This window comes from Muntiacus reevesi, chromosome 18, assembly GCF_963930625.1.
Source record: "Muntiacus reevesi chromosome 18, mMunRee1.1, whole genome shotgun sequence".
Taxonomy (NCBI): Eukaryota; Metazoa; Chordata; class Mammalia; order Artiodactyla; family Cervidae; genus Muntiacus; species Muntiacus reevesi.
Genome location: NC_089266.1, coordinates 11836096 through 11903849, shown reverse-complemented (window position 1 = coordinate 11903849; position 67754 = coordinate 11836096). Strand labels below are relative to the sequence as shown.

Here is a 67754-nt window from a genome sequence, read left to right as displayed (position 1 = left end):
ACTCCTGTCCTGCGGAACTCTCCCCGAGGACGCCGCTCCGCAGACCTTCTCACTCAGAGCTCACTGGGCAGACCCCCGCCTGGGGAACCCCGGCCGGCCGATTGCAGCTCCCAGCCGGGAAAGGAGAGGTGGACGGACAGGTGGGATGCGTGGTAGACGCGCGACCAGAGATGGGGGCTGTGGCCCCCTGCCCTTTCCTCTCACTTTCTCCGCGTTCTGGGCCCTCGCCACTTTTTTCCCGGGTGCTAATTGCGGGAAGGACTGACGCTCCACTTACCCTGCAACGTGGCTTCTAGGTGACCTTTACAGCGCCCAGAGCAAGCTGGATTGGAGTGGGGGCCAAGGCCCTTCATGGGCGGAACCCACGCCAGGCAGGGAAGGGTGGCCCCTGGGATGCCTCTTTAAGCCTGGGTGTCCCAAGTCTTCTCCCTTAAGTCCCCTCCAGAGCCGTTCATCCAACAGCCCCCCACCCCACCCTCTACACCAAACCGGCTGCCCAGAGTACCTGGCCACTGCTTCTCCTGCTTCGAGAGGAGAACGCTATGCTCCTTCCCACACCTCCTCCTTCCCACATCTCTTCCTTCCTAATGCCAGATCCCAGATTCACCCTCCTGACTATGTCCTCTTCTCCCCGCCCTCCCTCGGGTCTAAAGCCAGCCAGCATCTCAGCTGCTGCTTTAGGACCCTTTTCACTTTCTCACCTGCACCCCTACACACACCCCAGTGGTCAGTCCCCAGTGAACTCAGGGGCACCAAACCACATGGACACTTTGGAGCCTCATCTTTCCTGGCATTCCAGGATCTGGGGACCCTGATGGTCATGCCCTCCTGTGGAACGTTCTCCTATGGCTATGGTTTCCAGGCTGGCATTCCCATCTCCTCTCTGCACTCTCCTCCACTTTCCTTTGGACAGTTCCCCATGTGCCACCGGGTCTCCTGGTGTTCACACTGCTAGATGCCCAGGACCACACCAGGACCCCCCTCCACTGGCCTGCTGCCATTTCCTGGATGCACTTCCTCAGCCCACCCATCAACTGGACACCCTGCAGGGATCCTGAGATTTCCAGTCATCACCAAATCCTAATTATCCCTCTCATGTTTCCCTGGAATCCACTGTCAACCACTGTCCTGGGTGCCTTCCCTGACCCACTGGGTCAGCTCTTTTTTTGATCTTTGGGGCCCTTCTCTAAATTCTACTTCTGTCTGGAGGCGGGAGGACTTTGGAACACATGGTTCTCCTCTACCCATGGCTCCCCCACCCTCCAGCCCCCAGAGCAGAGCTGCAGCTGGTCCCAGCACCGTGACATGCGCACGGGTAGTCGGTGCTTGGTAACCTGATCTCTATACACCTGCTCTGCCACTGTCTGAAGGCTCAGGATGGGGGAGTATTACTGAGGGTGCCCTCCAGACCCCCCATTCTTACCAGCCCACCTGGAAGCCTGCCCTCAGAGCAGCCTGTTTTGGTTCAGGCAGTGGCCAGAAGGCAAAGGTCAGAGGCAAAGTCTAGCTCTGCTTGTATAGGGCTGACTGTGAGTGCTGGGTGCAGGTGCTGGGGGAGGGGAGCTTTCTGAGATGGGTCCCCAAAGACCGCCATCCTCCACACTCTTCTCCCCTCCCCTGGCGCCTCTCTTCCAGTTCTCCTCCCACCTCTCTGGCAGTGGGGCACGCATACAGACCACACTGATCTGAGTAGGTGGAATCTTGCTTGTGACCTTGGTGGGCTCCTGCCTCACTGTGAGCCGGGTAACTGGCACCACTCTGGGTGTCTGTGAGGCTCAGGGCAGAAACTAGAGGTTCTTCCTAGAGGTGGGATTAACCTGAGGACCTGGGAAGGTCATTCCTGCTGTGTGATCTTCAGAGAGGCCCTCTGGACCTTATTTTCCTGAAGATGTTTCGGTTGGGTGGAGGCCCGGCAGTGTGGGGGTAGGTTCTGGGTGGCCCCAGTTGGATTCTAGCAGGAAGAGATGAGAAAGAATAAATGTAGAGTGTATGATATGGGGGTGGGGGCATACCTGAAATGTGTGGACACAGTGGGGAGCAGAAGGCAGAGGGAGGGGGAACAGATGGGGGTGAGGGCCCCCCCCCCCGGGCTGGGCCACCTTTATTTACATAACTGAATTCATAAGACATAAATAGACCAGAAACTGGGAACGAAGGGGGCTGGGCCTTCCCACGGAGTGTTGGAGGTCTGGAGACTGAGGAAGGGGCCTGTCTACCCCTGAGTCCCTGAGGGTCCTGTTGGCGCCTTGGAGATGTGCTGGTTCCCATGTGCCAGGGCAGGCGGGGGGCTGGGGGCTGCCTTCTGCAGCCTCAGAAGTGCTGTTCCGTCTGCCTGTGCTGTGGGCTCTGGAGGGCACATCAACAGAGCTCAGTTTAGGCATTTGGCTGAGTGGTATGAGCTGGTACTGCTGACAAAGCCGGCAGGGAGAATCTGACACCCCAGCCTCAAGTTCTGGGGGGGAAGATGATGATAAGTGCTCAAGAAAGAGGTGGCCTTACAAGGTGGTTTGTGGCCAGATGAGGTGGTTTGTGGCCAAATGGGATGGTTCATGGCCAGACTGGGTGGTTCTCGGTAGAAACCCAGGACAGAGGGACCCTGGATTTGGGAGCTGCAGAAAATGGGGCAGAGGGAAAAGAGATGGTGCCCCCAGAGAGACAGCTGTTAACGTCACAGGGTGGTTCCTTTCAGATCTCTTTACTGTGCCTTAATACATTGCTTTTGATAGTTTTATGTCTAGGTATTCCAGCACAGTTGGTAACACAAGCATTTCCCCATCTTCATAAGAAGTCCTCTCAACACCATGGTACATGGGCACTTAGTATTCCATTGTGTGGGTCTGTCAGACTTTACTCAACCATTCACAGGATATAGGAATCAAAAAAGGGAACAGTCCAAAGCTGTTTCAGGTATGCCCCACCCCGCCCCAGGGAATGAGCCCCAAACTGCATCCTGGTGCCTCACTCAGACATGCTTGAGAGACCGAGAACCAACAGAAGAGAGGACACTGGAGGAAACAAGAGCTAATGCAGGGACCAGAAGAAAACTTCAGACGATCTTCCTCAGATAGGGAAAGACAAGGCACCCATGCGACTAGGAGAGGGCACGTCAGAAAACAGGAGGAAAACAAAAAAGAGTCCTTGTAAGGTACAAAATAATATCTGAAAACTTAAAAATGTGGTAGAAGGATTGAAAGAAGGAGTTGAAGAAATCTCACAGAAGAAAGAACAAAAATCAGCGAGACAGAAACTGAGGGATGGTGGAGGATCCATATGGGAGGTCAGAGGGACAGAGTTTCCAAAGACCAGTGGAGGAGGAAGACCACTTTTCACTTTGTGAAAAGTAATACAAAGTTCTTCCTAGAACTTCCCTAGTGGGAAAGTCTGCCAAGTACCCAGCACAATAAAAACAGCAAACCAGCTAATGGATTAAAAAATTCAACCATGTTGCATCCTCATGAAGTTTCAAACTCATCAGAATAAAGAGAAGATATGGAAAGTTTCTAGAGTGTGAACAGAGGTCTCCTGGAGATGGGCACTGAGGGAGCCACGTTCCCAGTGACAGGATTTCTCACCTTATATCCTCTTACCAGGGCCACCATCTTCCAGGTTATGCCACAGGTTGCGAGGGCAGAATAAGGACATTTCCAGACACCAGAGGACTCTTAACTTCCCATGCAGTTCTTCTTAAGAAGCTCCAAGCTTGAGCCACCCAGCATGAAGTGGGGTGCCATCCAGTTAAGAAGACACTGGATTTTGAAAGCTTAGTATAAAAATAGAACATAAAGTGTCATGAATCGTGTGTGCTGGTACATGTTGAAGGAATCCTCTTCCCGACAAATTGGGTCAAATAAAAGGTTTTGTTGTTCAGTCACTAAATCGTGTCCAACTCTTCTGTGACCCCATGGACTGTAGCCCGCCAAGCTCCTCTGTCTATGGGTTTTCCCAGGCAAGAGTACTGGAGTGAGTTACCATTTCCTACTCCAAAGGATCTTCCCAACCCAGAGATTGAACCCATGTCTCCTGCATTGGCAGGGAGTTTCTTTACCACTGGGCCACCAGGGAAGCCTTCATTTCACCAGTTCCTTTTCCTTTTTAAATGTGGTTACAGAATGTTTGAAATGACACGTTGGTTCACCGTTGTGATGCAAAATATTTCTGTTGACCGGCACTGTCTAGAAACACCAAGAAATTCTATCAAGAAGGAAATGTAATCATAGCCCCAGGTCACCCACCGACCATTCCACCAGCAAAATTTCCACAATTAGGGTACGAATGCAGAAGGTCATGATGCCTCTGGATTGAGGGGGACAAAGGGGTCATGAGGTCCCTGGTGGGGGTCCTGGGAAGTTGGAAGGCAGCTATGCTCACCACTATACCACCAACGCATCCTGGGAAGTTGGGATAATGCTGTACAAAGCAAATCAAGACTGATCCAAACTATCGATTGAGCACCTACTATGTCCTGGATGCTGGGAGACCGAGGGAAACTGACATCTTAGGAGAGGGAGGCGGACAATACACAACCCAGCAGATCTGCATGTTCCTGCTGTGACGTCAGGTTCTGATAAAATACGGCAGATGAGGAGATAGAGTGAAGAATGTGGTTACTGTAGATATTTTCTTCTTAAAGTCCTGGATGTTCCCAGACCTTGCCTACTCCTCCCCCTAAAATTTCCACTGCTCCAAACTGGGTGTTTCTCCCTTAGTTTTCCATACTGCTGTTGCACAAATATGGAAATGATGCATGATATCTGTGGCAGGTTGTTTTTTTTCTTGTTGTTGTTGTCGAAGTATTGTTGATTTACAGCTCCATGGCTTCTTCTTAAAACACCAGCTCTGATATATCTGTTTTCCTGCTCAGAAGTATGCTTTTGGGCTGCATTTGTGCTGACCCGGGTTGGGGAGTGAGTATTTAGTTATTATTTGAGGGGATCACAATGGAGCTCTTTACTTGAACCCCCTGGACATGTAAACACCTAGGGAAAAAAACTCAACTCTCCCATTTTTGGTCTGAAATATTAAAAATAAGGACTTCCCTGATGGTCCAGTGGCTAAGACTCCATCCTCCAATGCAGGGAGTCCATGTTTGATCCCTGATCAGGGAGTTAGATCCCACATGCTGCAACTAAGCATTTGTATGCCACAACTAAAGATCTCACGTGCTGCAATGAAGATCAAAGATCCCAAGTGCTGCAGTTAAGACCCAACGTGGCCAAAAATAAATAAACAAATTTTAAAAACATTGTGGGGGGGCTACAAAAGTGTACTATAAAAATACGTATAGGACTTTTTTGTTGCCCCCAAATTCCTTCATGACACCCTGTAGTCCATCCTCCCCCTCCAGGCCCCTAGCCATCACTGACCTGATTTCTGGGCCTACGGATCTGCCTTTCCAAGAATACATATAAATAGAATATGTAGTCTTTTGTATCTGGCTTCTCATATATGGCCAAGTTTTTGAGATCCACCAGTGATACAGCCTGTAATAGTGGTTCCTTCTGTTTGTTGCTGAGTCCTGTTCCACCGGATGGGTGACCTGAGATTTTGGTTATCCATCCAGTTGGTGAACATGGATATTTGGGTTGTTCCCAGTTTGTGTGTGTGTGTGTGTGTGTGTGTGTGTTGGTTGAACTACATGGCATGAAGGGTCTCAGCTTCCTGGGACCGAACCCCCACCCCTTGGACTGGAAGCGCAGAGCCTTAATCATTGAATCATCATGGAATCTCAAGTTGTTCTCAGATTTTGGCGTTGTGAATTCGTCTCCTCTAAACGGTTGTGTGCAGATATTTATGTGGACACATGTTTTCATTGCTCCAGAGGAAGTACCTCGGGGTGGGATTGTGGTTCCCACGCCCATGTCTGACTTTATAAGAAACCTCCAAGCTCTTGTCCTGAGTGGCTTCACTATCCTGCATCTCCAATGGCCTTGAGGGAGAGCTGTCATCGCCCCGCATCCTTCTAGGCCCTCAAGTTCTTCAGGGTTTTTGAATTGTTGACTGATTTTTTTAGCCATTCCACTTCCAATGTGTTCCAATGCAAGTCCTTCACCAGATGCATGTTTTGTAAATATTCTCTCCTATTCAATGACTTGCTCTCCTACTTTCTTATTTGTTCCTCAGAGAGCAGACATTTTTTAATTTTGATGAAATCCAAGTGTCATATTTTTGTTTCAGGACTTGTGCTTTTTGTGCCCCATCTGAGACATCTTTGCTTGATCCAAGGTGGCTAAGACTTTCTCCCGTGTTGTTGTTAGGAAGAGTATTTCATGATTTTTGATGCTATAGTGAAGGATAGTTTTGTAAAATTTCTGTTTCCAGTTGCTCATTGCTACTGTATAGAAATGCAACTGATGTTGCATAGAAAAACTGATGTGTTTTCTTCTGTTAATTTTGTATCCTATGACCTTGCCAAACTCATTTATTAGTTCTACTTGTGTGTGTGGATTCCTTTCTTCCATGTTTTCTCTTTAAGATTTGTCATTTCAGCTCTTACACATTGATCTATGATTTATGGTAAGCTATCCTGGCATGTGGTGCAATGTGTTGTTTGTTTGGCAAATGCACCCAGTTGCTCCAGCTCCATTTACTGAAAAGACTGTCTTTCTTCACTGAGTTACCTCAGCACCTTTGTAAAAAACTCTCTTGACCATTACTGTGGGTCTGTTTCTGAACTCTCTTCTATTTCATTGTTCTGTATGTCCATGTGTATGTCAATACTACACTCTCTTGGTTACAGTAGCTTTGTAGCATGTCTTGAAATTGGGTACTGTGACTTCTTCAACTCTTTTAAAGATGTTTTTGTACTATATGTTCATTGCATTTTCATTTGAATATTAAAATCAGGTTGTCAACTGCTACCAAAAAAGTCTGCTAAGATTTTGATTGAGATTCAGTTGGGGAGAAAAGACATCTTAACGTTGAATCTTCCTAGCCACAAATAAGATGTATCTCTTCTTTTATTTGGGTCTTCTTTAATTTCTCTCAGCAATGTTTGATCATTTCCAGTACAGAGGTCATACAGATATTTTTTTGTTGTTGTTAGGAAGAGTATTTCATGATTTTTGATGCTATAGTGAAGGATAATTTTGTAAAATTTCTGTCTCCAGTAGCCTATTGCTACTGTATAGAAATGCAACTGATGTGTTTTCATTGGTTAATTTTGTATCCTATGACCTTGCTAAATTCATTTATTAGTTCTACTTGTGTTGTGTGTGTGGATTCCTTGGGTTTTTCTATGGAGGTGACCGTGCACTCTGTAAGAAAGGATGTTTTCTTCCTTTACAGTCTGTGTGCCTGGTTGTTTATTTTTTGGTAACTTATTGTACAGACTGTGACCTGTAGTACAATGTTGAGCAAAAGTGATCAGAGCTCATATCCCTGCTTTATCCCCAATCGCTGGGAGAAAAGCATTCAATTTTCCACCAGTAAGTATGATGTTATTTATAGGTTTTACAGAGTTGCCCTTTATCAATTTGAGAATGTTTCCATTCATTCCTAGTTTGCTGAGAGATTTTTTTCTTTTTAAATCATGAATGGATGTTGACTTTTATCAGATGTCTTTGGTTTTTTGTGAGATTTGTCTTTCTCTATTTCTGTACAGAATAATACTGATTTTCAAATATTTACCAACCTTGCATTCCTGGGATACATTTCATTTGGTCATGAAATATTCTCCTTTTTATGTACTTCTGGGTTAGATCTGCTGACATTTTATGAAGAGCTTTTGCATCTGTGTTCATTAAGGATTTTAGTGTGTAATTTTATTTTCTTATAATAAGAAAATTGTCTGGCTTTGGTATCGAGATGATGTTGGCCTCATAAAATGAGCTGGTAGGTACGCCTCCCTCTTCTGTTTTCTGGAAGTCTATATAGAATTGGTATTATTACTTCCTTAGACATTGATAGAATTCATTTCTGAAGCATCTGGGTCTAGACTGTCTTTTTTGTAGAAAGGTTTTTAACTACACATTCACTTTTTAAAATAGACATAGTGCTATTTCCCTAGATATTGCCCCATTGCTATTTGAAATTATTGTGCCGATTTTTTAGTATCTCTAGCAGGATTTAGGGTTTCCCTGGTGGATTTAAGACTTTCTTTTGTTGGAATTCCCCAGCAGTCCAGCGCTCAGGACTCTTCATTTTCAGGATGTCAGTTCCCTGACCATGGATTGAACCGCAGCCACAGCAGTGAAAGTCTAGAATCTTAACTATGAGGCCACCAGGGAACTCCTGATATTTTCTTACAATAAAGGAAAAAGGTGTTGGGTCATTGTTGGTGGAAACATGTCTGGAATGGAGTGGAGCCTTCCTCCTGGGACGGGTCTGAGTTGAGGCCCCTCCTCCCTGAGCCTCCTCCCAGGTATTCATCCTCCTTCCTTTCTGACCTGCCAGCTCCTCCTCCCCTAACCTTGACTTCAATTACAAGAGAAACTCCTACAAGTGGACTTTGCCAGCCCTGCCACTCTCTGGCCTCAGCAGTCTTCCTAGGTCCCACTGCTATGGTAGCAGGTGGTCGCTGGCCTGAGCCCCCCTCCAAGCCTGTCCATTCATACAACCATGAATCCGGTGGAGGCTGCCTCTTCTTGCCCTCCACGCAGGCCTCCTCTGCCTGTTGGACACCATGGCTGCCCTCCTGCTGCCAGGGACCACCCCACTCCAAACTCACCTCCAGTCTCCATCTGTGACCTCCAGATAAACTGAGGCTGGGGTGGCCACTGTGCACATGGGCCATGCCCAGACCCCACCTCCAGAGGGCAGGGGGTGTGCTCAAAGATGTGGGGGAGCCTGGAACAGGGAGAAACCAGGCTCACCATAACCAGCCACAGTCACCCCCAGGTCTAGATAGCCTCTAGGGCACCCAGGACATGTCCCCACTCACCGCCCATCTTCTAGGAGGGTCAGCTTACCCCTAGTGTTCACCCAGGTCCTCTGCAGGTTGGGCCCTGGGCAAATCCCCACCCACACACCCTCTTTAAAAAAAAAATTTTTTTTTAGGGTATTCTTTTATTGCTATTATTTTTTTTTATAATCTTTTTTTTTTTCTTTTTTTACCCCATGGACTGCAGCCTACCAGGCTCCTCCTTGCATGGGATTTTCCAGGCAAGAGTACTGGAGTGGGTTGTCATTGCCTTCTCAAAAAAAAAATTTTTTTTTAATTGGAATATTGTTGATTTACAATGTGGTGCTAGTTTCTGCTGTACAGAAAAATGAATCAGTTATACCTACATATATGTGCACTTTTTTAAAAGATTCTATTCCCATATAGATCTTTACAGGGCTTCTCAGGTGGTGCTAGTGGTCAAGAATCTGCCTGCCAATGCAGAAGATGCAGGAGATGCAAGTTGGGAAGATCTCCTGGAGAAGGAAATGGCAACCTGCTCCAGTATCTTGCCTGAAAAATTCCATGGACAGAGGAGCCTGGTGGGCTATAACACATGGGGTCACAAAGAAGTTGACACAACTGAGTGACTGCACACACACAGGTCTTTACAGAGTACTGAATAGAGTTCTCGGTGCAAGTTGTAGGTTCTATGTGTTCTATATATAGTAGTGTGTATATGGTCAATCCAAGTAAGTAAGTAAGTGTTAGTTGCTCAGTCATGTCCAGCTCTGTGACCCCATGGACTGTAGCCTGCCAGGCTCCTCTGTCCCTGGAATTCTCCAGGCAAGAATGCTGGGGTGGGTTGTCGTTCCCTTCTCCACGGGATCTTCCTGAGCTAGGGATTGGATCCGGGTCCCTGCACTGCAGGCAGATTCTGAGCCACCTGGGAAGCCCATCTCCCAGTTTATCCTTCCCTCCTTCCTTTCCCCCTGGTAAGGACAAGTTTGTTTTCTCCATCTCCCCCACGGCCTCTCTGAATTCTCCCTGGAGGGAGGTGGTGGGGATCTGGCCTCTTTAAGAAAAGCTAACTGAAGAAGTTGAGCCTGCCTGAGGCCGCTCAGCCAAGGTGGGGGCAGTGGAAGCCCAGAAGCCTCTGTCTTGACCAAATGGGACACTGGACCTAGAGAACAATCTCTTCAGAGGGCTGGGGTCCCTGCTCCCATTTTACAGATGAGGAGCTTGAGGCCCTGGAAGCCAAGTGGCCAGTCCAGAGTGTTCAACCTGGGCTGACTGAGGGGTGCAGTGTCCTCCCTCCCTGGCCGTCGTTCTCTCCCCAAGTGACCCCTACTCTCTAGGTCCTGGCCTATATCTTGCTGGCTGACCCTTGCCCTGAGCCACCATCAAGGTCGTCAGGCTGAGCAAAGTCACATCAGGTGCCATCCGGCGTGGCTCAATCAAATCAAACCACTTAGAGCGATGGGAGCAACAGGAAGGGGCCCCAGGGCTGCGGCCCCTGACCCAGGTGCCCAGGGTGAGGGGGGCAGACAAGCCCAGGCTCCCATCTGGGCCCTCAGGGCGGGATGCAGAGCACAGGTGAGGTGGGAATGGAGGAGGCAGGACCCAGGGGCTCCTGCAGAATGAGCCCAGGCCAAGTGGAATGGAGAAGGGGGTGACAAGGAGGCTGGAAAAGTTGAGGAGGGGTCCTGCAGGGCTGGGGGCCAGAGTGTAGGGAATGAAGCCTGAAATTTTGCTTGAGTCAGACTTGCCCCAAAGCATAAGCACTTTCAGATTGTCCTCACTTCTTCCCACCACACCATATTCTTATAACCTCGGATGGTTCCCCTTTGCCTCCAGGGCTGTGTCTCCTCCCAGTGGTGCAGGATGGTCCACCGGCTGGCCCAGCTGGTCTTCCTTAGCTAGCTTCCCCAGTCTTCTGTCACCCATTCTCCCAGCTGGCCCCAGAGCTCACCTGCAGTGACTCCTCTATGCCACGGACTTCCTACAGAAAAAATCTGATGGCTTCTCTGAGTGATGGCCTCAACCTCTGAGAGTTGGGAATTGATGGAACCCTGGAGCAAAAATGCTGGGGTTTATCCACCATTCCCATTCCTCGAGGCAGCTGGTGATGGGGTCGTGACAGCTGCTCACCTAGAGTGGACTGGCCTGAGCCACGGGTGGGCAGGGACACACTGGTTGAGCCTTGTCTCCAGCATCGGAGAGATGAGGGGGAGGAAAGAGAAGTCTTAAGGGTTGGACATCGACTGGCCTGAAGCCTCGAAGAAATCTCTGGTCAGCCAGATCCAGAGCCCTCTGTTTCCAGATGAGTTGTATCCCCCCAAATTGTGTATAATGGCAAAAAGCGAAGAGGAACTAAAGAGTCTCTTGATGAGGGTGAAGGAGGAGAGTGAAAGGGCTGACTTAAAACTAAATACTAAAAAAACTAAGATCATGTCATCCAGCCCCATTACTGCATGACAAATAGAAGCTGAAAAGGTGAAAATAGTGACAGGTTTCCTCTTCTTGGGCTTCAGAATCACTGCGGATGGTGAGTGCAGCCATGAAATCAGAAGATGATTGGTTCTTGGCAGGAAAGCAATGACAAACCTAGACAGTGTGTTGAAAAGCAGAGACATTACTCTGCTGACAAATGTCCATATAATCAAGGCTATGGTCTTCCCAGTGGTCACGTACAGTTGTGAGAGCTGGATTGGAAAGAAGGCAGAACACCAAAGAATTAATGCCTTTGAACTGTAATGCTGGAGAAGACTCCTAAAAGTCCTTTGGACAGCAAGGAGATCAAACTAGTCAATTTTAAGGGAAATCAACCCTGATTATTCACTGGAAGGACAGAACTGGACAGACTGTTGCTGAAGCTCCAGTAGTCTGGTCATCTGATGAGAACAGATGACCCATTGGAAAAGTCCCTGATGCTGGGAAAGATTGAGGGCAGAAGAAGATGGCGTCAGAGGATGAGATGGTTGGACGGCATCACTGATACAATGAACATGGAACTTGGGCAAACTCTGGGAGATAGTGAAGGACAGAGAAGCCTGGCATGCTGCAGTCCATGGGGTCAAAGAGAGTCCGACACAACAACAACAAAATATATATATTTGGCTGCACTGGGTCTTAATTGCAGCATGTGTGATCTTCAGTGTGGTGCTCAAACTCTTAGTTGTGACATGGGGGACCAGGGATTGAACCTGGGCCCTCTGCACTGGGAGTTCGGAGTCTTAGCCACTGGACCACAAGAAAGGTCTTGCAGACTGTAAGTTGATAAAACTGTTGTTTAAGCCACCCAGTTTGTCCAACCATTGTGGCAGCCCCAAGACACTCATAGAGCCATCATGCAGTACGTAGAGTCACAGCCCCTAAAGCCAGAGGGCAGGTTTGCAGGTAGTCGGGCCAAAGACTTGATTCTGGGGAGGTGTGGGGCCGCAAAGGAAAGGACATTTGTGCTTCACCATCTCCTGGGCCTATGCCAGGACCCATAGCAGAGTGTGGACCCTGCAACCCAGATCGGGTGTCAGGGTGGAAACCCTCAGCCCCGGAACTCAGACCTCCCGAAACTGCTGGCAGCAGAAGTGGCCACAAGCCTGGCTGGAGGAGACCAGCCTCCCGCTGCCCAGGCCACACAGGCGTCACCAGGTAGGTGTCTTTCCCCAGGTCCGCCTGCCTCCCCTCCAAACCCCTGACCGTCACGAGGGGCAAGTCTCGTGTGGCCTGATGATGGGCAGAGATGGATCATTTTCCAGGGAGCTGTGGCCAGGCAGGCATGTGTCAGCAGGATCCGGGAGGAGGGGAAGTGGATATTGAGGATCTAGAGGAGGTGGTGGAACTGGGCTGGGGAAGGGGAAGGTATTGATAAGGGCATTTTCCAAATCTTGGCAAGGACACCTGGACTTGGTCCTAAGATGCCGTCGGAATGGCTCCTGGGAGACTGAGGGTGACAGAGTCTGGGGAAACGAGGCGAGCTGGGGGATGTATTTGCAAGAGGATCTGCGGCTGATGGAGAACAATGAGGAAAGCCCTGGAAGGGAGCTCCCAGGCCCCCATGGCATGGCTGTCACGCCCTTAGGTCTTTGCTGGGTGCTGGCTGGACACAGTTGGCTCCTTCCTTGGGGCCAGAGCAAGATGGCAGCCAGTCTTTAATGTCCAGTCTCACAAGGGACATCCTGTCACTTTGTTACCTTCTATTAGAGGCAAGTCAAGTCTGCACTTAGTAGAGAGGACTTCATGAGGGCGTGGATGACAGGGTAGGGTCCTGGGGCAGTTAGAGGAGCCCCCTCAGGGAGTGGGGGTGGGAAGCCCATGAGGGCATCGCTTCACTTTTATCCCTTAGAAAGGTCAAGGGTGGGTGACCCTTCCCTGACACTCCAGACCCGAGCCTCGACCCAGGACAGAGGAGACCACCCAGATGTCTCCAGAGCTGCAGATGAGGGTGTTGACCCTGAGACCAAGACACGAAGGAACCATGAGGCCTCCCTGTTGGGTGGGGGCGTCCAGAGTCTTAAAGACCTAAGACACAGAGTCCTTAAAAAGTTAGACATGGAATCACCATGTGATCCAGCAAGTCCACTCCTGGGTGTATTCTCAAAAGAACTGAATATGGGGCTTGAACAGATATGTGTACATTCATGTTCATAGCATCACTATTTTTTTAAAAAAATATTTATTATTTATTTTAGCTTTTGGCTCTGCTGGGTCTTGGTTGCTGCAAGTGGGCTTTCTCTTTGTATTTTATTGTATTTTACCAGAATGAAAAAATTTTTAAGTCTTAAGATTCAGGGAGGCTCGTACACATCATACCACCCTTTTTTTTTTTTTTTTGACTCTTTTTAAAAAATTTTATTTTTTATTTATTTTTTTATTGAAGGATAATTGGTTTACAGAATATTGTTATTTTCTGTCAAACTTCAACATGAATCAGCCATAGGTATACATATATCTCCTCCCTTTTGAACCTCCCTCCCATCTCCCTTCTCATCCTGCTGCTCTAGGTTGATACAGAGCCCCTGTTTGAGTTTCCTGAGCCATACAGCAAATTCATACCCTTGTTTAATTCCGGGGCATGACTGCCGCCAGCACCAGCTGAATCACGGACAACCGTGAATTCCACCAAGCAACAAATGGGGGGGCGGGCCTAAGCACAGCAGCCCAGCAGATCAGCTCCTCCCTCAGCCTCCACTGCGTCCTGCAGGCACCCACCCAGGGAGCGTGCTTCCTGCGTCCTCATCAGAGGGGAAGTGGCGGCATGTTCCCCTGCCCTGGGGCCGTGTCTCCGCGGCTGCTGTCGCCAACTCTAATATTGGGAAACAGGAAAGATGTTTCTGGTTGTGAGTTGTTGGAAACTCAACTAGCTGGCTGGAAGGATAAATGGATGGAAAAACAAAATTCTTTAGGGTCCGGCCTGACCCTGACCCTCACCAGGGCCTGGTGGACCCTCTGGAGGGGCTGGCCTAGAGAGCCCACAGTGACCAGATCTCAAGGGATGATGGGGTCCAGGGCTGAGCCTGGACACTGGGAGCTGTTGTGGGAGGTGGGTCCCTTCCCCACCAGGGTGCAGAGATAGCTAACCACTGCTGCCACAGAGATAGCTAACCACAGAGATAGCTATCCACTGCTGCCAGGTGTGGCCCCTGCAGTGGCCCTGCGTGGCAGTGTAGGCAAGGGTGGTTAGTCCTCCAGTTCCCCCTCACTGGGGGCTCTGTGTTGGCTGCTGGGAGAGAGGGAGCCTCACCAGGGTCCTGGGCTTCCTGGTCACCCTCCTAGGGTCTGGAAAATAAAACTGTGCCCAGTTGGCTTATGTGAGGAAGGAGCTGGTCGCCACAGGGCAGAAGAGGGAGGTTGAAGGGTGAAGGGAGGATGCAAAGACCCCGGAGACCACACTGGGAACTTGACCAGGCTCCTCTCAGCACCCCTTCACTATACCCCGTGTTCAGTGCCCCCAGGGCCTACGGTAATGGCTTTCCTCTGAAGCCCTCTCTCCTCCCAACCCTCCCTTGTTCCACTGGAACCCCACCATCACAACCCCAAAATTATTCACCAAAGGCAGCCAGAGCCTTCTTTCCACACTCTGCCCCCAAGCCAGCTCGGATCAAGCCCTGCTGCAGAACCCCCACTGTCCCCAGCAACATTCAGAACAGACAGACACTCTCCACGCGACAGACTGGCCACAGTCTGGGGTCTGGTCTTGCCCCCTTCCCTCATCTTTCCCAGCCAACTCTCAGACCACACGAAATGGCTCTGTACTCTCCACCCAGTCACCTGCTGGCCCTTCCAGGCTTGATCATGGCACCATGTAAGCCGTTGTGGGTTGCCCCCCTCCCCCAATCCTGCCTGCCCCCTCCTCCATGAGTAAGGCTCTGATGTCTGAATCCTCTCTCCCATCAGCCCAATAGCCCACACTGGGCACTGGCGATGCTGGTGGATGGTCCGGCCATGGACCTGGGTCATATCCCCTCTCCCTAAGGTTGGCTGAGCTCCAGGAAGGCTGAGGGTCTGGAGGAGACCCTGTCCTGAAACCTCAGTTCTCCTCCCACCTGGGCCAGGCCGCTGCCCTCTCTCTAAAGGCGCTGGGTTTTACCCTGGGTGGATGGCTTTGATGGGATCTAGACCCTGGCATTTTGGAGTTTTGCATTAACACTTTTCTAGACCACTGCTGTTCCTGGCAAACGTTCCAGCCAGCTTCTCCTTTGGTCACCCTCCTTTCACCTTGGAAGGCAGCCTGGCAAAGGGAAGCCCCCTTAGCCCCTCCTAGGCAGCAGTCCCCCCATCATTGGGCCTCCCTACACCTCCAGCTCCGAGCCCTCTGGCCATAGTGTCACCAGGCTGCCACCCAGCGGCCACTCGGGGAGTGGACAGCTTTCCATTTGGCAACTGGCCTGCTGGGTGGACCCACCCAGGCCCAGCTGCTTCTCCCATCTATTTTCTCCCTACCTCACTCACTCATCTGTTCACTCATTCATTCACTTAGCAAACCACAGGGAGCCCAGCTGAGCCAGGTCCCGATGGACCTCATGGCTGGAAGGACACAGCCAAAGAAAATGCTCAGCCCTCCTCTCGTGGAGTTGACTTTCTAGCTGGGACACAGACGGGGTCAAACAACTGGGACTGGTGGGATGAATTGGGAGATTGGGATCGATATACATATACTGAAAGTGAAAAAGTGTGTTAGTTGCTTAGTCATCTCCAATCTTTACGACCCCATTGACTGTAGCCCGCCAGGCTCCTCTGTCCATGGAATTCTCCGGGCAAGAATACTGGAGTGGGTAGCCTTTCTCTTCTCCAGGGGATCTTCCCGACCCAGGGTTCGAAGCTGGGTCTGCTGCATTGCAGGCGATTCTTTACCATCTGAGCTACCAGGGAAGCCACAAATATACACCACCATGTGTAAAACAGTAGTGGGAACCTTCTGTATAGCCCAGGGAACTCAGCTCGGTACTCTGTGATGACCTAGAGATGTGGGATGGGGGGCGGTGGAAGGGAGGTCCAAGATGGAGGGGATATGTGTTTACATATAGCTGATTCAATCCATTGTAGAGCAGAAACTAACAACATGTAAAGCAATTATACTCCAATTAAAAAAAAAAGAGGCACTCTTTTTTGGTTTTCACGGCTCAAGGAACCATGAGCAGCAGTCTCCTGAGACACTCTCTATAAGGCAGTGCAGGAAGTCCTGTCTGGGAATAGCACAAGCACCAGAAGTGTTTGGAGACGGTGGAGCTTCAGGGCAGCATGAAGAACTATGCCCCTCAGAAGGACAAACGCTTCCCAGGCACTGTCAGGCTTAATGTCCCACTTGTGGTGTCCACTCCCCGCCCCAAATACGTGTCCTGGGGGACCAGCAGCACTGTGATAAGGCCAAGGCTTGGAAATCCCCCACGGATAGCAAGGCGCTGAAGAAACTCAAGAAGAGTAAGAAGAAACAAGAGTAAGAAACTGGTCAAGAAGCTGGCCAAGAAGTATGATCCTTTTCTGGCTTCAGGGTCTCTCTCTGATTAAGCAGATCCCACGAATCCTGACCCCAAACCTGAACAAGGCTGGTAAGTTCCCATCCTTGCTGACCCACAGTGGGAACATGGTGGCCAAAGTTGATGAAGTGAAGTCCACGATCAAGTTCCAGATGAAGAAGCTACTGTGTCTGGCAGTGGCTGTTGGCCATATGAAGATGACAGATGAGGAGCTGTGTACAACATCCACTTGGCTGTCAACTTCCTGGTGTCATTGCTCAAGAAAAGTTGGCAGCACATCAGGGCCTTGTCCATTAAAAGCACCGTGGGCAAGCCCCAGCAACCTGTAATAAGGCACAGCTTAATAAACCATACTCCACACACACAAAAAAGAGGCAAGATTGAAACTTCCATTGAATTTATGTCAGAAAATACTTGACATTGGTTGAATTACCTCACAATAAAAATCAAACCCATCACACTGAAAAAGCAAAAACAACTGGGTAGACGGCAGGTGGAATGGGGAAGGGGAAGCTCCTTCTGTCCCAGCCTCACAGATTCTACCTGTCATTCTGCCCGGGGCCACATTGTGGGCGAGAAGATGCTACTTCTGTGAGAGCAGTGGACTCCCCCCCACCCCCCTGAATGTGGCCCGAGTCAGCAGTGGACCGCATCTGTTTCCCGGGGGTCCCCCACTCCACCCAGCTTCTGCATTCCTAACTCACCTGCAAGCGCTGTCTTTTTTTTTTTTTTTTAATAAATCATTCTTTAATTTGGCTGCACTGGGTCTTCGTTGCTGCTCGTAGGCTCTCTCTAGTTGTGGCAAGTGGGGGCTACTCTTCATTGTGGTGTGTGGGTTTTAGGGCTCATGGATTTAGTTGCTCCGTGGCCTGTGGGATCTTCCTGGACCAAGATTGGAACCCATGTGCCCTGCATTGGAAGGCAGAGGACCTTAACCACTGGACCATCAGGGAAGTCCCTGTTTTGTTTTAACTGCTTTGTTGAGACGTAACTCACATACCTTGACGTATTTCTTTTCCTATTTGGAACCAGTCTGTTGTTGCATGTCCAGTTCTAACTGTTGCTTCCTGACCTGCAACGCATATAGGTTTCTCAAGAGGCAGGTCAGGTGATCTGGTATTCCCATCTCTTTCAGGATTTTCCACAGTTTATTGTGATCCACACAGTCAAAGGCTTTGGCAAAGTCAATAAAGCAGAAATAGATGTTTTTCTGGAACTCTCTTGCTTTTTTGATGATCCAGCGAATGTTGGCAATTTGATTTCTGGTTCCTCTGCCTTTTCTAAAACCAGCTTGAACATCTGGAAGTTCACGGTTCACGTATTGCTGAAGCTTCGCTTGGAGAATTTTGAGCATTACTTTACTAGCGTGTGAGATGAGTGCAATTGTGTGGCAGTTTGAGCATTCTTTGGGATTGCCTTTCTTTGGGATTGGAATGAAAACTGATTTTTTCCAGTCCTGTGGCCACTGGAAGAAACCTATATGCAGGTCAGGAAGCAACAGTTAGAACTGGACATGGAACAACAGACTGGTTCCAAATAGGAAAAGGAGTACGTCCAGGCTGTATATTGTCACTCTGCTTATTTAACTTATATGCAGAGTACATCATGAGAAATGCTGGGCTGGAAGAAGCACAAGCTGGAATCAAGTTTACTGGGAGAACTATCAATAAACTCAGATATGCAGATGACACCACCCTTATGGCAGAAAGTGAAGAGGAACTAAAAGGCCTCTTGATGAAAGTGAAAGAGGAGAGTGAAAAAGTTGGCTTAAAGCTCCACATTCAAAAAACTAAGATCACGGCATCTGGTCCCATCACTTCACGGGAAATAGATGGGGAAACAGTGGAGACAGTGTCAGACTTTATTTTATTGGGCTCCAGAATCACTGCAGATGGTGACTGCAGCCATGAAATTAAAAGACGCTTACTCCTTGGAAGGAAAGTTATGACCAACCTAGATAGCATATTAAAAAGCAGAGACATTACTTTGTCAACAAAGGTCAGTCTAGTCAAGGCTATGGTTTTTCCAGTGGTCATGTATGGATGTGAGAGTTGGAAAGAGTGAAGAAAGCTGAGTGCTGAAGAATTGATGCTTTTGAACTGTGGTGTTGGAGAAGACTCTTGAGAGTCCCTTGGACTGCAAGGAGATCCAACCAGTCCATCCTAAAGGAGATCAGTCCTGGGTGTTCATTGGAAGGACTGATGCTGAAGCTGAAACTCCAATACTTTGGCCACCTCATGTGAAGAGTTGACTCATTGGAAACGACCCTGATGCTGGGAGGGGTTGGAGGCAGGAGGAGAAGGGGATGACAGAGGATGAGATGGTTGGATGGCATCACCGACTTGATGGACATGAGTCTGAGTAAACTCTGGGAGTTGGTGATGGACAGGGAGGCGTGATGTGCTGGGATTCATTGGGTCGCAAAGAGTCGGACACGACTGAGCGACTAAACTGAACTGAACTGAATTCACATACCATATAATTCACTCATCTGAAGCGTACAGTTCAGTGGTTTTTAGTGTGTTCACAGCCATGCAGCTGTCACCACAGTTAATTTTTAGAACTTTTCATCACTTCAAAAGGAAACCTCCTGCCTTCTAGCCCCAATCCCTCAGCCCTCCTTCCCTCCCAGCCCTAGGCAAGTGCTAATAAACTCTCTGTCTCTATGAGTTTGTCTGACTCTTTTCACTGAGCTTAATGTCTTCAGGGTGTAGCTGTGTTTTAGCAGGTGTGAGGGTTTCATTCCCTTTAAAAGCTGGGTAGGTCCACCCATTGAATGGATGGACCACGATTTGTTTATCCCTTCATACACAGACGAACTTTTGGCAACTGTGATAAGGCGGCTGTGATCATCCGTTTAACAGCCTTTCACGTGGACACGTGTTTTCATTTCTCTTGGGAATAAACCCAGAGGAGGAATTGCTAGGTAACATGATAACTCTTAGGGCTTCCTTGGTGGCTCAGCTGGTAAAGAATCTGCCTGCAATGTGGGAGAATTGGGTTCAATCCCTGGGTCAGGAAGATGGGAATGGCTACCCACTCCAGTACTTTTGCCTGGAGAAATCCCTGGACAGAGGAGCCTGGCGGGCTACAGTCCTTGGGGTCTCAGAGAGTTGGACACGACTGAGTGACTTGCCACTTTCATAGCAACTCTTAGTGACTAAACAATGACAACAATGGTAACTCTATATTTAATTGATGAACTGCCAGCCCCGAGAGTCCTTTAATATCCACGCCTGACCCAGTCACAGCCCTGAGCAAGGCCCTCTAACAGTGTCTGACCTCATAGCCCAGGCCCTGTTGGCCCATCTTCTGCCCTCCACCCTCCACCCACTGGCTTCCATCCTGGGACTCAGCTCCCAGGCTCCCGCCCACTGCAGGGGTTTGGCAAGCGCTAGGTTCTCCACATGGAGCTCTCCTGCCTCCCTCCTGCTTTTCTTCAGGCCTCTCAGAATTCCTCCCAGAAACCCAGGCAGGCTCCCAGAAGTCCCTTCCTATTTTGCTTCCATGGCGTTTATGCAATTAGTTAATTAGAATCCACGTCTGGAGGCACCAGAAGGGCAAGTACTCTGTATTTTAAAGTACATAATAGATTGTGGTACTGATGACAAAACCTAATACAATTTTTTTTGTGTGGAAAAAAAAAAAGGCACACAATAGATGTTTCAAATCATTCGGTAGAATAAGAAATTCTTTTGAGCACAAGGCCATCCAGACCTATTTTAATTTCTAAATAGGATTGGGATGGACTGAGCTCCCTTTTGCCCGCATAACATACTGCAGTCCTTGGCTCTTTTCTGGTAAGAGTATTTTGGTTTCCCTTTGGGGTCTCTCTCCCCACTCTTAGTCTAGGGGAGGTTAGAAACCCAGATTTGGCCAGCCAGCCTGTCCTTGGCAGCTGAAGTTGATTCACGGAGGCAAATGGCTCAGGTGGGGGCAATGAGAAGTCACCCAGGCCTGCTCTCACTTGTCCGTGGAGACGCTGAGCTGGCACAGTGTAGCCAGGATTTGAGGAGAAACTGCCTAGGAATGAAGCCATGTGGAGGAAAGTCAGACTGAAACAGGAAGAGAGATGGATGACACACCTGGATTAAGTCATGCCTTATGTCCAGGTGAGTCAATACATTCCCCCGTGCATAAATCAGTTTGAACTGGGTTTCTGTACTACGTAATCAAAATATTCCTGATTAACGCAGGGTCTGCATGTGTGTGTGCTCAGTCACTTCAGTCGTGTCCAACTCTTTGTGACCTTATGGAGCCCACCATAAGGCAAGTACTGAAGTGGGCTGCTGTGCCTTCCTCCAGGGGCTCTTCCCAACCCAGGGATCGAACCCGAGTCTCCTGCATCGTAAGCAATTCTTTACCGCTGAGCCACCAGGGAAGCCCAGTGCAGAGTCTATAGCTCAGAAAAGTTTTGCAATCTTAGCCCATTTTCCTATCAGGTGGGTTTTTTTCTCAGTGATTTGTAAGAGCAATTAGTATATTAGGAACTTTTTTCCATATACTTTGCAAATGTTTTCTCCGGTCTATGGTGTGCATGTTTGTATTTCTTTATAGAATGTTTTGCCATGCATAATTCCAAAAATTGTTGTATGACCAAATGTCTGTCTTTCCTCCCATAATTTATGGGTTTTAATTTTACTGTATCTTTTTAAGGCAATACCCTTTATCAGATCAACAAGTTGTTCTTCTACTCCTAGGTTGCTAGACAATTTTTTAAAAATCACAAATGAGTGTTCACTTGTCTCAAGTCCTCCTTCTGCAGCTGTTTAGATGATTGTGGATTTTGTTTTCCTTTAACCTGTGATGAGAAGTACATTCATCAGTCTCCTGACATTGAAATCCCACTGTAAGCTCAATATGGTCAGAGGTCTAACATTTTTTTGTTATATAGCTGACTTCAATTTATTAACAGTTTCTTTGGGTTTTCTGCATTCACCATCAGGAATTAGATTGGTCTTTTAACTTTCATTTTGGAGTTGAGATCATGCTAGCCTTCCATGATTTTTTTTTAAACTTTTTTTTTTTTTTTGGCTGTGCCACATAGTATGAGGGGTCCTCCTTGATCTGAGGTCAAACCCATTCCCCTTTGTCATTCCCCCTGATCTGAGGTCAAACCCATTCCCCCTCAAAGTTGAGAGTCTTAACCATTGGACCGCCAGGAAGTCTTTGAAATTTTTAAGACAGGGAGTTTTCTGTTCCATGATCACAGTAAAAATTCACCTGTGAAACCAGCCAGCTCTGGTGTGCTTGTGTGTGAGTTTGGGCCAAACACTGTGGCAGTAACCAAAGACCATGTAAATGAGAACAAGCGGGGCTACGTGCTCACCTTGCTCTGATAGGGAGGTAGCCCCCTCACTTGCATGCTGGAGAGATTCAAGGCAGACAAAGGAGGGGGCAGGTGCACCCCGAGAGGGGGCTATGGGCTTGGGGAAGCGGTGGGCAGCTGACTGGAGGTGCTGCAACCCATCTGGTTGGTTACGGCAGCATACTTGACTTTCTCTGGTTGGTCCTGAGCCGGAAGTGGAGGCAGAAATTAGGGAAGCTGGCAGGTATTGGCCAAGTCTTGGCCGTTTGGGGCTAGCTGAGTTCTGTTGGCATATCTAGTAGCTGTGTGTGTGTGTGTGTGTGTGTGTGTGTGTGTGTGTGTGTGTGTGTGCGCGCACGTGTGCATTCTCAGTTGTGTCAGACTCCTTGTGACCCCCTAGACTGTGGCCTTCCAGGCTCTTCTGTCCATGGAATTCCCCAGGCAAGAATATCAGAGTGGGTTGCCATTTTTTCCTCCATGGGATCTTCCCCACCCAGGGATCGAACCTGCATCTCTTGCATCTTTTTCATTGGCAGGCAGATTCTTTACCACTGCACCACCTGGGAAGCCTGCTAGTAGTCATGGTCCCAGTTTATTCAGTCTCTCTGTGTTTTTCTAGAATGTTACGCATTTCTTTTTTCCTTTCAAATGTACTGGTATCAAGTTGTTTGTAGGATTCACTAATAATTTCAATATATAATATTTCTTTTATATGTTTTTCTCTTTCATTACAGATTCATGTCTTTTCTCATTGTCCTGTTGGACATGTTAGTGGTGTGATGACATGACACGTCTTTTTAAAGTACCAGTTTTTAAAGTTAATTAGTTTATTCATTTACTTTTGGCCATGTTGCATGACCTGTGGGATCTTTGTTCCCCAACCAAGGATTGAACGTGCACCCCCTGAATTGGGAGCACAAAGTCTTAACCACTGGGCCACCAAGGAAGTCCCCTAAGGTACCAGTTCTGAGTTTTTGTTAGTAAATTTCCATTTCTTTCCTTTCTGTTCTTACTTTTGGTACTTCCTTCTGCTGTCTGGGATTTACTCTGCTCTTTTTGTAATTGCTTAAATTGAATACTTAGATTATTTTTTTTAACCTTTTCAGTTTTGTGATAAATGCTATAATGCTTTAAGGCTATAAGCTTCCCTTCAGTGTTGCAACTTTCAACGTGTCATATTTTCATTGTTGGGCAATTCAAAAATTTTCAGTTTCCATTGTGATTATCTCTTTAGCAGCTGTTATTTAGGAGAGTACACATTTTAGTTTCTAGGAATATGGCATTCTTTAAAAAATCCCAACTATCTTTTTACATAAAAAGAAAATTTAGTTCTAGGAGGTTTTTTTTTTGTTTGTTTTTTGGTAGTGTTCTTGGGATTTTGTACATTGAGAGTCATATCATCTGAAATAGGGGCAGTTTTATTTCTTCCTTTTCATATATGAATGCCTTATATTTTTTTGCCTTCGTTCACTGGCTAGAAACTGCATCCAATCCTACACTGCATAAGGATGGTGAGAGTGGACAGACAGCCTTGCCTCATTCTAATTTACAGGGAAAGTATTCAGTCTTTCACTATTAAGTATATAATGTTAGCTATAGGCTTTTGCATCTATATCATAAAAGAAGTTTGTCTTCCGTTTTCTTATTTTTTGTTGTCTTTATTTGGTTATGGATACTGGACTATACTAACTTCACAAAATAAATTGAGAAGTATCTCCTCCTCTTGTTTTCTGGATGAGATTGCATAAAATTTTTCTTTAAATGTTTGGTAGAATTCTCCATGAAACCACCTGGGCTGGTTGTGTCTTCCTTTGGGAGACCCAAACCTTTGGGAGATTATGGATTCACTGTCCATAACAGTTATGGGGCTATTCCCATGATCCATTCTAAACTGGATAAGTTGTGGTGGTTTGTAATTTTTCTAGAACTTGTTCCAGTTCATCTAAATCGTCACATTATGTTTTACAGTTGTTTGTAATATTCCCTTACCTCCCTTTTGGTGTCTGCAAGGTCTGTAGTGATGTCCCCATTTATCAATCTTGCTATGAATTTGTCATTTTGATTAATCTTTTCAAAGAAATGCATTCTGTTTCATTGACTTTCTCTATTTTTTGTCTATTTACAACTTAGTTGGTTTCTGCCTTTAGAATTTCCTTCTGTTTACTTTTGATTTATTTTTGCTCTTTTTTTTCTAGTTCATAAGGTAGAAGCTTACATTTTTTTTATTTGAAAGATGCATCCTTATATAGTCTTTTCTCATATAAGCATTTAATGCTATGAGTTCCCCTCTAAACCCCGTGTTTGTTGCTGCCCAGACATTTTTCACATTTTTATATGTTGTATTTTCATTTTTATTCAGTTCAACTTATTTCGTAGTTTCCCTTGAGATGTCCTCTTTTGACCTGCTGATGATTTTGACATATGTTGTTTCCAAGTGTTTGGATTTTCTTTTTATCTTTCTGTTGAAGGCTTCTAGTTTGATTTCACTGTGGTCAGAGACACAACTTCTATGATTTTAATACTTTAAATCTCTTGGTGCTTGTTTTCTGGCTACCATGGAATATGTTCCCTGGGCATTTAAGCAGAAGGTACATTCGGGTGATTCCTGGTGGCTTGCTGTGACCATGATCATATGGCAATTAGAACTGTGTTGTGAAAAGAAGTTGTGTCTTGCTGTTGTGGGTGGAATGTCCGATAAATGCCAGTTAGATTCTGTTGGTTGATAATATTGAAGTCTTTAACATCCCAACTGATTTTCTAGATTTCTAGAAAATCAGAAATCTAGATTTCTATCAGCTACTGAGAGAGGGGTGGTGATGTCTCCAGCTAAAATTATGGATTTGTCTTATTTTAAAAATAAGAGTCTTCAGATGACTAACTTTTGAGTAAAAGAGCAGATGAAAAATTTTATATAATAAATATGAGAGAACACCATTGGTGAAAAGCTTGTGGAATAGAGCCCAATTCAATCTCAAAGGAAAAACTTTATAGCTTTAAATGCATAACTTAGAAAACATGAATGATTAGTAATCAATCTAGTGATTAAAAGAATATTAAGGAAATATAATGAAAAATGCTATGCCAATACCTTTGACAAATGCCTTGAGAAACAAATTGCCAAACTCATCAAATAAGAAGATAACCTGAATAGCCCTATATCTCTTTTAAAAATGGAACTGTTAGTTTAAAATCTTCCCTTGGCAATTCCTTATCAGTCCAGTGGTTAGGATTCTGTGCTTTCACTTCTGAGGTGAGAGGGTATGATCCCTGGTCAGAGAACTAATATTCTCCATTCCAAGAGGCTAAAAAAAAAGGGGAGGGGGCAGTGGAAACTTAAATAAAATAAAATAAAAATCTTCCCACAAAGAAAACTGAATTGCTTGGTGAGGTTATGTTTTTAAAAACTCAATAATAAGAAAGCAATTTAGTTGTAAAAAAAAAAATGGTCAAAGTGGTTGAAAAGACACCTTACGAAAGAAGATACATAGATGACAAATAAGTAAGCCCATGAAAGATGCTCCACATATTTAGTCATTAGGAAAATGCAAGCTAGAACTACAATGAGATTCCCCTGCACAATATGAAAATGGCTTAAAAAAAAAAAAAATCTGACTCTACCAAGCGCTGGAGGGAGTTGAAATTCCTTTACTACCGGTGGGTAACAATGGTAAAACCACTATGGAAAACAGTTTGTCACTTTCTTAGTGATTTTTACCGAGAGGAATGAAAGTACATATATGTCCATACAAACACTGCAAAAATGTTCATAGCTACTTTATTTGTAATATCCCCAAACTGGAGACAGCCCTACTGTCCATCATTGGGTGATGGACAAGCACACTGAGGTCTCTTCATCCATGCAGTGGCATGGTCCCTGGTGTGAAATGTCCTGAACAACTTATATGAATCTCGGAGTACTTATGCTGAGCGAGGAAATCTGACAAAAAGAAAGCATGTTACGTGTTTTCATTATATGAGTATAGAGTATTGAAGTCCATAAGAAATCCATGAAATGAATCTCCACACATCTACAACCTGTCAGTGATTGTTTGAGGATGGGGAGGGCAAAGAGGGGCCGGAGGAAAATTTGGGGGCAATGTTTGCAATCTGGCCTGGGGTGACAGTTTCAGGGTGTGTTGTCTGCACAAGTTTCTAAAATTGTGTGCTGCGATTGTGCACAGTTCATCACGTTAGGATGAATCACACGACAGTGAAACAGTTAAGACCTCTCACGTGGCCTTCTGGAACATTGGCTCTTGGGAAGGTCCTTCTGGAACCCAGTAGCTGTGCTGTGAGAGGCCCAAACCACAGTGAGGCCACCGGGAGGCCCCGTGGTCCGTGACTGACCTCCCTTGGCTCCTTCATAGGAGCCATGTCTCGGCCGTGTCACTGCGGGCCCAGGGCTAGCAGCTGGAACACCTTGCCTCACGGAAGGCAGGAAGGCCTTTGCTCAGCAGTCGGTGTCTGGTCACAGGCCCTGAGTCTCCATGGCCACAGCCCTGCCTCACGAGGCTGCCCAGGAGCTCCCCACCCTGGGCGCCAGCCTGGGGCTGGGCAGCCAGGTAGCTCTGCCCTTGGCTCCACGGTCTTGGGGCAGGTCCCCTGGGAGGCCCTGGGCCAGGATGGAGGGAGGTCAGCCACCCAGGAGCCCAGGGACTAAACTGTATCAGAGCAGGGGGGCCAGAAATAAGGCAGGGTCCAGACAAGGGGCAGATTGACTTTCAAACAGGGTGCCAGAAACAGAAGAAAGAAAGGTGGGGGTGGGGGCGGTGCAGAAAAAGAAAGGAAAGAAAGTCTGCAGCCTGTGTGGGACACACCAAACACCCAATCTGGGGAGAGTTAACCCAGTAGGGCAAAAGGCATCAGAGAGAATTGGAGGAATCACTCCAATTAACCATCTGCTTTCAGAGAGGAGGGGACACACCCATGGGAGAGGTGGGGTGGCTGAGAGAACAAAGGGCTGGAGGGCATGGGGTGTGACAGCAAGTCACAGACTAGAAGCACCAGGACAGAGACTCAGGAAGGTGGAGGGCAGAGAAGAGGTCAGAGGTGACCCTATAGCTGAGGCAGAATGTTCTTAAAGGCACAGCAGAAGCCAAGCAGGGATGTGGAGGAACTGATATATACAGACCAAGGGCATGCCTGGCTCCGGGAACTTTACCAAGCTGACCCTGAGACAGATAGATCTTGGTTGTTACTGATGTTCAGGGCCAAAGAACTATTTAGGCTTCGACTCAGAACGAGGCTGTCACCCAGAGAGGGTGGGGAATCAGGTCAGCGTTTACAGGGAAGGTGGCATCTGGAAGCTTACGGGAGTTAAGCTGCAGTTCAGGCCCCAGAGTGATGAGCAGACCCTAGACCTCTAACCCCACCCAGCCTTTCTGGGAAAGACCACCCACCAAAGAAACCCTAGCAGTCCAGGCAAGCAAGAAGATGGCTAGTGAGGCCAGGAAGGTGGCAGGGCTTTCAGCAGCCTCCTCTAGGAGGCCAGGACAGCCCCTCTTGGTCCTGCACACTGGATGGCCCTTCAGGCCCCCCGGGGAGGGTGAGGGGACCCGGGTGTCCTTGAGCAGAATCAAGACCAGAGCTCAGCTTTTACAAACAGAATGGAGGCAAGACCTCTGTACGAAAACGATATACAAGACACAGCCTTGCGTGTTTAGACTTCGATGATGTAAAACTATCGTGTTGCTACCAAGTCGAAGCTCGTACTACCAGCCTCCTGACAGGCCAGTAATCAAGAGGCAAATTGTTGGGGCAAGGAATATGACTTTATTTGGAAAGCCAGCAAATCGCCAAGATGGTAGGCTCATTCACCCCTCCCCACAAAGACCCATCTTGCCTGAGTTAGAATTCAGGTTTCTTTTATATTAAACGCGAAGGTAGTTAAAGTCATTTCCTGGTTCCCATCAGACTCTGGAGGGGGTGTGTTCATTTCTTTCTCCCTGCAGTCATTTGCAGGTGGGCCTGGTCAGGATGTTTCTTGTGAGCCAAACAAAGGTATTTTAGCTTAATGCTCATTACTTGGGAGGTAGGGTTCCCAGAGATGGGCCATTGCATATAATTTGAGCTTATAGGCAACATTCCGTTAGCGATTAACTTGTAATAGAATACAAGGTTCTTCTTCCCAGTTACAGTGTGGCTGTGAGGATGGGACACAACAGGAGAGGTGGCCTCGAGGATCACAGGTGTGGGTAAAGAGAGGGAAGGTCCCCTTCCCATCAGCTGAGAAGGGTTCCTGCTGGCCACAGAGCATGGGTCTGAGCTCTCAGGACAGACTCCAGCTTGTAGCACCAGTAGGACAGCAAAGTGGCCACGAGGACAAGCTGTACGCACACCGCCCCCCTCCACCTCCCGGGTTGGGTGGTCCGGGTAGGCTGCTGCCCGGCCCCTGGAGATGGGAGGGCAGCTGTGGGAGCCAAGCTCAGAGTGGCCTCCCAGAGGTGGTGCTGGGCCCCTGGGTGCTGTGTTGGGTGCCTTTCACTGCCTTCTGGTCCTTCCAGCTTGTCAGCAATTAGGAGATGGGGGAGCGGGTGGTGTCAGAAGGAGAGGAGTAGGAGGGGAACAAAACTGCGTGACTCGACTTTCCGGGTGTTTCCATCCTCTTTGGGGAACTAGTATCTCTGGTGGAAAATAAATACTTTCTGAAGATTGGCATTTCCTCCACCTCACTTCTGTTTTTCTTTTTTTCCTGTTAAATTCAAGCAAAATGGGGAAAATACCCAAGACCTAGTGGCCGTGGTTGTTCTTCTGGGAAGGGGTCAGGGCCCGGGGTTGGCGGGAAGGAAGTAATCCATCCCCTGAAAACCCTGCTGGGTGTGCAAATTTATATTGTGGTGCATGGGTTACTTGAAACAACTATTTATAAACACGCAGACTGACCAGTTTCAGTAACAAGGGAGTGAAGTAGGGTAGACGTGGACAGCTCGGCCTTGTCCCCGGGTCAGCTGGTGGGGGTCAGCTACCTTCCCAGGCCACCACTCCTCCCTTCCCTGTCCGGCCCTCTGCGCTCCTTTGGGCTGATTGCAAGATTTGAACCTCATCTCCAGCTGCCCCAAATGCCAGCAGCCTCATTCCAGGATCCAGAATTCCACCAAGGGCTGGATCAACAGGGCTGGAGCAGGACAGGTACTTAGGAGTGTGTACATCACAAAGATGCCCTCCTGTCCCCAGAGTCCCCAGCCTCCATCACATCAGTGTGGCTCTCTGACTGCTGCTGCCTCTGTAGGCACCACACGGCATTCCTCACTTAATGTGTCCTTGCGTGCGTGCATGCTAAGTCACTTCAGTTGTGTCTGACTTTTTGCGACCCCATGGACTGTAGCCCACCAGGCTCTTCTGTTCATGGGATTCTTCAGGCAAGAATACTGGAAGACTGGCATTTCCATGTATGCCCTCCTCCAGGGAATCTTCCTGACCCAGGGATGGAGCCTGCTGGACGGAGCACCAGACAGCCTCACTGAGACACAGTCCAATGTGTCAACAGACAGACCACAGAGATCAACACAGCCAGACGCTGAAGTGCAAAGGACAGGTTCTAATCAGCACTATACTCCCAGTGGGGACAATTCCAGCGTGAACTGAACTCCATTTCAACTTGTGCGGAGGTAACTGGTGTTTTAAAGTGAAAATATGGGAATCGGGAGGGCTGAGAGCTCAGGCAATGGAGTCAGGCAGCTATAAAGCAGGCAGGAGGCTGGGAGACCCCATCTGGCTCCTTAACACACTTGTCCGAAGTGAGCCTCTGTGTTCTCACAGAGGCCCGAGATGTCCAGCCTCAGGTGGGTGCTTTAAGCGGGGCTGGGGTTGCCCCAAGTATGCAGTTTGAGCTGTCGGAAACTGAGTCTTTCCAGGCCTGATGCAGAAGCAGGCTTTGAGACAAGCCTGGCTAGAGTTTGGTCAAGGAGAGAAAATTTTAGTCACCACATACCATACAATCCCTCCATTAAAAGTGTACAATTCAGGGGACTTCCTTGGTGGTCCAGTGGCTAAGACTCCGTGCTCCCAATGCAGGGGTGGGCAGGTTCGATCTCTGTTCAGGGAACTAGATCCCACGTGCCAAAATTAAGACCCAGTGTGGCTAAATAAATATTTTAAAAAACAAAGTGTACAAGTCAATGATTTTTAGTATTATTCATAAAATTGTGCAACCATCCTATGCTACTACATTTGAAACATTTCCATAACTCCAAAAAGAAATCTGTCTCCGTCTGTAGTCACTCCCAATTTCCCCACCCCACTATACCCCACCCCACCCCACCCCATCCTAACTTCTGGCAACCACTCATCTATTGGGTTGGCCAGAAAGTTCATCCTGGTTTTCCCATAAGATCATGCAGGAAAACCTGAATGAACTTTTTTGCCAACCCAATACTTCCTGTCTCTGGATTGGCCTGTTCTAAACCCTTCATACAAATGAAAAAGTGAAAGTGATAGTTGCTCAGTCACATCTGACTCTGTGACCCCATGGACTGTAGCCGGAACCACATAATACATTGTCTTTAGTGACTGACTGCTTCCACTCAGCATGTTTTCAGGTTTCATCTATGTTGTAGCATGGCAGTGTTTCACTCCCTTGTATGGCCAAATAGTATTGCATTATACAAATATACCACATTTGACTTATCTGCTCATCAGGTGATGGCCATTTGGGTCGTTTCCACCTTTTTGTTCTAAGAGTAAAATGCTGCTCTGAAGGTTCCTGTGCAAGTTTCTTCGTGGCCAAGTGTTTCTAAGCCCCTGTAGCAATAGGCCCAAACTTGGCCAATAATTGCCAGCTTCCCTAATTTCTGCCTCCGCTTCCAACTCAGGACCAACCAGAGAAAGCCAAGTATGCTCCCCTAACGAACCACAGGGGTTGCAGCACCTCCAGTTGGTCCCCCACAGCTTCCTCAAGCCCACAGCTCCCACTTGGGGTGCACCTGAGCCCCCCTCTCATGATGAAGCCACCCCCTCCTCTGCCTTCTTTAAGGCTCTGCCAACATGCAAGTGAGGGGGCTGCCTTCCTGCTAGAGCAAGCCAAGCACACAGCCTGGCTTGTTCTCATTTGCATAGTCTTCACTCATTTCTACACATTTTACAGTTTCAACTCTGTGGTCCATTTTGAGGGACGTATGCCTGTGTGTGGGAGGGCCCACGCTCACTCTGCGTGTGGCTGTCCAGTTGTTGAAAAGGCGTCCCTACTCCTTGTCCTGGCACCCTTGCTCAAACTTCTTGACAGTGGACTCCTGCTGTGTAACTTTTTGTGAACTATTGTCTTTAAGGAAGAAAAGTGGAGATTGAATCATGAAATGCTGAGCTTGCTTCCCTGCCAGCGTGAAATCCATCACTTCCTTACCTGAATCAGGTGACCTGCAGGTGAGGCTGCTCCTCTATTTTGCTCGCCTTCTCAGGCTGGTTCTGAGCCAACACAGGTGGAGAACTCCCTGGGGAAGGGCCTCATTCCCTAACTTGCCCCAATTTTCCTGCTTTCCCCGGCCTGCCTCGTTTTCCCCCTGTGCCCCCATCCAGGAAGCTGGGCCCCTGCAGGGCTGGTGCCTGAAAGCCCTCCCCCAGGGCCCACCAGTAAACACTGCATCCCTTCACTACCCTTTGCACCCCGCTCTGCAGTACCCTCCCCAAACCACATGGGGCCCTTCATCCCCTGACACTGGTCCAGGAAGCGCCACGTAAGCTGGCTGGGCTGGGAGGAGGCTGGTGAAATGCCATCTTCCCAGGCTGCTTGGGCACTCTTGCAGGCAAGTAAAGAGGATCCCAATGCTTCAAATCAAAGCAGCTTTAAGGGCAGAGAATGTGGCCCTGTGTGGCCAACGTTTCTGAGATTTGCTGTTTTCAACTTGCCAGGGGTCTGAGAGAAGCGTCAGCCTGCCCCACGACCAGTCATGTGCTCCCGCCCTTCCCGCTTTCCTTCCTGGGCTCTGGGTTCCAACCACCCAGTGAGACTCCAGCCTGGGTGCTGGGGCACCAGACTGGACATTCTGTGAGGCTCTGGGTGCTCCATGCCCGCCTGCCTGCCTGCCCAGGGCTCAGGAAGCCTGGCCCCCAGTCATGTGTGCTTCCAGACCCATGGCTGCTTCATGCCCAAACACTGCAGTGGAAACCGCACTCCACACCCAGCACCATCACCCAAAAATGTGACTCTAATCCAGGTCTCTCTGCCACTTTTAGGAAATTCACAGAGGACGGGGCCAAATCGGACGGGACAAGCAACTGGATCCAAGACCCGGCTTATCTCGCAGAGAGAGGATGAGGAGGGGACATGCGCCACAGAGACGTGAGTAGATCTCAGCTGGACTTGATTCAAACAAAACCAACTACTTAATGACATGCACATGGTAACCCAGGAAATTTGATGATGGTGACACGTGCCATTTTACGTACAGTGAATTATTACTGCAGTTATGTTAGAATTTTTTAAAGACCGTTTTCGGAGACTTGTTAAGTATTTATCTACACATGACAGGACATCTGGAATTTGCTTCCAAATAATCCAGTGGTGGGAAAGGATCTGTAGGGCTTGGAGAACACAGGTCCAGTGAAAACTCACTGCTGAGGCTTGGGTGGGCATGTGGGTGGTATGTTGTTTAAGTAACAACTTTGTTGAAATACAGTGATTTTCAGGTTACAGAGCTAAGCAACCATAACCACGACTTAAAAATTCTTTTTATCTGCTTGAAATGCTCCACCAGTCTCCTTGCTTCATGGCAAGGGTGTCAGAGGCCCTGATGTCTGAACTGCCTGGGGCGTATCTGTTCTTTCCCGACTAGGGCAGCAGGAGCCCCAGGGTAGCTTTCACCTGTCCCGGGACAGCAAAAGGTCAGGTGGTGGTCACACCAGCTCCTGCCCCAGCCTGAGGGTCTGTAGCCCATAGAACCTAGGTTGGCCAGTCCCATCTGGGTTTGCTAGATAGGCCAGCATCTAAAAGGCCAGGGCTCTGACTCAAGGGGCACCTCCAGGGAGATCAGGCAGCAGCACCGCCCCCTGCCCCCACCACAGGAATTGTCTCAGGGGGGCTTGTAGCAGCAGGTGCCTGCTGGGAAGGGGCAGTCCTGGGTGGGGGATCCACGGTGACCCGGATCCAGGACTGCAGCACTGACTAGTCCCTCAACCAGCCTCATGCCCTGCTCTTCCCCCAGCCCTCTGCCCACCCCAGTGTATCCAGTCAGAGCTGTGACTTCTCCCCTGCTTTGGGCCCTGCCCGTCCATAAACCCTACAGCCCTCTTTGGAAGGTGCAAAGGAGGCTCTCATAGGCCCTGGCCACGAGGCAGACTAGTTAGGGGCCTGGATGCAGAACCAGACTCAGCACTTCACCGTCCTTTATTAACATCCCTGCAGGGCAATGTGGGACTGCTGGTCACTTGCTGGGGGCAGGGGGTAGTGGCACAGTGCCCACCTGACTGGGGGAGGCTGACAGATGCAGCCCCCAGCCTCAATTGCAGGCTGCTTTGGGCATTTTGGCTGACCAGCTACTGGAGACCTTGCAGGTGACCACTGTGCAGTTAGCCCCCGTGGACGTGCCACTCCTGCTCAGGGAGCCAGGAGAGGTCACTGCATACTCCCCGAAGGTAGCAGTCACCTTCTGGCGCTGAAAGCTTTTGGTGAAACTAATTGTTAAAGCTGGGCTTCCCTGGTGGCTCAGCTGGTAAAGAATCCGCCTGCAATGTGGGAGACCTGGGTTCGATCCCTGGGTTGGGAAGATCCCCTGGCGAAGGGAACGGGTTACCCACTCCAGTATTCTGGCCTGGAGAATTCCATGGACTGGAGAGTCCACGGGGTCCCAAATAGTCAGACATGACTGAGCAACTTTCACTTTCAATTGTTGGCTTTAACAGTGGGAGGTGGGCTGGACCAGGAAGGGTGGGTAGGGTGCCTAGGGATCACACGCAGGCCCTTCCTCCTGGGTACTCATTCTGCCCTGACCTGGCAGCTGTGGGGCGCAGCTACCTTAAAAAACATCACGAAAGCTATGGTCCCTCTCCTGGGATGAAAGTGCAGGTGCACACGTCATTCGATGAGTGGTGCTAGGGGTTCACACCCCTACTCCGCTGCCCGGCTCCTCAGTGGGAGCTGCTGGGATCCTGGGCTTCGTGAAAGGAAGAGACTTCAGGGGCTGGACACCCAACCCCTCCCAGCTCCAAGATTAACTGCCTACCTGGGGAGAGAATACCCAACCTGGGGCCTAGACCCTCCAAGGGAGTCACTATTGTGCACAGGGCGCCGCTGGACACCAGGCAGGGAGAGTCAGCGGCGGCAGCGGGAGGTGGAGGTGAAGCCAGCAGCTCGGGAGGGGACGATGGTCACTGGGCTGGCCAGGCAGGCCGGGGTGGGGGTCCTGGGCCAGAGCGGGGGGGCCGGAGCATGGTGGGCAGGTGCTGGACTCAGGGCAGTGCTCAGCTGCCAACCCTCCGGGACTCTGGAATAAACTGGTGCAGGGGGCTGGGTGTGACCCAGCTGCTCCCACCGCCACATCAGGATGGCACTTTGATGCCAAAGTGCTTGCGAAGCTGTTCCAGAAATACAAACGTGAGCACAGTGTGGGGCATGAGGCGGATACCAGCAGGCACGAGGCCCTGCGGGAGAAAGGAGGGGAGCATGAAGACAGCCCTAGAGGGACACACCCCCCCGCCCTACATCCCCCCTGCCCTGCCCACCCCGACCCCAAACCTTGTAAAAGGCCAGTGGCCCCAGCTTCGCTGTCTCCATGGCGCAGTGCAGAACACCCTGCAAACAAATGCCAAATAATGAAATAAAATAGCTGCTTCTCGAAAAGCAGGAATCCCCACAACCTCACGCCCCCTCCCCCGCCACCAGTGCCAGTAGCTGGTCACACTGATGTGGGTGTAAGTGTGCAGAGCAGCAGGCCTGAAAGCTCAAAGGTAAACACGGGGGGTAGGGCTGGTGGGCACAAAGGTCAAGGACTGCCCTGGCCTGTTAGCCAGGCAGAACTAGAATTTAAAAGCACACCAGGGCCAAGCTGACCTGCCAGGCACCCGTGGTTTTTGGGCGGCTGCCACAGACACAGAAGATACCTCGCGTAATGGAGGGAGCCCCGGACAGGTGCTTGGCCCCAGGCGCTGGACCTGCCACCCTGCTGCGACCAGGCTACCTCTGTTACCATGTCAAAGAACCTGACTTAAAAATACACTTGGGGCCCAGGCGGCTGCAGGCCTGATGGCAAGCGGGAGGGACCTGGCCCAGGGACACAGGCTCACCTGGCAACAGCAGGGCGGGGACCCCACTCACCTGATACTCGCCCTTGGCATTCATCAGCCGGGTCTTCAGCACATCCAGGGGCTGGCACAGGAATGTGGCACATCCACCCTGGAGGGCAAGCTGTCACCAATGGGTCTGCCAGGAGGGCACCCCTTACCTCCCCTCCGTAGGCCCGTCTGGACCCCCAGGAGGTGTCCCCAGGGCCATGGGGACAACATGAACACTCCCAACCTGGGCTCTGGGGATCCGTGGGCTCCTCCCACTAATGCAGAGCCCGAGAAGAGCAACCACCATCCTCGCCAAAGCCTCCCACCATTCTGAGCCCTTGCTCCGCCCAGGTGCCCCCAGCTGCCAAGGCTGGTCAGGGACCCCACACTACTCACCGCAATGAAGCTGGCGATAAAGTGAGTGAAGATGCTGTCGGACAAGTAGCCCGTGCTGAGGACCAGCTGCTTGGCTTGGTCATAGCAGGACAGCTGTTAGGAAATGGAGATGGTCAGGACACGAGGGACAGCTCAGGGGAAAGCAGATGGGGTACGCAACGACACCAGCTGGACTGACCAAGTACCTGCCCTGTGGGTCATATACGGGCGCCGCACCGGGGCGGACAGACGAGGCCCAGACCTGCCTGAGACCAGCTCTGCAGCCACACCTGTTAGTGCCCGCTGCCTTCCAGGCCCCCAACCCCCAGGTGCTGCCTGAGAGCGCCACCCCAAGCCAAAGTCCTACCTGGCCCACGGTGACCAACATCCCTCGACTGGACGCCATGGTTGCGCCTGAGAACAGCTTCTTCAGACCCTCTGTCAGGGGAAGAGGAGAGGTTGGGTACCCAGTCCGAAGCAACCCCCACCTCAGCAGCCTCCCCGCCACGGCCCACTACCGGGTCCTACCTGGAGGCTGCCCCAGGCCCCCACCTCCTGTCTTACCTTCTCGGGCCACACGGTACAGGCCGTCCAGGGCGTGGGCATAGCTGCCGGGGGACAGAGAGTGATGCTCTCCCTGACCACAGGCTCCCACGGGAAGGTCCTCCCCACAAACAGCCATACCCCCATCACAGGCCAGGAGGAACCCAAAGCATCACAGGGCCAGAGGACATCAGCCTTTTCTGAGAGCTCAGAGAGGTCTCACTGCTCAGGGGACCTCAGGGCCTAAAGATCCCCCAGGTTCCAAAGGAAAACCCCCTCGCTGGGGGGCTGCCAGCTCCGAGGCTGGTCAAGCCTGCAGGCTGTTACCACAGGCAGGAGGATGGGACACCCTGCAGGGTCCCCTTCCCAACCTATTCAGGCTGCCCTCCCCATGGCCTATGTTCTGGCCAGAGTGGACAATGGGATCACCTGAGGCCACACTCCTCCCTGAACTGGCTGATGTTGACGCCCAGGGTTTAACTACAGCGTCTGTCCATAAACAGGGTCTCAGAACCCACGGTGTCTCAGATCTCACACAATATGATGTTTTTATCACATAAAGAACCACCCAGCTCCCAAACCCTTTTGAAGACCACTTAAGCTTCTAACTTACCCTCCATGAAGCATGTATAGGTGCAAGAGGGAGCAGAGTGACCAGCTCCTGCCCACCGCCCAGTCCGGCCCCCAACCCTGGGTCCTCCCACAGGGGTAGGACCCAGAGATGCTGGAAGCCCCCTTGGGATTCCAGAACAGACGCTCACAATGTATGTTTCCAACATCCATCAGCCACCCCATTGCTCCACGTGACCCCACAGATGTGGTGGCCCGTGGGAGTCCCCACTGGGTCCTGCAGAGCTGCTCAGGGGTCTTCTCAGCCCTGGCCCCCAAACCTCTGGGCACACCATGCGACTCACTTTCGGCGCTGATTCTGGGGCAGCTTCATGTCATTCTGCATCCTGAAAACAATCAGAGAGTTCAGGGGAGCAGGGCCAGACACTCCACAGACCCCAGCGGGAGTGAGCAGCTGGCTCCGCCCGGGGCTGCCCCACCACAGGCTCAGCACCACCCTCCAGCGCCCCAGACCCCAAGATCTGAGCAACATGTTCCAGGCTGAACACACCGAGACCCTAGTGAGCCAACCTGGCTCTCCTGGGGGACAGCAAGACCCTGGCCTCAGGGCCGCACTGACCTGACGTTGACCATGTCCGCAGGGGTCCCCACAAAGCCGCCGATGCAACCTGGCACAACAGCCAACACGTGACCGCTGGCAATGCCTCCTGCCTCACCTGCACCACCCCCTCCCTCCCGGCTGCTCACCGCTGATGGAGCCCAGCAAGACCTTCTTGTAGAAGGGCAAGGGGCCCTCACTGCCCTTGGTCACCTGGTCCCGCACGGTCTCGTAGATGGCAAACCGAGTCAGGGAGTAGGTCATCTGGGGAGAAGGGGCCCAACTCAGAATGTGCAGGAGGAACGATGGCGCTGGGCACCCCCCATATCCTTGGCCCTCCAGTGCACAAACATCACCATGTGGGCCACAGGGACACCCAGGAACCTTCCAGAGGCCACACAGCCAGCAAGCAGCTGAGCTAATTAAAAAACCTGGGGCTGGCTGAGTCCAGGCCCCACCCCTCCTCATCCCCTACCACGTCCTGCAAGCCTCAGTTTCCCCATCTGTAGGTGGAGGTCTCGGGCCAGCTGTGCCAGCTGGGCTGACTCTGTGCAAGGCAGAAGCCATGCCCTGCGCCCTCCCTGGGGGCTGCTGGTCTCCTAGGCCTTGTAGTTCTGTCCTTGTAAGGAGTCTTGAGAATGCAAGACTAACTTCCAGGCCCAAAGGGCACCTACCGTGGACAGGAGGGAAGCGAGCAACCCCTCTGCCTCCGTGGGCTGAGAGTGGGCTCTGGGATCAAGACCTAAGGAGGGATCGCTGGCCATGAGCCCCCACCCACCTATTACCCTGGGAGATGGGGCCCCCCCAGAGGTACCTGTCTGCAGAGGGAGGCGCTCAGTCCGTTGTAGAGCGCCAGGATGCCGTCAGAGCGCACCACCTGCAGCGCCATGCCCGTCATGCGCAGCTTCACCTCCTGCTGCGTCTGCAGGTGCACCTGTGGGGGAGGGGTCCTACCGGCTCAGAGCCGCACCCCACCTGGACCCCGCCCCCGGCCAGCTCTGCTCTGAAGCCCTTTGCTACAAGTGCTACCAGCACCCGTATTGAGACAGGAAACTGAGGTCTCCTAAGGCACCAGCTGGGGCATTTGGCACCAAGCTCTGTTCCACGCCATCACCTCACAGAAGACAACGCCAGCCAATATGGGAGTGCAATTCCAGCTGCCCTGGGGCGGAGTCATCAGCCCCGTCCTTTAGATGAGGACACTGGGAGACTCCAGAGCCCCACTTGGTAGCCTCCCGAGAGGGACAGAATTAGGGGACTGAGAGATGTCCTCAGGAAACAGGGAGACTCAGGAAAGGTGGGTGGGGCTCCGTGGGGCACCCAGGGGGAGGGGCACTTCGGAGTGCATTCTTGCAACACACTCTCAGGTCCTACGTGTCCTGACTGGACACAATGGGGCAAGTTACTGACTCTGCTGAATTAGTCTCTCTCGGCGGTGAGCCGGGAGCCTGGGGCCTGAGGCCTGGGGACAGGGTGGCCAACCAGTAGCACCCTGTGCAAGCAAGAAGCCACTGTGAGGGTGCAGCCAAGATGTGGGGCAAAGGCAGAGGTCAGGAGCTTTAAGATACTTTTTTTCCCAAAGACAATGCCGAGAGATTAAAAACTCTGGCCAGGGCCTCCTCTGCTGGAGGCCTCTATGGCTGCCCACACTGCCTGCTGCAGCCCAGCCCAAGGCCATGTGCTCCTTGAGCCAGAGGGCGGCCACATTCCTGTGGCCAACCACCTCCCAGACTCCCACCCCCACGCTAAGTGTGCTGCAGCAAAATAACACCTGGGCTAGGGCAAGGGGCAGTGAAGCCCAAAGGAGCTTTGGACAAGGGGAAAGGCTGGCCTGGGGCCAGGGAAGGCTCCAAGAGTCCTTGAAAGCTGTTTCTACCTCCAGGCAGACATTCAGTCTGACCCTCCAGGGCCTGTGATGGGGGAGGGGGGAGGAGGGCACAGGGACCTGCGTGGGCACCCAGAAAGTACAACAAAGCAGGCATGAGAAAGCTTTCCTCTTCCTACAGACCAAAAGCACCTTAATACCTGGCCCTGCTCGGCCAGGCCACGTCACAGGCCCTGGGGGCTACCAGGAGCCACAAAGGACTCTCCCAGATCTCTGAAATGCTGGAGGGGCTGCCAGTTTCAGCCCCACCCCCAACGTCTACTAATCCTGCCTTTCCTGGTGGCTAGACTGAAGCTTGAGGGATAGTTGGATCAGCCCACGACACAGGTGCCAATCCTTCCAAGGGGGGCGGCGTGGGTTTCAGGCTGCTCTGGGTGGGAATAAGGAAGGGGATGGCCAGGTGACAGCTCTTGCCAACAGACTCCGCAAGACCACGGCCCAGGTACCGGGGCCCAGGGCCCAGTTGCCAAAATATGCTTTGAGTTTCTAGCCTTTCTTTGTTGTTTGTGGTGACAAATGAGCAAAAAACTGGTCTGCTTCAGAGACAAGGGAAACTCTGTCTTTTTCTGCCCCATAGGCATTTTATTAAAAGAAAAAAATGTAGAAAGAATGTGATTGCTTCTCGATGGAAGAAACAATTACCCTCATTGGGCAGAACCTGCACGCAGGCTGGGATCATGGCTTCCAGATGCTCACCCACCTCCCAGGAGGAAGTAGCCCAAAGCAGGGGTGCCGGCCACATCCCTCCTACGTCTACCGGTGTGTTTGGTAGGCACCCACTAGGCAGAGGGAGCGCGTGGTCCTGCCGGGGTGCCGACAGTTGCGCTCACAGAGAACCACCCTCAGGAGAGCTGGGAGGGAGACCAGCCCAAGGTCACACAGGTAGCAGAGAGGGGGGCCAAGGGGCACCTCTGCCGCCCGTTCCACGCAGAGCCTCCGGGCGGGGGCGACAGCCCGGCCCGAGGCCCTCCCCACGCCATGCTCACCTTGAGCAGGTCCAGCGGGTGCGTGCAGCAGGCGGCCCCGCATGACGCCAGCCCACCGAAGTACCAGCGCGACACGCGCGCCTCGTCCGCCATGGCCCGGGCGCCGCCGCCGCCGCCGCTGCCAAGGAGCGCAGGTACCGGCCCCGACCCGGACTGTGAAACCCAGACGCCGGCCCGGCCCCGCTCCAGCACCCCCACGGCCCGGCCCGGCCCGGCCCGGCCCGACCTAGCCCGGTCCTCGCAGCCGCCCGCCGCGCGTTCAAAGGTTCGCCGGCCGCCCTAGCAGCCGACAACCAATGCACCCGCGCGGCCCGGGGGCGGAGCTAAGGGGCGGGGTCTCGCAGACCCCGCCCCCAAGTCCGAGGGTGGGTCCCGAGCCTTAAAGCGGCAGCGGCTCTGTATGCTAGAGTGGTGGGCTCCACCGAGCCGCCTCAGTGGAGGCGGCTCAGTGGGGCCCCCTTAGTGGGACCCCCAACTGGCCGGACCGCAGGAAGCCTGCTAGGTGGACCTTCTTCGCTCCTCTCTGGGACCTGCGGCCTCCCCTATCCTGCGCCGGCCAGCCCACGGGGCGGCCCCGGCGCCTAAGTCACGTCTGCAAAGGTCACGGCCCGAGTAGTCTGGGCGCTCGGCCAGCCCCCACCCCTCCTAGAGGCCTGCCTCCCATAAGCGCCCTGCCGCTGCCGCGGTCCCGGTTTCCCACCCCCGCGGCGCAGGCCCCGGATACGTACTGCTGCTAGGGGCAGCGGAAAACCTCCGCGGGGCCAACCTGCGGATTACAGGCAATTTGGAGACTAGCCGCCCCGCCCACCCATCCCTCCCGAACGCCCATCCTTAGGCCAGCTCTGACCAGACAGCCCCCAGACAGCTACCCTGAGGCGGCACAGGATGGGGATTCTGGGCGTGAGGGCTCAGGCTCCTGGGAGGCGGTAGTCAACAAACTCCCGGCCTAGCCGGAACAGGAGACGCGCACCTCCCATCAACTGGAAGCGCCGGTGTGCTGCTAGCCAGAAGGCGCGCCAGCGGGGCAGAGGAATCTGGGTCCCCACGGCCGCTTTTGGACGGGGCCCCATGGATCTCAGGGGAGGCAGAGTGAGAGACCTCTGCACTAGTAAAGGCCCCATGTCCTGCCGTCCCAGCTTAGCCACTGCTGCCCCCACCCCAAGGGAGAAGGGTGAGGGGCACCAGAGAAGCAGGCACCAGGCACCAGGAATAACAAGTCCAGCCCAGCATAAGCAAACAGGGATTCTCTGTCCGAGGCAAGATGCCAGAGCAAACCCTGCCATTTGCCTAAAGAGGCCTGGAAACTAAGGAAACTGCCTTCTAGAACCGTAGGACGCCTCTGCCCTCTGTCATCAATCGGGAGGGTGAACAGCTGGCTGAAGCGATTTCCGGCCCAGAATTGCCAAGGAGCCTGGGATGGGGCCAGGGGTAGAGATGTGCTGAAAAGGCAGTTGGAAGTATGGGAGAAATCCTGGGAAAAACAGGAATGCCCCAAGAGTGGGGCACTCTTTTAGAAAAACGTGGATTTTGCAAACTATAGGTCTAGGAACTAAAAAAAATCCCAAATTTTCAAAAGGATCCCAAACACTTGTGCATAAATCTGAAGGGATGGGGACTTTGGACAACGGCTTGGCTTGGCTACTAGGCCAGGCCTGTTTTGGGATCTGGTGTCTGTGCTGCAGCATTTACACACTTTCTCTTGGTTTCCGGGCAGGGAGGATACAGCCATGTGGGTGGCCTGGCATATATCAGGGTCCCCGGAATTGGCAGGGAGGAGGAGGTGGGGGGTGTCTATGGGGTGAGAAGCACATAGCCAGCTCTGGTTCTCCCACTGCTGTGTCCTCTGTGATCATCTCATGAGCCTGCACGAAGGCCAACTCCTACCAGGCTCTGAAGGGATCTTCTAAGTTCTTCCGTGGGTGCCAGCAGGGCAACTCAGGATGCCCAGCAGGCCCACCTCCCAACACCAGGCCTAAGGGCTGAGTGGGCTCTAGGGACCCAGGGTGATCCCCAGTGGCACACCCAACCTAACTCCACGTCTGCGACACCTTAGGGCCACCACAGGCTGGAGCAGGTTGGGGGAGCTGGAAGGGTCAGAGGTCCGGGCCAGGGAGCGGCCTGGGACGGGAGGCCGAGGGTCTTCAGCACTTTCAGACAGGACTTTGGGGTCAGGTGGGAGCACCATGGCAGCATCCTGTCTGTTGTAAGCAATGTGGGAGGAGTTGGGCTTAATGGTCCCGCAGGTTCAGACGCCTTTAGCAATGGACAGAGTGGCCCATCCTTGGCGGGTGGGGTGAAGGGAGCCCATGTCATCACCCTAGCTGCCCTGGAAAAAGATGAAGGAGCTCAGAGGATAAGTGGCCTTTAAAGGTCACCCATAGGGTGGGAGGTGGGGTGTGACCACACAGGCCTGGGCTGAGGGCTATCCCTGAGCCTGGACCACTCCCTGCCCCTAGGAAAAGGCAGCAGATCAGCAGCCCACACTTAGCCCCAGGTAGCCAGCTATCCCCCCACACCCAGAGATCTGATGCCGGCCAATCGTTAACTTCATGGGCCCCAGGCTTGGCTAGTGAGGCTCTCGTCAGGGGGCCACTTCCCCTCTCCTGGGACTCTTTCTGCAATGATGGCCAGCTGGAAGCGCGTTCTTGTGGAGGACCTAGGTGGTGTGGGGGTTGCTGGGCACATCCATCTGGGAGCCTGGCAGCTCCTGGGCCTATCCTGAACCATCTCACCCAGAGGGTAGCACTCCCAGACCGAGTGTCCCCTTCTGGTCCCACAAACCAAGGGAGGCGGCTCCAGGTGGGACCTGAAGACCCAGGCCAGAGGGGGTGGGTCCCCACAAGTCACAGGAACTATGGGCCTCTTCAGAGTGGATACTCAAAAAGTCCTAACCCTAGCTGCCTGCCCTCAGCCCCAGGGGCCTCCTGGCATGGGCCAGTGATGGCACTTCCCCAGAAGGAAGCCAAGGGTCCTTGGAAAAAGAGGGCACTAGGCAAGAGCCCGCAAGCTTGGGTGGTCACTGCCACCTGTAAACGTCACTCTGACACCAGGTCACCTCTTCTTACCAAACCCCTGGCTCTATAACAAAGCTCTCTGAGCCCCTGTAAGGGAGCAGTTGACACCCCCAACTGCTGTAGGCTTGCAAAGCACACCCTCCTGCCTTCTGTGCCCCACCTATGGTACACACCTCACTCTCACCTGCCCAGGTCTGTATTTGCTGTTAAAGACCACTGATACTTAAAGACAAGGAGTTCCAAAGGCGCCCCCACCAGCTCCCAGGTGAAGATTTAGTGCCAGCCACGCAGGAGCTGCCACCCCCACTAGCAGGACACGTCTGCGTTGGGATCTCAGAGGAGAGCTTGCTGCACGTGGTGCCCAACCGACACACACGACTCCACACACAGGGCCTGGACAATGCATTTTTCCCAGCAGCCACGGGGGGTGTGTACACTCCTGGTAGGTTCTAGAGTCCTTCTCCCTGGTGCTGCACAGTCAGCGGCTGCCCCTCCCTCCCCATCTCGGCAGGTCCATCCGTCTGTCTCAGAACGGAGTTGGCCTCGTGGTGTGGATACCCAGTTCTGCTCCAAGGTTGCTCCATCCACTGAGACTGGGTGCTGGGCGCAAAGCAGGCAGAGCCCCACTCAGGGCCCGGGAACCCTGTCCACAGTCTCCTGGGCGGCTACTCCAGAACCACGGTGCCGCCCACTGCCTCCAGGGCCGCCTTGATCTTCTCGGCCTCGGCCTTGGCCACGTTGGCTTTGATTTCCTGAGGCAGGGATTCCACCAGCTTCTTTGCCTGCCAGAGAGTAAAGTCAGAACCCGACCTGGGCCTGGGCCAGTCTGAGAGCTGTCAGTGATGACGGGAGAGGGCTGTGTGGTACACGGAACCTCACCTGGACAAGGTTGATGCCCTGGACATAGTTCTTGATCTCCTTGATCAGCTTCACCTTGTCCACGGGCTTTGCCTCTGTCAGGCGGACAGTGAAATGTGTCCGTTCTTTTTGTTTGGGGACGTCTTCTTCTGCTGCCTGGGGGAGGGAGGTAGGAAGTGGATGGCAAGGTGAGAAAGGACGGGGTGAAGCAAGCAGATTCATTCCCAGGCCACCCTGTCCTGTAACCCAAAGGCAAAACCCAGGCAGGCTGCCTGACAAAGCCTGCGATTTTGCCAGGAGGCCACAGTGAGATGGGCAGGCTCAGGCTGCCAAACTGGGTGCCCTCCTTGCCTGATCCATCTCTCCAGATGCTGCTCTAAAACTACCTTCTGCCCCCACCACCCAGCACTCTACTTTCCTTGTCCTTTAAAAACTGTAACTTTTGAGACAAGGAAAAATGACACCATAAGTGCTTTGCAGCTAAAATAACACTACAGAAAAGCAGTGCTGATGTAGTCGTCAGCCAAGCCCAGGGTTACATACTGATGACAAATTTATAACCAGCTTCAGCTCCACCAGGTGACCAACAATGGGACAAATAGGCATGACAGAGCTCCAGCGGTGAAGACTACAGCACCCCTAGGGCAGGGACTGCATGGGCCAACAGCCTGGGGCAGTTCTACTTTGGGTCTGTTGCCTAATTATTAACAGCACCCCCTTTATCCTTAAAAGCACTCCAGTTCAGACAAGTGACACAGTAATTCTCCCTCTCCTTGCCCCAGTTGTTTAGCCTGTATAGTCACATTCCAGGTCATGGTGTGGGGAGGAAGTGTGGACGAGGCTGGTAGCACTATCAGACACATGTGGGATGTGGGGCGCTCCACAGGACCCTTGACCTGGTTTCCTCAGTAGGTGATGGCTGGGGGAAGGGGGTTGAGGGCAGCCACCCAGATTTAAGAGACTTGAGAAACCCAACAGTCAAATGCAACACACAGACCTCATTTGGATTTGAGTAAACCGACTGCTTTAAAGAAAGTCTGGGACGTTCCTGATTCTACAGCGGATAAAAATCTGCCTGCCAATGCAGGGGACATGGGTTCAATCCCTGGTCAGGGAAGATTCCACATGTTCTGGAATAACTATGCCCATGTGCCACAACTACTGAGCCTGCACTCTAAAGCCTGTACTCCAAGAGAAGTGACAGCAATGAGAAGCCAGTGCACCACAAGTAGAGAGTAGCCCTCGCTCTCCACAACTAGAAAAAGCCTGCAAGCAGCAACGAAGACCCCATGCAACCAAAAACAAAATATGAAAAAAAAAAAAAAAAAGGGTCTGGAAATGGAACTTCCCTGGTGGTCCAGCAGTTAAAGAATATGCTTTCCAATGCAGAGGACAAGGGTTTGATTCCTGGTCAGGGGACTAAGATCCTGCACGGCTTGGGGCAACAAAGCCCTCCTGCCTCAACAACAGAAAAGATCCTGCATGCCTCAATTAAGACTTATACGTAAAAAACTATTTAAAAAACAAATCTGGAACCATTAGCAAAACTTGAAAAGCCTAGGGTAGGAAACCCTGCTAGTTGCATTTGTTGTGCAAACAGCTCCTGGTAACGTGAGGAAATAGTGGTGCTTTCAGAGGTGGATGGTGGAACACACCAGGCAGAAGAGACCAGAAATCTGTCTCAAGCTTCAAAGAACAGGTGAAGCAAATGTGGCAAAACTTTTATGATTTCTGAGGCTGGGAGATGCATGTATCAATAATTGTGTTATTTCTCCTTGTGGATAAGTCTGAGATTTCCATGGCCCTGCCATCCCTCTGCCTCACTCTCATCCTTAGCTCCTCAAGTCTTTCCTCAGAGTCACCTTCCCTGCAGCCTTTCTTGAAACTGTAACCCTCTCCCTCCCTTAAGAGCTTCTTCCTTACTCTTTTCCCTTTCTGTTTGATGCAATTTCTTTTTTTCTTGTTTCCTCGCCTTTGGCTGTTACCCTCCACCACAAACATGGTCTTCACATGGGCAGGAACCTGCACAGTCTTGGCAGGGAGGAGGTGCCAGCGAGGCTGCAGGGGTGCCCACAGCTAGAAAGTGCACAGACCTGCAGGCTGTGCCTGGTTGATGAAGGACCAAGATAAGGGATGAGGAGAGAAATCTGGCCATGTGAGGTGGACAGGATATCAGCTGGACACCAGAGAAACACTGCTTTATGCCCCGGCCCAGCCTCACCTCCGGGGCTGCTGGGGCAGGGGCAGCCCCAGGCACCATGCCACCCATCGGCATCAACCCAACATCTTGGATCTTCAGTGTTTTCTGCAGAGACAAAGAAGGGTAGTTTCAGGAGCTGGTTGTCACACACAGACATGCTCAAGAACACGCCTGGCAAGGTCCTTGCATTTATAGAGCACACTCTGGATAATTTACCAAACTCCCAAATATCCCAGCAAGGGGCCCCAGAGCTCCCTGCCCAGCCTGAGCACTGATACCTTCAGGAGCTCGTTGAGGTCGGAGATCTCCAGCAGCGTGAGGCTGGCAATGTCCTGGACCAGCTGCTGGATCTTGGGGGGGTACTCCTTGGGGGCGTTATCCAGAGGGGCACCAGTGAGGGCCTCCCCCCTTCGATGGCTGCTGCATCTCATAAGCCGCACAGCGCAGACATGAGGTACCTGTTGCCTGAACCCCATTAAAACAGTCGTCAGCCTAGCACAGCCGGGTGACATGAGCCAGGCAGGTAGGTGCCATGAGCTCAGAAGATCTAGCTCCTTGGTCCCAACCCAGGTTCTCAGACTCCAGGGACCGCGTGGATAACAAAAGAGATTTCCCAGCCACTTTATATATTCTTCAAACGGCCTTGGAAACCCACATAACTGTCTGCAGACACGCTACCCACGACGTTTCCGGATTGGATGAACTCTACCAGCCCATGGACGTAAAGCAATTACCTGAATGCATTTTGCCGCGCAAACTTTCAGAACCTAGGGTCCCTGGTGGTAGAACGCCAGATCAATTCATGGGAGTCCTACCACGTCACTGTACTGCCAGGGAAACTGAGGCCCGGAGAAAAGCATGGACCGGTCCAAGGTCATACGGGGCCACCCCAGAACTGTCGGCGGCCCGTGAGGTTAGGGGATCGTTAAGTGGGGGCCCCATGCCTACCACCCACGTAGGAACTCACCGAGTCGGGGGAAGCCCCCCGCCCGCGGACGCCGCCCCAACGTGCACCCTCAGTGCCGGGCCAAGGGCCCCGTCCTACCAGCCTGACCAGCCCTCAGCGGCCAGCCGTACCTGGCGAGGCGAAGCGCAGCAGCTCGAAGCCCGAGACACGGCCCCCGTAGAAGGCTTGTGGCCGACGGCAGCATCGCTCTACAGGAGAAAAGGTCACACGCGGATCCTAGTAGGCGGGACGCTCTAGCCGCCAGGGCCACCGGACATAAGAGCTGGGGAGGACACTCTAGCCGCCAGGACTACCGAGCATAGAGCTGGGTAGTACGCTCTAGCCTCCAGGACAGCCGCGCATACAAACTGGAGGACCCTCTAGCCTCAACTCGACTTGCCTCCTCTCGCTCCGCGAGATTATGCAAAAGACAACGGGCGGCGCAGGCGCAGAGCTTCATTGAGAGGGCGGTGGCCCGACGGCGGCTGATGTGGGTCCTTCCCGCCGAGGGGCGAATGAAGCCGAGAGAAAGCCGAGGGAGACTCGGCGCCAGGGTTCGTTCGAGTCGGGGAAGCGAATTGGGACCTCGGTACACTAGGGACGACGGGCAGGGACCTGACCCTGTTGAACGGCATAGTGACACCTGCAGCAGAGTCCGGGCGTATGACATTTGCGCTACCGCAGGGCACGCCAGGGCATCCCCAGTGCCCTTCATCCTAAGGTCCGTTCTGGGGCCCCGGCCGCCGGTGGGCTGTGGTCACCTGGCGGGAGGAGCTCCCCGGCCCTGTGGGCCGCCTTCTCCTCGGTCTCCTTCTGTATCTAAACGGATGCCTTACAGGCCAGCTCGGGAGCAGATTTGGTCCTTCCGTTCTGGCCGCCGCAGTAGCGAAGCCGTCACCCTCCACCTGAACCAGACCCATGGCGAGCTAGAAACTCTGCTTGCAGCGTCTGCTAAGGGTTGTGATTGAGCCCGGAAGGGGTCGAGGATGGGCTCCTTGGGAGAATTTGTAAGCCTGGACTCTTGTCTTCAGCTGCCCGAATCCTCTGCACTCTTGCCTCTTAGTTCAGCTCCCAAATATCTGGCACATTGGGTGTTCCCAGCCCTTTGGGTCCTAGGGCCTTTGCTCCTTAAATGCAGCAGGGGACACACCCTTCTCCTTCTGTCCTAGATACCACAGGTGATTTTCTGAGAACCCAGGGGTAACAGTCCTGACTTTAGGTCGAAGAAAGCTGTGCTTCCCTTTGCCCAGCACCTCTGTGATTCTGGCCCTGCTTTTGACCTGAGCTCTGAGCCCATTAAACTACTGCATTCCTTCATAGAAGAGCTAACAAGGGGAATCACCCAAGAGGTTTGCACACTTGGTTTATGAAATGTACTGAACCCTGGATGTGAGAGGCTCTGAGTCTATGTTGTCATAGGCTCAATTTCTTCTAGGCTACAATTCTGACAGTGTAGACTCAGACTAGAGCCCAGGCCCCGCACGTCTCTCCCAGGAGTCAGGGCAGTTGGGTGGAGAGGGCACAGGTCCGCAGTGCTCAGTCTCAGGAATACAATCGCTCTCAAGGCTGAGTAGCCTGCACCAGTTGAGACTCCTATGGAACTAGGCCTGGGGCAAGGGGCAGCTGGCCTGTGAGAAGGCACCCACACACCCACCCAGAACTGAACCAGCTGCCCAGCACTTTCCCTCTGAGCAGACACCCTGATACTTGTTGAAAGACATTTTTATTATCACTGTTCCATTCCGTCTACTCAGGGCACTGGATAAGATGGCAGCTCAGAAGCAGAGAAGCTGGAGACAGGCCCCACCCTTCCTGTGAGGGCCAGGAGCATCCCTGCTGACAGCCTGGGGGGCCATGCTGGAGAACTCTGGGGAGCACTCACGCTAGTCACAGACCATGGCCCCAAGGTCTCCCGGGTGCAGATGGGAGGGCATGAGCTGTGTGGGGCGGAAACCCCACTCTGGCCAGCCCTCACAGAACCCGACATACTGGGCTGGGGGCTTCCTCTCAGGGAAGGTCCTTCCCTTCCACCCTCCTCCCCGAGGCCCAGCCCTGGGGAAAGGAGTCAGACGCCAACCCAAGGAGACAGGGAGGAGGATGGGGCCGAGGGGGACCAGGAGCTGGCAGGCAAGGATGGAGACAGAAGTGGCCAGAGGGAAGGGCCACCCCGCCCACGCAGAGGGGGGAGAGCAAGGCGGGAGGACGCGCTAGTTAGAGATGGAGGCGGCGGTTATGGAGAACCGTAGTGTTACTCTAGATGGGGCGCTCCCAGCCGGGGTCAGTCAAAGGAGATGAGCTGGGCTTCACTGCTCTGTGCTGGCGGGCCCTGTGCTGGGGGCTGCTGGGCCACTGGGGGCTGCTGCTGAGGAGGGCCGCTGGAGGGCGCCATCTGCGGGGGGACACACGGGCCGGTGGTCTGTCCTCCCTCTCCGGGCCCCAGCTTCCCCATCCTCTACCAGCTCCTCTCCAGGACACTCTACAAACCAGCCTGTCCCGGTACTTAGGCCCCTCAAGCCCACGCTCCTGACTCCTTCCCTCCCTCCACTCGTCATGGACTCCCTGTCCCCAGCAGAGACAGGCTTCCACTCCCCAGGCATTCCGGATTCATGTCTCTGGAGCTGAGTAGATGGGACCTTGGGCTTTTAAGTAAACATATGGCTTTGACACCCAACAGTTATTGCTACGTGTCTGTCCTGGTGCTGCCTGAAGAGCAGCAGCCCTGGCCCACGCCGGCCACACTTCGCAGGGCAGCCCCACTGTAGGGAGGGGTCCACAGTGAAGCCTGTCCCCTGTCATGACCCACCATGACGGGGGACCACCCGTCGTGGTCCCAGGAGAGGCTCACCTGCTGGTACACAGGCTGCTGCCCTGAGATGTAGGGTTGCTGTGGGGGCGGCAGAGGCGCATCTTGGCCGGGGAGGGTCGGCATGAGATTCTGTGGACAATGAAACAGCCCCATGCTAAGAAAGCAGCTCTGTAACTAGGTAAATGCCAACCAGCAGGGAAAGGCAGTGGAGGGGATGTGGGGCAGTGAGCAGAGCGTGGCGCCTGCCCAGCATGCTCCCACCCCCAAGGGCCCTCCTCCTCCCACCTGAGGCCCCCCCGACAGCCTCTCACCTGCATGCTGTAAGGCTGGTAGCCCATGGACACTGACTGGCTCCCCATGTAGCCCATTGTACCAGACTGCGGGGGCTGGGAGATGGCTGGGAGGCTCTGTGGGGCCTGGGAGGCCACGTTCTGTGGAGGAGAGAGGGCGATGGGAGACAGTTGGGCCCATGGGCCTTGTAGGGAAGGGGCGGCCTCCCGACCTACCTGATAGCCCTGTGTGGGAGTAGGCTGGTATGATGAGTAGGCTGGGCTGGTGGTGGGCCCTGCAGGGCCCTGTGGAGCTGCCTGTGCACCAGCCGCCCCTGCTGGGTACATGTATGCGCTCACCATGCTGGGATCTGCAGGCAAAGAGGAGAGAGCTCAGACCTCTGAGGATAGATGGGGCAGGAGACGGGGTTTGAGTTTCCCTTTTCCTTGTGACTAACAGAAGTAAGTTTGTGTTTCATATTCTCACCAAAGAATAGTAAGTAAAATCAACAGAGACTAGAAAGGACCCACAGAACATCTCTCTCTCAAAAGACCAGTCACAGCCCAAGTGAGAGGTGGTCTGCAAGATGACGGGCCAGTGGTCTTTGGGAAGTCAGTGTCACCCCATGGAAGACCAAGGAACGTTCTAAGAGGGAGGACAACTAAACAGGTGACAGGTTTCTTGTTGGCACAAATGAGGCCCTGGGATCATGTGAGCGTTAAGCGGGCCGTGGATGTGGTCACACCAGGGCCTCAGGGCTCTTTGTCTGGCACCTGTGCCCAGACCCTGGGCAGCATCCTGGTTTAGCAAATGCACTGAAGCCTCTAGTAGTAAAGGGTGTCACACCCGCCACTCCCCCTAAGTTGGGTCAGAAGAGACGGTGAGTGGGGGGAGAGAGAGTGAATCTGAAAAATGCTGTGTACTGCTCTGCCGACTGTAAGTTTGAGATCACACCAAAATAATAATAAAAAAAGGAAAGGGTAGTGATTTGGGGTTCGTCTTGGCTGTTGGGGCCCCACCCTCCCGCCCCACCCCGCTCCCCCGCCCCACCCCACTCCGTTACCTGCCGCGGCTGCTGGGATGCTGGGGTAGGGGCCACTGGCGGCCGGGGCCGGCTGACTCATGTACATGGTGTGCATGGGCGAGCCCTCCACCGAGCCGGCCGGGCTGAAGGTGCCCGCGAAGCTCGCCGGGCCGGAGGGCTGGTACAGCACACCCCCCGCCGCAGGCACAGCCTGGAGCTGGAGACAAAGAGATAGCTTTCAGGGCACTTCTCTGTCACCAGGGTACCCCGAGGAACTGGGGTGTGTGGTGGGCACGTGCCTGGGCGTAGGGCAGGGAGAAAGCTGGCATCTGGGCCCGCATCTGGATGGTCTGCTTCTGCTGCTCCAGGCGCATCTGCCGCTCCTTCTCCTGCTCCTGCAGGCGCTGGATGGCCAGCTGCCGCTGTACCTCCAGGTACTCCTGTGGATCATGAGGCAGGTGTCAGGGCTGCCTCTGGCCCCAGCACCCCACAGCCGGGCCAGGCCGCCACCATCGCACCTGCTTCTTCTGCCGCATGATCTCTAGCTTCTGGGCCAGCTGGATCTGGCGCTGGCGCTCGGCCTCCTCGGCTGCACGGCGAAGCTTCTCCCGGTGCTCCTCCCGCAGGGCGCTGAGCGCTCCCCGGGCGTCACGGATCTGCGCCAGCTTGTCCTGCAGTCCCTCGTAGTACACTGTGGGGAGGGGGCAGAGCTGGGGGGTCTTGGCATTGGCTGGAACAGGAGCTGCCCAGCCCGGCTTGGGAAATGGCAGGGCCCAGCTGAGCGCCTATCTACAGGGTGCAGCTGGCATCGGGGCTCCAGGGCGGGTGGACACGCATGCACATGTGTGGGCACACGTCCACACACATATATACTCCCTCCAGCTCACTGTCATCAGTGGGACACCTGCTGCTGAGACTCTCTCATGCAGAGCCCAAGGTCCCTCGGGGCAGCCCTGCCCACACCACCCCAGGTGCAATGATTCCTGGCCCAGAAGGCACCCACTGCCCCTAGTGGGTGTGGCAGGCTCCTGATGGGAGCCCCCAAGGCCCTGGAGGGACACCTGGGAGGGTGCGCATGGCACGTACGCCTGCGCTCATCCAGCTGGTTGAGCAGCTCCAGCAGCTGGGGGTGCATGGTGTTGATGGACTGGAAGAGGGACAGCACGGCCGAGTCATTGGTGATGCTGCGGCCCCGCACATGGTTGCTCTTCATGCGGTTGACGAAGGTGGTGACGGCGTTCTGCAGGGCCTTCAGGAACTGCGCGTGGCTCTCCTCTGACTCCCCATTCTGGTACTGCTGCCGGGGCACAGGGAATCTGCCTGAGCACCTCCCACACCCCCAGCCCGAGTGGGGGCAGGGTCCCTCTGTCCGGCTGAGCCAGATGCTGAGCTCTGAGCTTGCTGCAGGACTGACTGGGTCCTCCTGGGGGGTCTGCAAGAGGCACCCTCAGCATCTGGTTCACGAGAGAGGAAATGGAAGCCCAGGGAGGCTTGACTTTTGCCCATAGGCACAGTGTGGCCAAGACAAAGCTGTCCTAGCCCTGGCCTCTTACTCCGCTGGACAGCAAAGTGCAGAGCCCCAGAATATTCCAACCTGTTCGGGGTAGACAGGAAGGAGTTGAGCAGGGCACACAGCCAACCCAGAGACAGTCAATGGAGAGCTGTAAGCAGCAACGACCCACCTCTGGGAGCTCACCGTGAGCCTGGCACTCTGCACTCTGGGAGGCCGAGTCTGCCCCCAGCCCAAGGAGGGAGTCACGACTTACCTCACTAAAGGCGGCTCCGGCTGCAGTTACGGCCTGAGGGTCTGTCTCTGGGAGGGAAGTCTGGAAGGGACCAGACAGTGAGATTCCATCTCTGCCTATCCTCGTGTCCCTCTCCCAAGGGACCACAGTCCGAAGCCTGAGAGTGGCCCCTTACCTCCACATTGGCAGGGATGGTGTGTCCCTCCCCAGGCTGGGCCGTGGGCTCTGTCAGAGGCACTGGCGCGGACGGTGTGGGGCTCTTCCGAGCCTCCTCCTGCTTCTTCTCCCAGTAGTTCCGGTTCAGGTACCGCGCAAGCTGCACAGGCAAGAGGGGGTCACTCCCAAGGGCCAGGAGGCAGCGAGGGGAAAGCGCCACACTTGGGGTATCCTCACCTCGGGGTCGATGTCCTCAGCCAGAGGCGCCGACGAGTTCTGGGGAGACATGGTGGATGTGAGAGGCCACAGGCCAGAGAGGCCTGGATGATGTAGCCGTGAGCGCGGACCCTGCAGGCTGGCCAAAGCCTGTCCGAGCGCCAAGGGGCTCCATAACCGTAGATGGAATGCAGGGTGCTGCCCCACCAGCCCGCCCACGACCACAGGGATGGGTGGGCAACTGGCAGGGCTTCTCTCAGCTCCACCCACAGTGCCCTGCAGGGTTTGCAAATGTCTTTCTAAACCTCTGCCCCACCTGCCACCTTCCTCCTTTGTACAGAGAGAATTCAGTCCTCCTCCAGCAAACAGACCTGTGATGGCCTCAAGGGAGGCTAGAAAAACGAGCACCTTTGACCCAAAATGTCCCCACCTCCTCCCACTCTGGGGGGGGTGGGTATGGAAGACACCAAGGTCTCGACAGTGAGGCCTCCAGCCCTTCCAGTGTCCTCTGCTCCACTGGGGTCCCGACCAGGGAGCTGAGACCTGTGGGCACCAGGCTGCCTCTGTCCCTGCGCAGGAGACTCGAACATCTTTGCTGAGGCACAGTTGCCTGCCCCCCGCCCCACAGGAAGGTGGTCCAAGCCACTGGGGCTGGGCTCACCACAGGCGAAGAGTACAGGCTGCTGGCGGGGGGCGCTGAGGAAGCCACGGGTGTGGGTTCTGCCTTAGGGTATGCGGTATAGGCCGACTTCTGCCTCTGCGGGAGAACCAGGAGGAGGGTGTCCGAGGTGCACTCCACACTTTCCTGGGCACCCCTGGACTCTGCAAGGCTGCCCCCTGCTCACCATCCGCTCCTTCTCCTCAGCCTCTGACTGAGACAGGGCCAAGGCCAGCTGCAGCTCCTCCTCTTCCTGAAGGGCCGTCTCGTCCCTTTTGGGGGGCAGCTGAGGATGACAGGACAGGGTTAGCAGGGCCAAGGGTCAAGGCGCCCCCAGAGGCCCGGGCCGTACCTGCGACTGCTGAGACAGCGGGCTGGTCAGGTACTCCGGGGGCAGCTCCGTCGTCGAGGCTGCTTTTCCCTCCGCTTTTCTGGAAGAGACAGGATGCTGTGTGTCACCGGGTGTTGTATCCTACCCCCATATGTTCTTGGACACAGCCTGGTGCTTCCCTCTGATACCCCCAGGGAAGGAAAACGGGGCTTCCACAGACCACACTCCAGAGAAAAGCTGGACCCTCAAACCCGTTGTCACCTCTGGGCTGCAGGGCCCTGGGCAAGTCACTGGCCTAAACGACAGCCCCCTTCCTGGAAATTGGGCTCAAACACCTCCACACTGCAGTCTTCCACAAAAAAGGACCTCCCAGTGGAGCGGCCTACAGATGCTCCTTCCCCAGATCATCAGATCCCATCACTGAGGCTGGGAAGATGGACAACACAGGCTCCTGGGCCAGCCACACAGGGCCTGACTATCACAAGGAGACCTTAGACCCAAACCCAGAGATGTGCCTCAAACAGCCTACACCCCTCAGCAATGTCCTTGTCACAAAAGACAGAGAGGCTGAAACTCACCAGGTTAGAAAGCTGAGGAGGCGGGCGGGTCCTGACAGGACAGAACCACCATGGGCCATTACTGGAACTTGGGAAGCCTGAACAGGGACTAACCACACTGATGCCAAATGCCCCAGCGTGATGGCTAGCAGCGGTCTCATGGGAAGAGTTCCCCTTGGGAAGCACACACGGGAGTTGAAGGGAGAGGGACAGGGTGCCTGCGACCCACTCTTGACAGTTCAGGACACAAGGTGGGTACGGGCACACAGGCCTGGGGGGGGTGTGTGTGTACGTGTGATGGAGTCAATGGGGCTGCAGAAAGGCAATTCACTGTCATAGGGTGGGGGGTCTCCAGGCAACTCCTGCATCTCTTCTCCCAAAACTTTATAAACAAACCCAAGCAACTGGCCAGCAGGACTCAGACCTAGGAGCCCTGCCTGGCACTGCCCTAGCTCCAGTGCCCCAGGGGACTCACTTGTTGAGCTGCTCGTAGCAGGGCTCACACACCCGCACCTCCTTCTCGATGCCGAACTTGGGGATGGTGGAATACTTGGAGGAGCACTTGCCACAGAAGATCTGGCCACACGCCCGGCAGTGGTGCTGTGATATGGGGTGGGTCAGGGAGGCCTGGTCAGCCACTCTTCACACACACGTCCTGCCCAGCACTGCCCGCTGCAGGATGTGCCAGGCTGGGCCTCCCAGGCTGGGGTGGGAGGCCACAAAGGCCCTGGGGGAACGCTAGAGAGCTCTCAATTGTAGCCTCCACTTTGAGGAAAAGAAGTCAAATTAAGAAAAAAAATTCACAAAAGAATGCATAAGCTGTCCTAATAAATAAGTGTTACTGGACAATGAGTCTGGGGAGTCTGCTCAGATGTCCCAGGCCCCAGCCTTGGCCACGGCTTCAGTGAGCAGAGGGAGGGTCCAAGCCGGACAAGCCGAGTCAGCTGAGACTCAGCCAAGGAGCTACTGGCCGAGGCAATGCAGACCCAAACCCCCGGGCGTGGGGTGTTTCCATTCCCCGGGAGTGCAGCCTTGCCAGAACCTTGCCTGAGGGCACTGACCACTGGACACAGACCCCGGGTGACCTCACTCCCCACACCACCAGGTCCCGGTCCAGAAAGGGCCTGGTATGGGCGCAGTGGCCTTGTGATGACAGTGGGAGGCTTGGGGTCTGTCCCGGCCAGGTGGGGAGCTGGGGCCCTCCCTGAGGCAGGTGCACTCACCTTGCGGGTCATGACCCCAAACTGCACCCGGCACCGGTGGCACTCCTCAGCATCCACCCAGTCGGGGGCCTGGGGACGGGCAGAGTCAGGTCACATGCCCCTGCCCTTCCTGACCACCCCCGCTCTCCAAAGATGTGCACACAGGACTGCGGCCAGCCAACCCACTGCAGACATGACTCGAGGAAGGATCTCCTTCCAAATCGGTCTTCTTTTCTTTCTAAAGTCCTGACTGCAAGACTTCCCACAGCTTCGGGGACAAGGAAGTATTTAACTGGGAACCATAGCCCTAAGGCATCTTCAAGCAGGTTCCTTTCTCTACCGGCAGACAAAGCTGCATATTCTACTTCAAGGGCATTCTCATGCTGAGGTCAACGAGCAGTTCACCTGCTCCCAACAAGCCCAGATCCCAGGGTCTCCCTTCTGCCTCCTGCAAGCAGCCTAACTCCTGGACCCAGTACCCCGTGAACTCACTCTCTCCGCAGCAAACATGGCATCGCTCTCCTTGAACTCTGGGAAGACATGACCTGGAGAAAGGAGGCCCCTGTTACCGCTGAACGCTGCCCAGGTGTGTGAGGCCTTCAGCCTCACCTGTTCTTATCCATCAGCCCCGAGGCCTCCAGTGGTCACATCCCAGCTCTTGGCGTCTGCCTCTCCGAGCAGACAGAAGAGGCCCAGAGCCCCAGGCAGCAGGCACAGTGACCTCACACTGCACAAGGGTGTCTCGGGGCGCAGCTCAGCCGGCCTGCTCCACAGTTGGGGTGGCTCCACACAGCTGCTCAGTCCTGGGGACCACACACAGAGCCTAGCCTTGCTCCCACCACATCAAGGCCTCACGGGTCTTCCCTGGGCCTCTCGTCTGGCTCTTGGCCTGCATTCCAGCCAACCACACTTCCCAGAGCTTTTAAATCGGAGTTCCCGAGCTTTTTTTTTTTTTGAGACATGGATCCGTTGGAATCCCAAAAGTCTTTCTTCATTGTTGTTTTTTTTCTTTCGGCCATGCTACGTGTCTTGTGGGATTTAGTTCCCCAACCAGAGATCAAATCTGGGTCCCCGACAGTGAAAGTCCAGAATCTTAACCAGTGGACTGCCCGGAAATTTCCTCCATAAACTCTGGATGTCCTCTCATGTCTGTAGTCCAGGAATTGAGAGTCTGAGGCCAGCTTATTGACCTGAATGGGTCCTTCATCACACAGTGTCTGCACAGTCCTGCCCACCCTGCAGCCAACAGGCAGTGCCCTTACTCCCGCTCCATGGCTCATGTTGGGATCAGAAGACCCAGCCCCGCCGTGCGGCACAGGTGGAGAGGACCCAGCTTGCCCTCTCACCCACACCTGGTGGGAACACCAGGAAATCTTCCAAATGTGGCCTGAATCCACCGCTCTCCTTGCCAGAACCCCAACATCTCCCCACAGGCACCAGAACAACAGGGAGGAACACACACTGGGCCTGAAGAAGCCTGTCTCAGCTGCCACAGCCCCGCTTAAGACTCTCCAAGTCCACTGTGCTCAGAGCACAGTGCCGCGCCCAGCACAGCCTCCCTTGGGCCCACCTGGTGCAGGGCAGCCCCTCAACTCCTGATGGTGTGTCCCAAGCCCGGAACTGGACCCTCTCGCCCCCACCCCCATGACTCACCTTCCACCTTCATGATCTGGTATGTGTCCTGGACCACCTTGTACTTGGGCTCGTTCCGGAAGGCGTGTGCCCAGGCCTGAATCAGATACAGGATCTTGTTCCGGACGTTTACTTCCACCTGCCTCTGTAGGCAAGAGAAGAAGGAAGATGAGAAAATGGAGATGCCAAAGAGATATCTCAGAACAAGGAAGCAGCTGGCAAGACCCCAACAGGAGCCCAAGTAGGGCACCGGGGCCATGTAGGGACCCACTCCCCAGATCCAGGCCTCCTCAAGGAACCCCGTTCCCCAAAGACAAATCCATTCACGCTACCTGTTGATTCAGGGCCTGCACTGGTCTCTAATCGCCTGGGAGAACCTGGGGAATCCCTCAAGTGAAGGCTCTCCCACCCCTACTGTCCCATCACCACCTGTCTCTCCCCATCTCATCCCGTGCCCAACAGGACCCTGACCACCTAGGGAGCCCCTCAGCCTGTGACCCACTCTAGGGCTGGCTAAGGCCAGCCTCCAACAGGCATAGCCAACCAAGCTTGGGCTGAGGGTGCAGATGCACAGTCAGCCAGCTTCCTCCTTCCAGTCAGGTGGGACGAATGGCTCCAGAAAGTTCCCCACATACAAGGCCACCACCTCCAGCAGATTAAAGCACAACCAATCCCATTTCTAGAGCTCTTTCGACGATGTACACACACAATGCTCAGGACGGTGGGTTGAGAAAGTTGCTTCGAGGAGACACCCACCACAGCTCCCATGCCAGAGCTCCTGCTCTTTTTTGTAACCTAGGTCCAGTCAGTGGACCCCACTCCAGGAGCCCCGGCCCTCCAAGGACTCAGATCCCGAGCCGTGTGAACAGGACACGATCATGCCCACACAAGGAGGGCAGGTTCTAATCCTTCCTCTGTCACCCAGGACTGAGGAGCGGCTGGCCAAGCCTCTAGTCAGGGCTTTGGAAAAGTCCCGCTGTCAGCTCAGCCTCAGATGGGCTCTGGGCTGCGAAGCCCACAGGCGCCCAACAGGCCTAGGCCACAGTGGCGGTGGAGTTGGTGCCGGAGATGTGTTCCTAGGTTGCCACCTAGGGTGGCCTCAGCTCTGTGGGATGCCCTTCACTTCCAAGAATAGCTACACCACCCCGCTCTACATCAGACAACCTCCTGGTGTCACTGACCACATCACAATCCCTACAGGTGGGCAGCGAACCTGCCCTGCTCAGATGACCCCTTGAGGCCCTGGGGGACTTTCCCTCCTCTGCCTTGGTGGGGGGCGGGTTGCCCACTGCTCTGGCATCCCTTCTCTGTTCCTGTTCCCCAGCTCTGCCTCCACAAACACAACAAACTCAGGCGCCTCCCTGCTCTATGCAAGTCTTCAGGGGACCCCAGGTCTCCACTCACATGCGCTGCCATGGCCACACGCACACTGTTCCTCCCCACCTTCTCTGCTGCTCAGTGAGCATCCCCTGCCCTTCAAGACTCAGCTCCTGCCCCCCAGGAAGGTTTCCTCACCTTGCAGGAGGAGTGGGGTCTCCTCCGCACTCCCAGAGGCAGCCCTGGCTAGCTTCTGCGAAGGCCTGACCTCTCGAGGCAGGGATCACAAACACCTGCCCTCCAGCCCTTGGCACTGTTTCTGACCCAGGTGCCAGCAAAGTCCCAGGAAGCCCTCAGGGTGGTGCACCCCCGCACGGGCCTCTCTGCTTCCTACACAGCACCCACCTTCAGCAGCTCCTTCAGTTCCTCCATGGTTTGCTTGTTCGCCACCTCGTCATGGACTGTCTGGCCACAATTCTTCACCACAGACTCCATGACCTGCAGACCCCAGGGAGGGGAAGACTTAAGCTGCTGGTCAGGGCAAGAATTCTCCCTCCTGGACAGGTCCACCTTCCTCACAAGAAGGTGGGCCTCAACAGGGCCCTCAGACCACCCAGCTAGGCGGGAAAGCCAACAGAGCAGTCTCCAGGGCAAGCAGCAGCCAGGGCTACACCACTCCTTTTAACTCCGTGTTTTATCACCAAGGACAGACACTGCAGTCAACCTCAGGGCCTACACGTGTCAGCCTCAGGCGGAAGATTGGAAGCGCTGCTCCCAGCCCAGCCCAGGCCTCTGTCCCTGGTGCCTCCACTGTTGGCAGTGCGCCCATCGCTGCCACCCTGACCAGGACCGACTGGAGTACAGGGTCTGATTACCTCTAGGGCGTACAAGGCCACGTGGGGATTCTTGTCGTTAACTTTCTTCTTGATGGAACTCACTGCATATTTTGCCCTGACAGAAAAAAAGGCATTGGTAAAAGCAAACAGAGGGAAAAAAAAAAAAAAGAAAACAGCTTCTAAGACTGAGGAAAAGCCCATTGGCCATTTGGTCCTTGAGACCCCCTAGGCAAACTTCCAGGTAACCATATACTCCCAAACTGTACAGATAAAGTCCTTTAACTGTCCCGAGATCTCAAAAGCCCTAGTACACAGACCACACAGTCCTCTGTCGCAGTCTAACGGGCTCAGCTTTCATCCGGACAGGATCCTGGAGTGGAAAGCAACCCTAGTCCACGGTGCGGCCACCCCACTGCTTCCGAGGGAGCACTTACTGTGTGTCCCCCTGGCGGATCAGGTCACAGATCTGGAGGATGGACTCCCAGTCAGTCTCCAGAAGAAGCTGGCTGGTCGCTTTGTCTAAGGCAGAAATGCACCATTACAAGGGCTCATCCTGCTGGGTGATCCCCTAGCTGGCCCCCCCAGCTCAGCAACAAGCAGGAGCAACTGCTCCCTTCCCATTTTAGACATCTGGACCAAACGGAAAACTATGTGACCATCCTCCTGACACCTGACAATAATCGCGGAAAGCACTGTCCTTCCTGAAAGACACTGTGGGCTTTTTACACATAAGTGCTGTTCCAAACACTTTACACAAGCTCGCTCAACTCTCACACAACCTTAAGAACTAGGGAATATTCCCACCCTCTCTGCGGACAAGCAAACTAGGTGAGAAGTGAAGAGAGGTAAAGTCACTGGGCCTGAAATCACATAGCTTGCTGGGGTGGAGCCAGAATTCAACACTAAGCTCTGCTGCCTCACCCCTCAGAGTCCCTGGTTTTCAGAAGCTTAGCCTGTTTTTTAGCTCTCAGCTGTGGCACTGCTGGAGAGACATACAGCAGAGACCCTGGTCCTCTGCCTCAAGTGCTTTGTGGAGTGCAGACAGGGCTGACCTGCCAAGGAGGACTCTCCAACGACCACCTCTAGTCTACGTCACTGTGGCCTCAGACACAGATGAGCGGCTCAGGGGCTGCTCTCCCAGTTCAGTCAGGACCGTGGTCTCTGGAGTCGTACAGAAGATCAAAAAGGATCTGACAGTGACTCCTGATTTGATCGCTGAAGGGCTGAACCATCTCCTGAGCTGAGTCCCTCAGCCCAGATAATTCAATGAGCAAGGAAGAGGCCTCATCTGAGGTCCCTCGGAGATCACGTTTGAGGAAAAAGGAGGCCAGTTTCAGGCTGACCGTTCCACTACCCAGGGCGCCTGTCCCAAACACAGAACAGTTTCCTGAAGGAGAGTGAGCTTGTCCATAAACATTGATTTTCCTTCCTAAAACCTGTGACCTCCAGGAGGTTCAGAAAGATCAGCTATCCACCCCAACAGAGGAAACGCCTTCTTAGCCCCGGCGCTTCTTCCCGGAGCCCAGTGGGGACATACGGCGCGAGTCTGGATCCCTGGGAAAGCAGCGCTCCAAAGAGCTGGCAGGTCCCAGGGAGGACACTGCTGGCTCCACCCTTTGGGGCCCACCTATGGGTCAGAATTCCCAAATCCCAAGTAACCACGGTTTTTGGCGGGGAGAGAGGGTCTACTGAGACTTTACTATTTCACTGAGTCATCCATTCTCGTGACTCAGGACGTGAGGCCCGCTTGGCCAAACGCTGGTAGTTACTTCCCCAAGCTCCTGGCCGGTCTCCTGCGCGGACCCTCACTCAATCGGTCGGCTCCAGGCCCTGCGCCCAGGACCGCCGGGCCTTACGTCGCCTTCGCGCCCGCCCGCCCAGGACCGGAGTCGCGCGGCGATCGCCCGGGAGCACTAGGGGCGTGGGTCTTTCCCACCGGGGAGCGGGGGCCGCGTTACCTAGGAGACGCTCGAAGGTGCCACTGCCGCGCCCCATGGCGACCCGGTACCCCAACCTGACGCCGCGGCGATCCCCACTGCTGGCCGGCGCGCCCCCGACTTCCGCTTCCGCCTGCCTCTCAGACGCGCGCACGCGCACGTCGCCGGCCAGCCCGCGAGCCGTGGGGAGGAGGGTCTTTCCGCTCGCCCCGGACGCTGGGCGCCGATTAGACCGCGCTTACTGAGACGGTTAGAGTAGGGAGCCAATGAGCTGCCCGGCGGCAGAGTCTATCCAATGAGAGCGGAGCTGAGGGTGGGCCTTGCGTGTCTCACGGAGCTAAGGGTGTCGAGTGGAGCGGGAAGCGGGATGTGTCTCCTACTGGGGGCCACGGGGGTGGGGAAGACGCTGTTGGTGAAACGCCTGCAGACTATCCTTCCGCACTGGGCGGGGGGGAAAGGTGTCCGAAGGGGGCGTGGGGATCCGAGGGGTGCTGATGGCGAGCGGGGCGGGGTGCGTCGGGGCCTTTCGGGCGGGGGGCGGGGCCCGGCCGGCGCGCCCTCCTTGGCCCCACTCAAGAGTCCTTGACTGCCTCGCACAGCTGAGCTCCCGGGATGGGAAGGGCGACCTGGGCGATCCGCCCCTGACGCGGCCCACGGTAGGCGTCCTGCAGGTTTAGGAGAAGCGGATCCCCTTGCGATTAGCAGAGCTTTGGGTTCCTTTAAAGGGAAACTGGGGTCTGACTGGTGGGTGTGTTCAAGACACTTTTCGGGAGGTGGTGGATGTCATCGCGGTGAGCCTGGCTCCGCCGGGACAGAGTCACAGGGCATCCGGAACCGCCTGCCCCTCACCACTGGTCAGAGTTTGCTGCTCCCCGCACAGGGCGAATCCCTCTGGTAGGTGTTGGTCCCCCCGGCCACAGCCAGCCCTGTGGGTCCTGCACCCCGGGGAGCATCTTTAGACCTCCTCCCTTGTGGCTTCTACCTTAGAGCCTAAACACTTGAGAAGACTTATGTTGGTGGTTAGGTCGCAGTGTAAGGGGCTGGGCACATTGCTCTCCAGGAGCTGCCCGTGGGAAAGCGCTTGTGGTGGTCTCTACATCCCGTTTTTTTCCACAGGTGGGTACCAACTTAACGGACATTGTGGCTCAAAAAAAGATCACCATCCGGGAGCTGGGGGGCTGCATGGGCCCCATCTGGTCCAGTTACTATGGAAACTGTCATTCTCTCCTGGTAGGTCCTAGTCTTTTGCCCATCCTTTGGGGAAGAAAGTCCCCATTGCAGGGTTGTCTAGTCGCCAGTTTCACTTTGTGTGGGATAGAATTTGGGGTCGCAGGCAGCTATGCTAGTCAAGGAAACATGGCCCAGGCCAGAATTACTTCCTTCTGGGACTCCAGCTGCTCCCTAACGCTGCTGCTCCCAGGCAAACGTGAAACCTCACCGAAGGGTTGCTGAAGACAGTATTTCTTCTGTGCAGATAACTGTGTCATCCACTCACTGTCTTATTGTTCTGGGTATGTTTGTATGTTTTATGTTTTAGTTATGTATGCCTTGGTTCATCCCATCCTGGCAAGATCTATGCCCCAAATTCTGGGGCACTTCCTTGTAAAAGTAATGGCTGCGCAAGTAGAGCGACTTCCGTGTGGGTGGAAACAAATAGCACTGGTGATTCTTGCATAGCTCACTCCCCTCTGCTTTTCCTGAAGCCTTCCTTGCTCTTCCTGAGCTAGGCTTGTGATGTGAATAGAGATTTGGCAAGGATGGTATTTCATCCCAGGGGGGCCCTAATCTCCATTCACTTCTTTCCAGTTCATGGTGGATGCCTCTAACCCCACCCAGCTCTCGGCATCGTGTGTGCAGCTCCTGGGTCTCCTATCGGCAGAAGAACTTGCAGAAGCATCAGTTCTGATTCTCTTCAATAAAATGTACGTGTCTGAGAGGTGAGCAGGAGTGCAGGTGTGCCCCAGGGTGGAGCTCCTATAGAGGATAGCCAAGAGGGTGGCTCATTGCGGGGTGGGAGGGGTACAGTGATGGCTAGGATGGGCTTCTGGCAGCCTGCTGTGATACATGCTGCTTTCACTCCAGTGACCTGCCCTGTTACATGACCATAGAAGAGATGAAGTCGTTAATCAGGCTCCCGGACCTCATTGCTTGCGCCAAGCAGAACATCACCACCGTAGAAATCAGTGCCCGGAAAGGCACTGGCTTGTCAGACGTGCTGCGCTGGCTCCAGGACACCCACAGAACCAATGGTTGACTGCAGGGTGGAGAAGCATGGCCGGCCTGCTCTGCGGCGAGAAGGCAGAGGTGGCACTGCTTGGCCACTGGTCGTCTGTTGCTTTTTATAAAAGCAGGCTAAGCCCTGGAAGACGGGGTTCTGTGCTGAGTTGCAGTGATGGATAAACGAGTCACCCAGGTTACAAAAACTCTTGATACCTGCTCTCTGGCTCCAGGGTTGGGAGAGGAGGAGAGGCCTGCCAGGTGGCTTGTGTCCTGTACCATTCTGGGATGGTTTTAGGGGAATTGTTCCCCTCTCCCCAGGAGATCTGCTTTCCCAACTGTGATATAAGCTCTAACCTGTAAAGTTTCTGGTACCCTAATGGTGGGATACCTCACAGACAACGTCGGGTACATGAGTCAGTGTGGTAGGAAAAACCAGGCTTTGGGTTAGAAACAGTAAACATTTACTACCCAGAGGTGCCTCAGTGGTCAGGGGCCCACAGGTAGGCCAGGGTAGAGAGGGGCTCTGATGGGGTATGGGAGGTGCTGGTGAGCTCTTGGCCAGACCCTCCGGCCACAGTTCCCCCATGGGTCGCTGTGTTCTCTCAGCTAAGAGAGCTTGTAGGAAACACCTACATCTATTGCTTGGTGCATCTGTATCCTAGGGCCCCTGTAATGAATCACCATAAACAGTGGCTTGCAGCAACATAAACCTAACAGTCATAGGACTGGAAGCCAGAAGTCTGAAATTGAGGTATCAGCAGGGGTGAGCGTTTTGGAGGCTCCAAGGGAGAATCCATTCCTTGTTATGGTTGCTGCATGGTGTCCTTGGCTTGTGGCTTGCAGGACTTGGATCCCTGACTCCGTCTTTTTTTGTTTTTTATTATTTTTTTTGGTTGCACTGGGTCTTCGTTGCTGCGTGAGGGCTTTCTCTAGTTGCAGAGAGCTGGGGCTACTCTGCCTTGCAGCGCATGAGCTTCTTGTTGCGGTGGCTTCTCTTGTTGCAGCAGCTTCTCTTGTTGTGGGCTTCCCTGGTGGCTCAGACGGTCAAGAATCTCCCTGTAATACAGGAGACCTGGGTTCAATCCCTGAGTTGGGAAAATCCCCTGGAGAAAAGAATGGCAACCCACTCCAGTATTCTTGCCTGGAGAATTCCATGGATAGAGGAGCCTGGGGGCTACAGTCCATCAGGTCCCAAAGAGTTGGACATGACTGAGTGACCAATACTTTGACTTTTCTCTTGTCGCAGAGCACGGGGTCTAGGGTGCAGGCTTCTAGGGTGTAGTTGTTGAACTCGGCCTTAGTTGCTCCATGGCATGTGGCATCTTCCCAGACCAGGGATTGAATCCATGTTCCCCACATAGACAGGCAGAGTCTTACCCACTGTACCACCAGGGACATTCTCTGCCTCTGTCTTCACATGATCTTTTCTTCTTATGAGGATGTAACCGTGGTAAAGAATCAGACTGCCTGTGCAGGAATTGCAAGAGACACAGGTTTGATCCCTGGGTCAGGACAATCCTCTGGAGTAAGAAATGGCAGCCCACTCCAGTATTGTTGCCTGGAAAAGTCTATGGAGAGAGGAGCCTAGCAGGCTACAGCCCATGGAGTTGCAAAGAGTCGACACAACTGAGCAGCTGAGCCCAAACAAGGGCCCACCTTAATCCAGATTGAACTCATCTCAAAATCCACAGTCATGTGTACAAAGATTGTTTTTCCAAATCAGGTCCTCTTTGTAGGTTCTGGGGGTTACAACTTGGGCATACCTTTGGGGCCGCTATTAAACCTGCTGCAGTCTGGTAAGAAATCCTCTGCTTCTGAGTGTGGTTGTGAGTTTCCTACAATACCTTCCTCTGTCTTAGCTGGTGGTCTAGCTCATTGGGCTCCAGGGACCTTTGGAAGGCCTGCATGGCCCCCTTTAGCCTTGTGGGGACCCAAGGCCCCAACACCCTGGGGTTTCTCTAGGGCAAGAACAGTTCACACTGGCCTGCCTTGGCCTCACCCACTCTGATCCCAGGGCCAGATGTCCAGGCTCAGAGGGGACAGGCAGGGGGCTCGGTACAACACTCCAGGAGAGTGGGCTGAGGGGTCTGGGCTCCAAGTTGACCTACATCCTCAGCCTGCTTCTGTTTCCCCAGTTGCTCTGAGAAGCAGCTCTCAGATGGAGTAAATACGCTCAGTGAAGAGGCCCTGGGGTTGGACAAGCCATCCTGAAGAATCTTAAAGACAGCTTTCCCGAGACCTGGAGGAGAGAATAGCTGGGTTTTGGAGGGAGCCGCTGGCTGACCGAGTCAGTCTGAGGCCGTAGAAGAGTGCTTTGCGGTGTTCGTAACACCTGAACATGGGCGCGGTGGAGGTTTGGAGCCCCACTGGGGACCATTCTGTGACTGTGACCCAGGAAGGCATGCTGGCCTCTCAGAACCCATCTTCCTTTCTGGGATGGAGCAAGGTTCTGAGCTGTTCTGCTGTCTAGAACCTGAGAATCTGGTGAGGGGCTGGTCATTCTCCCTGGAGAATGTGCCTCCTGTGCACATTCCCCACTCACCCAGATTGCAGGGTGAGCTTCTGAATGCTGGGGTCCCACTAGGCCCCAACACCTCCCCCCAAGATTGGCCATCGGAGGAGCCCATCCATTCTCAGTGTTCTCCCCACTCTGCTTTCTCAGAATCACCTACAGAGCTCATCGATGCAATGGACCCTGGACCCTCAGAGTCCATGTGGATGCCACAGGGCTCCCTGAAGTCAGTACTGAGTTCTCAAAAGTGCTGATCCTGCCATCTGGGGACTGGCTCATTCCCAGACTGGCTCATTCCCAGACTGGCTGGGGGGTGGGTGGGCAAGTGGGCAAGAGTCCCCCAGGTATCAGCCAAGGACCATAGCAAAGACTGCCTCCTCCTGGCTGCCACGCTAAGAGCAGGCCTGGAACACTAGTGCCATCACTAATATATTTTTTGTATACATTATACTTGATGACATTTATTTTAAAGAACTAGCTCATGTCATTGTGGAGGCCGGCAAGTCCACAATTGGCAGGATGGGCAGCAGGCTGGTGAAGCGGGTTGATGATATGTTTATAGTCTGAAGGCCATCTGCTGGCAGAGCCTTCTTTGCGCGGGTGAGGTCAGTCTTCTATTATTAAGGTCTTAACTGAAGTCCACCTGTATTATGGAAGGTAATCTGCTTTACACATAAAGTCTACTGATGTAAATGTTAATCGCATCTAAAAAACACCTTCACAGAAACATCTAGAATAATATCTGTCCATCGGTGGACATTACAGTGAGTTCCTTGGTCTAAAGAAGTGATGGTCAGCTGCCCAAACTAGTGCAAAATCTTCTGTCATGATTTCATAGTATTCTGAGCATTTGCATCTACCACCAGGGCGGCAAAGCACAGTCCAGAGTTGGCATCTCTTCATGTCAGAACCCCTTGTAGCCCTGGGCTTCTGGCATCAGTCTGACCTGCCCCCTTTGCTCAGGGCCTGCCCACCAGTGCACCTGGCACATGAACTTCCATGGTCTCAATGTCTCACGTTGGCAAACAGAACAATTGTTATCAGCATTTTGGACCTCA

The 67754-nt window shown here is 53.3% G+C and overlaps 5 protein-coding genes and 1 pseudogene across 7 annotated transcripts in view; 2 read left to right on the top strand and 4 right to left on the bottom strand.

Annotated features, from left to right (window-relative positions):
- The window catches only part of GCGR (glucagon receptor), a 12579-nt gene extending 12012 nt beyond the window's left edge, over positions 1–567 (bottom strand). The window contains exon 1 of the mRNA XM_065908788.1: positions 278–567. The gene's annotated coding sequence lies outside the window, so the exon portion shown is untranslated. The remainder of the gene's footprint in view (positions 1–277) is intronic.
- A 9834-nt stretch (positions 568–10401) lies between these two features.
- On the top strand, positions 10402–17492 carry LOC136150097 (large ribosomal subunit protein uL1-like; annotated as a pseudogene).
- Positions 17493–34435: 16943 nt separating this feature from the next.
- On the bottom strand, positions 34436–40955 carry SLC25A10 (solute carrier family 25 member 10). Its single transcript, XM_065908792.1, has 11 exons — positions 40260–40955; positions 38203–38322; positions 37538–37652; positions 37410–37458; positions 37135–37176; positions 36242–36285; positions 36045–36115; positions 35699–35791; positions 35346–35423; positions 34767–34823; positions 34436–34672 (listed from the first exon to the last, which is right to left on the bottom strand). Exons 1-11 carry the CDS (start codon positions 40350–40352, stop codon positions 34571–34573), a joined length of 864 nt encoding a protein of 287 aa, XP_065764864.1. The 5' UTR covers positions 40353–40955; the 3' UTR covers positions 34436–34570.
- A 2485-nt stretch (positions 40956–43440) lies between these two features.
- Positions 43441–47612, bottom strand: MRPL12 (mitochondrial ribosomal protein L12). The gene is made up of 5 exons (XM_065910583.1): positions 47409–47612; positions 46610–46796; positions 46353–46436; positions 44153–44287; positions 43441–44055 (listed from the first exon to the last, which is right to left on the bottom strand). Exons 1-5 carry the CDS (start codon positions 47480–47482, stop codon positions 43939–43941), a joined length of 597 nt encoding a protein of 198 aa, XP_065766655.1. The 5' UTR covers positions 47483–47612; the 3' UTR covers positions 43441–43938.
- Positions 47613–48963: 1351 nt separating this feature from the next.
- On the bottom strand, positions 48964–62105 carry HGS (hepatocyte growth factor-regulated tyrosine kinase substrate). Of its 2 annotated transcripts, none has more exons than XM_065910210.1 (22): positions 61986–62105; positions 60462–60546; positions 60067–60142; positions 59597–59689; positions 57896–58019; positions 56735–56787; positions 56264–56332; positions 55516–55640; positions 54505–54583; positions 54340–54438; positions 54156–54251; positions 53516–53554; positions 53298–53438; positions 53144–53203; positions 52464–52674; positions 51896–52068; positions 51677–51817; positions 51417–51594; positions 50590–50723; positions 50395–50514; positions 50123–50212; positions 48964–49666 (listed from the first exon to the last, which is right to left on the bottom strand). In XM_065910210.1, the coding sequence occupies exons 1-22, from the start codon at positions 62020–62022 to the stop codon at positions 49556–49558; spliced, it is 2334 nt and encodes a 777-aa protein (XP_065766282.1). In that variant the 5' UTR covers positions 62023–62105; the 3' UTR covers positions 48964–49555. The 2 variants fall into 2 exon arrangements, with proteins under 2 accessions (XP_065766282.1, XP_065766283.1); XM_065910211.1 differs by having other exon boundaries at positions 52464–52671.
- Positions 62106–62331: 226 nt separating this feature from the next.
- On the top strand, positions 62332–65988 carry ARL16 (ADP ribosylation factor like GTPase 16). 2 transcript variants are annotated; one of them, XM_065910376.1, is made up of 5 exons: positions 62332–62390; positions 62560–62620; positions 63081–63194; positions 63771–63886; positions 64047–65988. In XM_065910376.1, the coding sequence occupies exons 1-5, from the start codon at positions 62332–62334 to the stop codon at positions 64216–64218; spliced, it is 522 nt and encodes a 173-aa protein (XP_065766448.1). In that variant the 3' UTR covers positions 64219–65988. The 2 variants fall into 2 exon arrangements, with proteins under 2 accessions (XP_065766448.1, XP_065766447.1); XM_065910375.1 differs by lacking the exon at positions 62332–62390 and having other exon boundaries at positions 62445–62620.
- Positions 65989–67754: the final 1766 nt, after the last annotated feature.

Bases quoted from the DNA above. Each gene is read 5' to 3' on its own strand.
- ARL16 (XM_065910375.1), top strand. From the start codon at position 62,459: ATGGCGAGCGGGGCGGGGTGCGTCGGGGCCTTTCGGGCGGGGGGCGGG. The intron at 62,621-63,080 runs GTAGGCGTCCTG...TTTTTTCCACAG, and splicing joins CGCCCCTGACGCGGCCCACG to GTGGGTACCAACTTAACGGA. The intron at 63,887-64,046 runs GTACGTGTCTGA...CTTTCACTCCAG, and splicing joins CTGATTCTCTTCAATAAAAT to TGACCTGCCCTGTTACATGA.
- SLC25A10 (XM_065908792.1), bottom strand. From the start codon at position 40,352: ATGGCGGACGAGGCGCGCGTGTCGCGCTGGTACTTCGGTGGGCTGGCG. The intron at 37,177-37,409 runs GTCAGTGCGGCC...GATTGTTTTCAG, and splicing joins GCGGACATGGTCAACGTCAG to GATGCAGAATGACATGAAGC. The intron at 36,286-37,134 runs GTGAGTCGCATG...GTCCCCCGGCAG, and splicing joins CCCCAGAATCAGCGCCGAAA to CTATGCCCACGCCCTGGACG.
- HGS (XM_065910210.1), bottom strand. From the start codon at position 62,022: ATGGGGCGCGGCAGTGGCACCTTCGAGCGTCTCCTAG. The intron at 59,690-60,066 runs GTAATCAGACCC...TGGGGTCTGCAG, and splicing joins TGGCCTTGTACGCCCTAGAG to GTCATGGAGTCTGTGGTGAA. The intron at 53,439-53,515 runs GTGAGGATACCC...TTGCCTGTGCAG, and splicing joins CTGAGGACATCGACCCCGAG to CTTGCGCGGTACCTGAACCG.
- MRPL12 (XM_065910583.1), bottom strand. From the start codon at position 47,482: ATGCTGCCGTCGGCCACAAGCCTTCTACGGGGGCCGTGTCTCGGGCTT. The intron at 46,797-47,408 runs GTACGGCTGGCC...AATGGGGTTCAG, and splicing joins GCTGCGCTTCGCCTCGCCAG to GCAACAGGTACCTCATGTCT. The intron at 44,288-46,352 runs GTGAGGCTGGGC...TCCCTCCCCCAG, and splicing joins CTGCCCCAGCAGCCCCGGAG to GCAGCAGAAGAAGACGTCCC.